General features: G+C 30.8%; 2 protein-coding genes across 4 annotated transcripts; one reads left to right on the forward strand and one right to left on the reverse strand.

Moving 5' to 3' along the window:
• The first annotated feature begins 281 nt into the window (after positions 1 to 281).
• On the forward strand, positions 282 to 25,310 carry LOC129921236 (apoptosis-resistant E3 ubiquitin protein ligase 1). 3 transcript variants are annotated; one of them, XM_056002965.1, is made up of 10 exons: positions 282 to 745; positions 14,405 to 15,048; positions 15,112 to 15,417; positions 18,572 to 18,770; positions 18,838 to 18,974; positions 19,048 to 19,483; positions 19,537 to 19,826; positions 19,899 to 20,222; positions 20,283 to 20,545; positions 25,018 to 25,310. In XM_056002965.1, exons 1-10 carry the CDS (start codon positions 559 to 561, stop codon positions 25,118 to 25,120), a joined length of 2,889 nt encoding a protein of 962 aa, XP_055858940.1. In that variant the 5' UTR covers positions 282 to 558; the 3' UTR covers positions 25,121 to 25,310. The 3 variants fall into 3 exon arrangements, with proteins under 3 accessions (XP_055858940.1, XP_055858941.1, XP_055858942.1); XM_056002966.1 differs by having other exon boundaries at positions 19,066 to 19,483; XM_056002967.1 differs by lacking the exon at positions 282 to 745 and adding an exon at positions 10,162 to 10,417.
• A 19,688-nt stretch (positions 25,311 to 44,998) lies between these two features.
• On the reverse strand, positions 44,999 to 54,051 carry LOC129920547 (uncharacterized). The gene is made up of 5 exons (XM_056001884.1): positions 54,034 to 54,051; positions 49,639 to 49,657; positions 47,824 to 47,853; positions 46,177 to 47,760; positions 44,999 to 46,113 (listed from the first exon to the last, which is right to left on the reverse strand). The coding sequence occupies exons 1-5, from the start codon at positions 54,049 to 54,051 to the stop codon at positions 44,999 to 45,001; spliced, it is 2,766 nt and encodes a 921-aa protein (XP_055857859.1).
• Between the last annotated feature and the right edge of the window lie 347 nt (positions 54,052 to 54,398).

The following is a 54,398-nucleotide window of genomic DNA, read 5'->3' on the forward strand; positions in this document are numbered from 1 at the left end:
TATATCTTTTTTGCCAAATAATTTAAAATGTAGGTAAGTAAAAAAAAAAAAAACTAGAAAAAAAACTCCATCTTTAATTATTTTTAGTTTTCGAGTTCAAAAAAATCTAAAAGAGTTCAAATCAATAAAATTTATTTCTGAATAATAACACATTTAATTAAATGTAAAATTAAGTACAATTGTAAGATAAAATTAATCGATAGCCTTACAAACATACATTTTCAACTACCCAGTCTTTCCAGGCGAAATTCTCTCAATTCAAGTTCCCGTATATGGAATAGCAAATGCGCAAATCAGTCTGTGTTTTCTGCTTTCAGCGAGTTGTCACTAACCTCTCCCACAGTTGTGTCAAATTAGAATATGTTATGTGTGTATAAACAATAGTAGTTAAATAAACAAAATTTGCTTTGTTTTTCTTTCAATAACTAAAAGCAGAAAAAAACAACACCAAATCATTTATTATTATGTGAAGCTATATTTTCAAAATTTAATGAACCGCCAAAAGACTTTTTCGCGCCGAAAAAGAAAACCGTAAATCGAGTTGGAATTTCGTATATTATGCTCTTGCGGTTAATGAAAGTCATCGTCGCTGTTGTTTTAAGTTTAATGTTTACAGTTTCTTTGGTTAAAATAGTTTTATTAATATGGAATGATTATCATGTGTCATTTGATGATGACGGAAATGTGGATTTGTGGTTGGATGAAAATAATTTAACCATTTACAAAAGTTTATTTCGTGAAAAAGGTAAGTTTGTGATTATTAATCAGCTGTGTAAAAATGATATCAAATATTTTTCGCACATTCTCAGCTGAAGTTGGCATAGAAAATTATATATGCGGGTGCTTCATATTAATCAATTAACAGGGATGTCATATTTCTATGAGTTTGAGTAGGTGCATGGAGTACTTCATATTATTTTTAGAAATAAAAACAAGTTGATATTAAGTGCGTCTTCTTAGCGCTTTAACATTTTTACTTAACATTTGTACCTATATCATTATTGCAAAAAGCAACAAAGAAAAATATCAAATGATGCTAAATGGAATCAAAAATACATTAAAAAAAATTTATTTAAGTACAACAATATTTTAACAAAATGATTTTTTGATTTCGGCAGAATATTTATTTTTTGGGAACCAAAAATAATTGAAATCCATAATTTGAGAAACATATGAAACAACCCAAAATAGTTAAATGAAAGGTATCCGTTTGCGTTATGGTTAGATGGACTGAGTATCACGAATGAGGTTCGAATCAAGGCTACAACACAGTTCAGGAATACCAAGTCTAGTTTGCAAGGTATTGAAAAGGATTATCCAGGAGTCAGGGGCGTTCGTTGAGTTCTCGGGGCCCCGGGGCCCCGGGGCAAGACTAAACTAAATTTATTTTTTTGGGACCCCTGAGGTAATATTTTTTGTTTAGATGAAATATTATGTGGCTGGCTACCAATTCACTGAAAAATATAATTTGTCTCTCTTGTGTCCGAAGTGATTCATGTAAAATATCTTATCTTTTTGCTTCGATACTTTTATAACCAGTTGCCTTCTCTGCATTATCTCCTTACGGGGCCCTGGCGTGTTGGAGGCCCCGGGGCACCGCTCCCCTTGCCCCAATGGTGTGTACGCCCCTGCCAGGAGTATCATTTTCGTGAAAAAGTAGTTACTTCGCATTTTAGCCGTTCTGACTCGGCAAAAAGTTGTAGGTGTCGGCATCTGCATATATATCTGTGTGTATGGATTCCTGTTTTTGTGTTTATCTATCTGTTTCTAGGTCAAGTTACGGTTAAAGCCAAACGTAAAAAAAATAAGGCACTTTTAAATAAGATGATGCTCACTTTAAATCCCATCTACTTAAAACAATAAGATTTCTTATAGAAACAAATGGAATCTATTTAAACTCTGTTAAATTTAACATGAACTTCATTTAATTTTAATAAGATTTTTTTAATGATAAGATTTCTAACAAACCTATACTAATAGAATTTAAAAGATTTTCTTAAATAAAGAATCTTTTAAAATTAATAAAAAATCTTCAAAAAGAAAAATAATACATAAATATTTGGCAGTTTATTTTATTGTCTGATGACTGATGCATTGTTTAGATGTGAGCGAAAGCGAGTGGTTGTCAATAATGCGGAAAGTTTTTGATAGTGAAGTGAATGGGTTTATCTTTGAAAAATAAAGTTGTAAAAAATATAAATAAAACTTATTTTTTTTTGCAGTATAAAGTAACATTTTTAAAAGACTCCTTAAGACTAATTCTTGTTAAAAAAGTGTCGTTTGCAGAAAATGGTATCACTGTTTAAAACCTAAATGCATTCGATTTAAATAAAATTTAAAATTATTTTAATTTTCATTGCGGTTAATAAGGGTTCAAAATACCAAAAACTTATTAATCCTTAAGATAAAATTGAAAAGATATTCCCATAAAAATAAAAACTTGGACATTAATGATCACTTTAATTCTTAATGAATTATCTACCATTTTTATTAAATTTCAGGAATCTGAAAAGGAAACGATTTCGAGTTTAAATGTATCTTTAGACGTAAATTATTAAACCTCTTATTCTATCAGAAAACGTTCTTTTTCTAATTAGTGCCTTAGACTTTTTTTTTAAATGGAAATCCACTTTTAATTAAAATTTGTTTACATTATTTAACCTGGGGTCGAATTACAGCATACGATTACGATCATTCGTTAACGTTTTTAATATTTGTGTCTCTATTTAATTAGTAGAAAAAGATAGGGACACATAGCAACCATACGATAACGAACGTATGCCGTAATTCGACCCCTGTTTTGGAGTCAAAAAAGAAAAAGTTTTTCTGATTAAATTAAATGGATTCTTTTAAATTAAAACATTCAAGGAATTCAAGATGTCTTCTCCACAATCCAATATATTTTATGTGTGTAGATTATACTTGTTTTTTCTCAGTGCACGAAAGCGGTTTACTTTAAATTTAATAGTCATAAGGTCTGGAGTACCTACTGAATTTTTATTTTAGCTTTATAACGACAAGTATGTACCTTACTTAGTTATGACAATATGGAAAAGCTTGTTCTTCTCAGAAACGGTTCTTACAATTTAAATGACGATACAATTCGGTGGACTTTGGAAAGGCTCTACTTTTGAAACAGAAAAATATGTTTAAACCACTACCTGTCATTAAACCGTTTTTCCTGATTTCAGACTTTTTTGTAAATGAGTGAAACGATTTCAATAAAAAATTTAACACTGAAGCCTTGGAGTTGAGCTGTAGGTACTGTTAAATTTAAAAAAAAGTTTTTCTTTTCAAGAACCAATTCTTTGAGCGTCTGCCGGGGGTTTGGCCCCACTTAAAATGTCTGCCATGGGTATTTTTGTCATCAGAGAGTCCACCATGCTACTAGTTTTAAGTGGTTACCCTAAATAAATCCGTTTTCAGAAAAACTGCATTTTCAAAACCGTCTGCCGAGGGTTTGGAACCACTTAAAATGTCTGCCATGGGTATTTTTGTTATCAGGGAGTCCACCGCTACAGGATGCGATTAATTTTAGGTGGTTACCCCAAAGTCTAAAAACGCCAAAAAAAACGCATTTTCGGGACAGTCTGCCGGGGGTTTGACCCCACTTAAAATGTCTGCCATTGGTATATTTGTTATCAGTGAGTATGTGGCGTTGGTTATTTATAAATTTTAAGTGGTTACCCTCACTAATTCGATTTTCAGAAAAATGGTACTTTTGATGCGCTTTTTTTCGACAACGCCCCAAATAAATGCAGGCAGACTAAGGTATTCGTCATCACCATGACCCAGACTACCTCTGACATTCATATGAATCGGTTACCTCTCACGCAAGAAATCTGCTCCCGGCTCTCGGTCTATCTCGGAAAAGTAGATATTTTTGAGAACACAAAATAGCACTTGATTTTTTATAAAATCGATATGTGCCAGAGTTACTGTTATGTTTGGTTTTAAGAAAAAATCCAAAAATTCTTTTTTAGAAGCCAAAACAACGCTAAGTATTTAAAGTTAATTGACCCATCTCTTAATCTGTTCAAGCTCTAACTTCTTCCACAGAAAAACAGATACTTTTTGCATTATTATCGTAATAGCCTGTTTTCACTAGAGCCCAAATGAGATAATTACGCAAATTATCTCATTTCGAATGTCAAATTCTATAGAAAAAAAAATTCAATTTGAAATCTGAACTGACCTCATATGCGAAATTATCTCATTTGGGCTCTAGCGAAAACAGGCTATAATACCATGTTTGTTTGCTATCTCAAGTTCGAGTTTTCTAACGAATGCCTTATGTGACATACCTACACCTACATATGGGTTGAGGGTTGATTCACCTTATTAAGAGTTGACCCTATTTTAGAGATTATAGAAAACTGTCAGTAAAATAAATTTATAAAAACAATATGAATACTTATTTCAACAGAGATTTTATTTTTAATTTTGCACTTTTGCCTGTATATTTTACAAAATACCGACCTTAAACATTGATTTGAATCCAATTCCAAGTTCTGGAATAGCCTGCTCAAATTTTTAATTTTAGACTGGTTGACTTACCATTTGATTCTGTCAGGTTAATTAAAAATTGTTAACCTTCTTAACTTCTACAAAAATGTTTGCTTTTACACAAGTCAGTCACGAAGACCTGATTATGTATTTCCAGGCCAATAAATCCTATTCGCTCAAAGTCTAAATGACCTGACCTAAAACTTAGAAATAAAAGTAATAAAATTCTAACAAATCAAAGCACTCAGAAAAGTCACTCTCATCAATAACAAAACCGTTCTTTGAGCCATCCGTAAAATTTGTTGTGTTGAATTCTTTTGTCACTATACCATCTTTTCACTCTTTTACATTATTTATATCTTTGCTATGGATCAGAATATGGAGCAATACATACTCTTTTTACATTCCAGTTCTTTCAAGTATTGATAAACTTTCAAAAGTCAGGACATCTACCCATGACATGATTTTTTCATTGTAAGATTTATCAAATCAAAAACATTTCTCGCAGTCTTTGATGAAATACAAAACAATAACTTATAGAAACGTTATGTATTGCAACTAGGTCCTGGCTCCTAAAATGAAGGAGTGCACCTCAAAACTGTATCATAAACCCAAATTGGAAATATATAATGTACCTTCAGATTAATCCTTTCATCAATATATATGATGAATGTTATGATTTTGTCCCATTTTTGAAAAAAAAAAACTTTATCCAAAAAAAAGCCCAACGACCTGTTCGAAATGTTTTTGTTTATAATTTGTTTGCCTCTCAAAAGCTTTCCCCAAAATCCTTTGGCTCTCTCGTTTTCTCTCTCTCACTCTCTCATGACTCCCAGCTTTTACTCCTTACAAAGTTTAACAATACCAATTTTGTTCGTAATATTGCATATTGCAAGAAACCTATGAGCTCAGTTGCTTAGTATCCTTTGTCCTGTAATACAAAAAAAAAAAAAAACGGTATATCGTCCTGAAATTTCGCCTAAAAATAACCTTAATTTTCTTCTTTTTCCATACCTCTCACAGATACACAATATTAAATTTCATGTCTACCCCCCGTTTTTCACCTTTAGTGTTTCGAATTTTTGTAGAAAAGTGTGTTACTCGTTTCCTCTAAAAATACTAATGGAAAACTCACTGAAAATCGCGAAAAAAAATAAATTTAACCTGTGACATATGAATCATTTTTTCGTGTTTGATATCTCAATGCGATAGTGTTGAGTTTGAAGTAATTAAAACACTCATAAGTGAAGAAAAAGAAAGAAAAAAGAAAATAAAACAAGCTACATCATACCAACAATTAAATATGGATTTTCAAAATCCAAATGTGTACCCAACGAGACCTACACTTTTGGCTTTGCTCACAAATTAATCGCGGGTCACGCTATGTATACGGGCATTGTGCGTTTTTTTAACCTTTTAACTATTTATTTATTATTACAAATGGAGAAGGAGAAAAATTACAATTGAAAACTAACTAGTGCTCGAAAAAAAACAAGGCTAAACGGAAATTATCCTTTTCGTACTTCCTTTTTTACTTTCCATTTTATTTGATATTTTTTTTTTTTTGTATTTTTTTTCCTGCAGTATAGTACCTCAATTGCTGAGCGCGTGAATTTTTCTTTTTTTATTTTATTTAGTTGTGTGTGAATGTTTACTGGCCTTTGTGCTTTTTTTTTGCCTTAGCCTTACACCCTGTTTGCCTGTTACCTTATAGAAAAAGGATTTCATGGCTTTGGCAATAAAAGCAAATTATATAATAAATTTAAAAAAAAAATTGACGAAAAAAAAAAGCTCTCAGAGAAAGAGGTGGCAGGATATACTTTACATACCTTTGCAAACGATAACATTCGTTACTGAGTGTATACGTGCATCATGTGTTTGATTTATAGCTAAGACAAACTTGTAGGCCCCATCAACCTTTCTGCTGGACATTCACTATACAATTGCGCTAAAAACTAAAAAAACTTATCCGTGTTTTATAGGTAGGCTTAAATTATAAGAACAACAATACAGTGGTTGTTCTTAAAAACCCCAAGAGTGCCTCTTTTTCATATACATTTAGAACTGAGGTAATGATTTCATTGTAGACACCTGCTTTGTTAGGAGGTGAATTTCAAAAAGTGCCTTCCCTTAGCGAAAATTTTCTATCAAGATATGTAGTCAGTGGTGGAGTTATGGTGGTAACAGACTAATGTAGTGAAACAGGCCCAGTTGATTTTTAAGGGCTTATTTAATGCTTATTATGAAAAAAGTCTCCAAGTAATGTAGAGCCTCGTGTGGTAGGTAATGATTTATTCTATGAGCTATCACTTTAAGAGTTCTAGGTTCAAATTCGAACTCTACCACTTTGACTTTTTTCGGAGTTACTGCATCTTGCAAAAAATTGAAAAAGCCTGTAATATTAGCACTGTAATGGAAAAGTTCATCTGTCCTTAACCGTTCAGACTAGGAAGAAAACTGTAGAACCCCTTTAAGGGGGTTCGCCTTGGTTTTTCATGAACTCTTCAAATCACAAGTTTGTTTTTATATTACGAGTAGTTTTGTCTTCCAGTGTAAAACAAGTCCTCGAATTATGGGGTTTTAGTTGAATTGTTAAAGTTACCATGCATACATTGGTTAAAGTTACCATACATACCTACATACATTGTTAAAGTAGAAAGAAAATGCCTTTATGATGTCCACTGGAATTCAGTCCAATATTTGTATGGCAAAGAGTTTCGGATGTTCCAAAGAGATCATTATTCCATCATCAGCAGCTCAGTACATTGGGCTAATTTTCCAAATTGGCAAGAAACTGATCAAGTGTCCTAACTAAGGCTTCTTTGTTGAATCGTTTATTGCTGAAATGTTTGTGGCGCTGCCAATCAAAGTTGACTTCGGTGCAATTTCCTCAGGAATTCCTTTCAAAGTATTGTCTGCATGGCTTATCATCGGAAATATTTACCACAGGAAAATTGTAGCTGATCACTACTTTAAAATTGAACAGTTCCTTAATTAGGTATATAATTCAATACGAATTAATAGATAACAGTTCCTTAATGTTAAAGTTATTTTTAAGGCTGCTTTAATTGGTCCATCCAGATTCAAGATGCCCTAGAACTAGATTTTTTAAAAGAAAATATGAAACATTTACTTAGTTTATGGATAAGATTTATAAAATGCTTTCTCAAAGTCTAGAAAGCATCCAACGGGTACTTGATGATTGTTTAGCGTTGATTTGACGTCAAGGTGAAATTTGAATAACGGATAAGGCTTCGAATGTCTTTCATGTCAGAAACAATCGCGTTTTTGTCTCGTTATTCTTGTTGTTAACCCTCCTAGGAATTACTTGTTTCAGAATTTTGTTGATGTTGTTTGGGCTGAAGTTTGCAATCAAGTTGTTGCGGTTTTTTTCCGAAATTGCCACTATTTTTGCCATTTTCCATAACTGGGAGAAGTGACAGTTGGTAACGCAGTTGCTTACGACAATTTTCGTAAAGTCTGTTGGATAGATGTCTTCACTACAAACAAAATCACCGGTTCTGTAGATGAATTGGATAAGTTGGAAGAAATTGGCAAAATTACCATTTTTTTCGACTGTTGAAGAACTCTTAGCCTTCTTGCTGATGATGACCATGACGCCTGGTATCGGCTAAGTTTTTTGTATAAGGTTTAATTTCATTTGAATGTGGCTAGTTTTATGTGATTGATTCTTTGTGGGCGTATCATCAGTCGTTGGATGTTAAAATTTTAATTATGATTATAGTCAGAGAGATACTAATTATTTGTTGCACCAATGTAGAATTTGTTGCTCCTGCACTTACCCCTTAAAATTGTGGCGGGCAATGCTTGACGTCAAGCTGGCTACGCCACAAACTAAAATTAAAAATTTCAGAAATAAAAGCTTCCTGCATACTTGCTCCAATCCCGAATTTGTTGCTCTACGTTTTGTCCTTCAAATGCACTTCGACAGCTAACGAAAAAAAACTAAATTGCTTAAAAATGATCGCACAGTCAAAAAAATGGCACCAAAATAAAGAGGTCCTTTTCAAAAATTTCCTTTTCCATATTCCAATTCTTTCATGTCCAAAATGCCTTGTGAAGCTTGAACGCATTTGTGGTAAATATGTATATGAAACGAGAAAACGTGAAAATACATTAATACTCAAAGTTTCACAGAAAATAAGTATGTAGGAATTTTTTGCTAATTTATTGCTAGTTTGTTGCTTACCCCTCAAACTTGCGGAGGACCGCGGACCTAGCTGGACGTCAAGCTGGATACGCTACAAGTTTAATGGTCTCCTCCCGTATTGAATGTGATTTTTCTTAAGTTATTCAAGTTCATTGGCTCGCCAAGTCTAGCTTTGGTGATCCGTTGTTTTGCGACAAGCTATGTATATTGTGCTACTGCCGGTTGTGCAACAATCATATCTGATATTTGTTACTGTTGCATCCTTGACGCTCAAGCTTTGTGTGCTAAGCCATGCTTCATTTCATCATTTTTTTTTTTTAAGCTAACTTCTGGGCTATATAGGCCGATTTTGCAACAAATTACTTTGGTAAACTCTCTGTTCTACTATAGTAATTTGTTTCTATGTGCTTGTTTTATTTTATGATTTGGAACACAGTTTACAGTTTCCTACATGCACTATCGTTCTCCAGTTGGCGACGTATAGACATTTACTACCTCATTTTTACGAGCAACAATTTACCATTCTGGCTAGCATTTAACAATTTACTGTCAAAAAAGTTTACTTAATTCTAGTTATTTCTAAAATAACTGGCTGATGTAATTTGAATAAATGTAAGGGCAGCAAGGAGCAACTCAACTAAATTGAATTGTCTCTACGAAAATTTAACTTTAGGTTACTTATCTCTTTTTCTTTCTCGTCCTTTTACTTGCGCCTAGACTTTCTATGAAACTTGTTTACACCCCTGAGAATATTGCTTCGAGCTTATTCTCATTCGTTTGTTCGTTTTTCGAACTAAATGCAATTTGCACTTTGGTTTTCGTTAGTTTGAGTGTAACCTATACACAGTATCTGTAGATATAAGTATATGTATGGTACAAAGGCATGCGAACTTCTTAAAACTTTGTTAACATCTACAACAGGCTATCTCACATTTGAAATTTGGTACTTTTATCGTGAAATATTAGAAAATATCGTAAATGAAAACTTAGGTTATATACCTTCGTGTAACCAATGAAGGTGATGTATGTCCTTTATGGTTGAATAGAAAACCTTATACTCATGTTTGTTTGTGCATTTGGCTACTAAGACTATATCGATAGGTATTCAAATATATTATTTTTTTATGTTCATGTACGACAAAAAATAAACGACCAATGAATCAGATAAAACGTCTGTAAAACTGGTCTCGAAAATGGAATATTTTTAGTGGTATTTGATTTTGTGTTCAAGTCGTTTTTGAAGGAAGTCGATAAAATGTTTGCCCTTTCGATAAATTTATTTTATACCAATGGAATGTTTAAATAAAATAAAACGTAATCGGAAAAGAAGTTTTCTTAAAACACGAATAAGAAACTGAGTGTTAACTTGTTTTGTATTTTTGAAAATATCCTTACAAAAATTTGTATTGTTTTTTTTTTTTTAGTTAAATTAATATTTTAAAATATTCTTGTTTATTTTAAAGCTTAGCTTACAATATAAAACACAAAAAAAAAAATAAGTGTTAAGTTTACTGCGAATAATTTGATGTAGAAACTTTGCATCTCTTTAGAACAATAAATCAAAATAAATTAAAAATAAACATGCCTTGATACGCACTGTGAAATATTAAACATTTAAAAGTCCGTTGAAATAAATAAAAAAATTATCATCATAAACAACGAATAAAATGTGGTCACCGGAATCAGAAATCAATTCGATTGCAATGGCAACGATGCGCCATTCGCAATCGGCATCATCAGGTTTGTTTTGGTTTATTTTTTTGTATATTTGTATATTTTATTTTATATAAATTTAAGAAATATTTTGCTTCAACTAAGTAAACATTAACAATATAATGTACCTACCTAACTTAGTTCAAATAAGTGGGATAAAATAGATAGTTATTACTTGTGTTCAAGTTTAAGTAGGTACTAGTTTATATGTGTAGAATACATAATGTATGTAATTGAATTCAAGAATTCTAGATCAAGGTTAAGGGCGAATGTCCAAGTATTATGGATAAAAATTATGTCGTGCCAAGATGTAAGATATTGTCTATTGTTCAAATCAATACAAAAAAAAAGAATATATCATACACACAAAGGATGACGACCAAAATTGTATGGGGTACATGGGCAAGGTCTATCTTTCAATGAAAAAAGTTTTTTTTTTCAAAACTCACCTTTAACGGTATCCTGTCAATGTTAATGTCTGAGTTTTTTTCCAAGCGACTGTTTCAATTTCAAACAATTTATTTATACAAAAGCATTTTTATAACTCTAAAATAAATGTATTAGAAATTTTTTTTTTTGAAAAATCAAATTTTCGAATTTCGAACTCTTTGAAATTTTGATTGAAGAATTAAGATTTAATTAAAAAAAAACTCAACAAATTATAAAAAAAAATAATTTAAAAATTTTCATATTTTTCAATGCATCTCAATCAAATAAATCTAATTGCATACTTTAATTGCAGTTGAATTCATTTAAGCTGTGGTTTTTTGCTTTAAAGAACGAATTTTATGTTTTTATTCAGTTTATAGTTTTTCTGTGTCTACTTTGAAATTTGGTGAAAGTATTGGTGTTTCAATTTTAATAATTTTTTATTATTTTTGTTATTTTTTTCTTCGTTAGTATTGGTGTTTCCTTACAAAAATTGTATTAACTACATCAGCTAAATTTACTATGGGTATCGACGAACTTAAAAACTAATAGTTAAGCTGAAGCTGCATTGGGAAATATTGTTTTTTTTTGTCGGTATAATTCAGAACTACCAAAGTTTTACGATTGAATTACTATTTGACGGACAAATTGAAGTTTAAAGTCATTATTTTCAAAGCTGATTTAGCTCGACAAGAAATAGGCCTCAGATAGGACCATCGTAGGTATTATGTACCTATTTCTGCAGTAAAACTTCTGCTATAACGACGCTTTAAAGCAGGCATGTCAAACTCAATGGTAACGAAGGGCCAAAACAGAGATTAAAATTTTTATGGGCCGCAGAAAAAAGTAGAACTAAAATTTTTATAAAACAAATTATTAAAAAAAAAAAAACAGGAAAAATGATTAAATTAATGTATTCCATTTACCATGTTTTTTCTATGACCGAGGTTAGTTAGGCTGGATCTTATAGGTAATTTATTCGTCTTAATGACTTAAATAACAACTCGCATTGACTGGTACATTTAACAAGAAAAAAGCGAAGAAAATCAAGAGAACTTGTCTTTCAAAGACATAAATCTGCAAGCCTTTTTCATATTCAGTATGAAAGTTTATATTTTTTTGTGGATTATTTTTGATACGACCGATAAGGATAGATACGGATTAACTTAAAAAAAGTAAAAGAATTCAGAAATTTCGATAAATAATAATGTGTAAAAGGGATTAAGCTCTTAAAGACATTTTCGTTTTGATTCTACGATTTCGGAATATGCTTGGGGGCTCAAAGATTCTATTTTTGTGCATAATGGGGTTCTTGCCATAAAATTAAGAATATCACGTTATTCTTCTATACAAAAATTAAAGTATTGGACCAATCTGGAAACTCTCTGGTCATGAAATCCATAGAAAACTTCTTTTAGGGCTGTACGTTATTTTTTATCAAAATTTAAAATTAAATGAGACAAAAAAAAATGTTGGATATCTCAACAAAAACTTTAAAAATTGAGCAACAAGAAACAAAAAATTGCAATTTTTTCGCTTAGGCCTAATAATATGGCAAAGTGCTGCAAATTATAAACTTTAACTCGAAATTATTAAAAATGTGGACTGGGCCGCAGAGTTAAGCGTTGTGGGCCGCATGCGGCGCGCGGGCCGCAAGTTTGACATGCCTGCTTTAAAGGAAATAAAGCTTTGAAAACTTTCTTTGTATGTGTCAATTAATACTTCCAAATTTGTCTTCAAGCATTTTTGAAAATTTGTATCAAAGATTATTATTAAGGATTTTCAAAAACTTTTTTTTTTAAATTCTTTGTTATACCAGAAAGACAAATAACACTGGTCAACAAGGTTTTTGTTACAGACACCAAGATATACTTTTCTATAGGTTTTTTGGGTGCTGAGCTCGAATCCAAAGTCAGAAAAATTCTATCACAACACGTTTTTGAGATAATCCCGTTAGAAAATCGAAAATGCCGCTTGTTACCAGTTTTCGAGATTATTTCTTAGCGTTTGGTTATTTGTTTTAGATACATTTGTTTCTAAAAGAACTAAATTTTGTCTTTCTAAATCCGTTTAAATCTCTAAAATATCTTATCTTAAAAATCTTAAGTTAAAATCAAAGTGTTTGGTATATACCTCATGTTTATTTGCTTTTAATAGCAAATCTCGAAAAGTTCAAACTGTGTTAAAATTTGAAAGCGATTGGCAAAGAACTTTTCGAGATGGCATACTTCGTTTAGAGTTCAAAACCATTTAGAGTAATTAATTTCAAAAATTAAAACAAATTTTATATTTTATTTTCAGTTAGCTATTTAAAAAAGTTATAAGAAAAATCTCTGAATTTCTTAAAACCTTTAAAATCCCAAGCAACTTTTAACAAAAGAGCTAGTCAGTCTTAAGCTGGATCCACATACTAGGTTGATCAACACGTTCAACATACGTTCGAAATCAACATATTGATAGTTAAACCGTTCTTAAAAAAAAAAACCAAAAACTAGGTACCAAAAACTAAAAAAAACTTTTACAATTTCAATTAATTTTTGTTTAATTTTTAAAAATTTTGTAAAAAAAAAACAACTTATTTATCAAACCCCTTATTTAAGGCCTCATCAAACCATTCAATAGAGAAATGCTTTTAAAAAAGAAGGCTCTTGCTAAGTACGAAAATGAAAAAAGGCATTAATAAAACTAGGATTCCACTGTTTTTAATTAGGCTATTTTAGGCTAAAGGAAATGCGAATAAAACAAGTATTATCCCATTATTTTTTCGGAAAAATAATGGGATACAAATTCTTTTATTCACATTTTCTTTAAGTAGATCAAAGTAGCCTTATAAAAAACAGTGGAATAGTTACACTAAAACATTGGTTAAACGATTGTCAACAATGATAACCTCCCTCCTTATATTTCACACGAAATTTAAGAAACACAAATTCAACATAAATATAAATATGAATATCTTTAGTAACTCTTAATTTATCGGCAATGATTATATTTCGATTACCAGATCGTCAAGGATTACAAGAAAGTACCTACTCATTTTGGTCAATTGATTTAACCACGAACAACTTAGAGTATGTATATTTTATATGTATAGCAATTTGTATAGTTATAGTTATGCCATACCGTTATTAAAGATATCATTTGCAAGAAAATGTGGTTATTTTACGCCTTGAAATTTGACCTTTTGGTCTATGAAGCAAAGCGCTATAGGAAGGAATAATGAAATGCACTTATTTTGAACTTTTTGTAATGATGGTTTTTATTAAAACCTGGAAATTCTTTTTGGTCACGAAACCGATACCTGACAAAAGAAAAATATACCTTCTACAATATAAAAACAAACGTATTTGATATGAGAATTGGAGCTATGCTTTAAGATTTCGAAGTTCAAATGTTAACGTTTTTTTGATTAGTTTGATAAAAAGTGTCCCGAAATCTTCGAATTTTACTTTTTATGGCAGAAAGTGAAAAATTATGCTGATAAAATTTAATATTTTAAACAATCCTTTGCAAAAAAAATTGTAGTTTCTTTATGCCAATTACTTTTTACTCATTTTTTTACATTTAATTTTTTTATTTCTTCAGGAATTTCATCTTTATCAAGTTGTGGAGATCCTGAACGTCTACCCGAACTTCCGCCCGGCGATGAACAACGTTTGCAGCGGGCCGCATTACATCTGCAACAAAAATTAATTCTACGCGAATGGTTACGCGATCATCGTTTGCAGCATCATTATTCACGTTTGCTTGCTGTTGAAGTATCCTCACTGGAGGATGTCTATTGGCTGGAAGATTCCCGGGCCAGCAAACTCTTGGGCAAGGACTGGCAAGTTTGGTCGCAGGCGAGACAAAATCTGCCCACGTCCAAGTCACAATTGGAATCGTTGAAGGCCCAATTGTGGTCGACTGTGGTTAAATCAAGTCAACATCAAGACGCTTGGACATGGGGTGGAATGCTTGTTGTGTCGGTATCGGTAGCTGGTTTAGTTACTCTAGCCGCAATGACACAACCATCATTGGCGCCTGAAGCGCGCCATTCACTGTTGCAGTATGTTACCGGAAAATATTTGTTGCCGGCCAATTGCAAAGTTCAGTGGGATTGGAAGGATCCGCATGTTGTTGGTGGTACCATGTGCTTTATTGTTCGGTTCTTTCAACGAAATGGACAGCCTTATCCTATCTGTGATACTGATCAGTTTTTTGTTGAAGTCACTGAAGGAACTCGAAAAGTAATAATATCAATTTCTCAATCAGCTTGATTTGTATCTTTGTAATATTTTTTTTCTCGATAGGTTGTTACCATCAGTGAACTTGGATCACCAACAGACCCAAACAATGCTAATATAGCTAAAGTTAAATTTACGGTCCGAACTGCGGGCCAATATAAAATATCCGTTTTAATTGGTTCCAGCCATATTGCTGGAAGTCCATTTGCTAAATCATTTATTCCTGGGCCAATTGACGCGAAACGATCGCGTTTCATACGACCAGCAACAACCGTTATTTGTTGTGCCGGCTCACCAACTTTATTGCACATTGAGCCAAGAGATGAATTCGGAAATGCCTGTGTGTTTGATCATAATGAAGATCCAGTCAAAGTAAGTATAAACAACTTAATTAAAAAAAAAAAAAACAAACAAATACCATCCTGTCCAAGTATGGCTTGAAACTGAATATCTATGTAAATAGTTTTATCTGTAGAAGTAATTTAGATATAAGACATAGCTGTTTTGGATTTTCCATGAAAATTTAATGGAGAATCAATAAATTAATAAATTATCCCTTCATAGAAAATAATTACTCATACACCACAGTGACCGTTTTTAACCCCTTGTAGCCCCATGTGACATATCTGTTACAAACCAAAAAAGATCCCACAAAAGCTGTAAAAACTATATTTTTCTTCTTTTGAAGCTTATAACATAATTTTTAAATATTGCTTTATCGAAATGGTAAACCATATTTTTTGTAATAAATGGCACCAATAGTTTTTAATTGGCAGTTAATGTTGAAAGTTCGGTTTTTTTTTTTTTTTTAAATAAGCAAATTTGTGTAAAAACTACGAAATTCAGAAAAAATATTTTCCTGCATCAACTAACGGGGTTTTATTTTTGGATTTTAGGAAAGTGCCTAAAAATAAATATTAGATAGCTTTTTGTTTGAACTTTTGCATCATTTGTATACAAAAATAAATTATTTAAACTTATTTTTTTACTCCGTAAATTTCGAAATAAATAAGTAAATAATGAAGATACTGTATTTTTAAAAAATACGTGTTTTACTATATTTAAAGGCAAGTCGATAAACATTATTAATTTTAAAATTTACGATCTTGGGTTACAAGGGGTTAAAACAAATAGTTTGGGGTCTCTTTGCGTTCTGTTAAATTTTATTAATTTTTTTTTTTTTTCATTATTTTTTATCAAACAATATCTATTGGGAATGCGTACAACCGATTTTCTAGAAAATTGAAAAAAAAAAACTGAAAAAAAAAATATATTCGGGACCTAAAACTGTTGATGAAACAAACGGAACGAAAATCAAAGTGAATTCCAAACTCGTAAAGTGATGTAGAGAGTTTTCTGGTTAAATAGAGAGGTTTTTTAGTTTCAATTAGGTGCTTTTAAGGCTGAGAATTTTGAAAAGCTGTTGAAAATTTTCTTAGTGTTTTTGTATGTGTTTTTTTTTCGTTTTCGTAAAATTTTATTTTTCCTTTTTGAGATCAAACACGTCTTATATTTGGTTACTATACTCATTGACCTACTATATATGGACTGCTAGTCGTTTGACTTTTCCATACAAAAATTGAAAAAAAATGATTCCACATCTTTCTAGCTCTACTAGCGGTATAACCTTAGACGGCGAAAAAAGGAAACTTTTAGTGAATGACATCTGTCGTTAAAAGGTAGTGCTTTCTCTGTTTTTCTATATTTGTTCCTTTCGCACTTCGTCAAAAATGTTGCACTTATTCTCCGCTTTTTTTTAGGGCGCTAGTATCGCGAAGAAACAAGTGGAACCAACCTGAATATGCTTCTAGCAGTCCATATATAATAAGTCAATGACTATACTATTATAGCTCTTAATAAAGGAGATATGAACCTCTAGAAGGGAATGGTAACTCACGTTACATTCAGAAAGATTTTAAAATACATATTTAGATAATTTTTGTCAATTTTAAAAATTTGAAAATATTAAGGTAACTAACGTTACATTAATTTAGTAACTCATGTTACCTGCGATTTGTGGTTACTAAAGTAAAAAATAGATGCATTTTTACTAAAGTAATTTTAAAATCGAATATTGTGTAACAAAGCTTTCTTAAATGTTAATTTATTTTAGCAATCACGAAGAGATATTGTCATCGTCACTATTAGATATATGTTGTTTTCTGTGGGCTTGTTTTTCCATCACGTTCATGTGGAATTCCTCTGTAGTTACCAAGCTTATACTTTAAAAATGCTTTTAGATTACTTATACTCCAACTCCATGAATTAAATTTCTGTCTATAAGGGTATATAATAAAGAATTTTTCTTGCAACTTGCATAAAGGGATGCCGTTTGTCAATTGTGATTCGCTATTGGAAAAAATAAAAAAGCAAGCATAATTTGTTCGTGTCCACTTTTTTGTGGAATCACCTCTGGCATAGAAAAAATGTTTTTAATTTGATTTTTCCATTAATTTATTGTAAATTTGCAACTTTGTATAGAAAATATATAGTACCTACCTACTCGTAAGTAAGTTATCTCAAAAAAGCAGCAAGCTTTGCGAAATGATTATTTTACAAAAAAATGAAAAAAATTAAAAAAGGGTTTGGAAAATGTTTTTAACATTTTTCAAACCCTTTTTTAATTTTTTTCAGAATTTTGTAAAACAGAATTATGAAAAGCAGAATTTTGAAAAACAGAATTTTAAAAAGCAGAATTTTGACCCCGGCAGAATTTTGACCCCAACCCTTTAATTTCTTTAGAAATATCTGTTCACGCGATTTTCTGATATCCCTCATACATATAACTTCAAAACTACTGCACCGATCCTTTTGAAATGTTGAACACTATTTTCTGACATAATTTACAAAGTTAAGCTCAAGAGTTTTTTTTTTAAAGTTGGTAATTATTTCTATTTTACAATAACAAATAAGCCGTTTTTTCGCTAAAATAGGCGTTTTTCAAAGTTTGTGTTTTTCAAAGGGTTAAAAAAAGTGAAAAATGGAAATTTCTAAAATCGCTTCCAGCGTTTTTTATTATTTAACGAATCGATTTTGATTTTTTGTATTTTCAATGACCCAGCATCAAGACATGCGAGCACCGCAATTCTCTTTATTTCCGATGCGCATTGTCGAGTTTTTTTTTTTTTATTATTTTTCGGTAAAAATATTATATACATAATGCTTTTAATAAATAGATTTTAACTTTGTAGTCACAAAAAAATCACGAAAACATGCTTTCTTTAGAATGAATAAATTAACCCAATTTTATCAGTTATGTCATTGAATCACATAAAAAACTTTATTCTTATTGCTAGGTTCATCTGCATCTCAATCAGTATTAAATGACCATTTAGGATGGTTTAAATCTGCTATCAGAAAAAGAGGTTTAAATTTTAGGACCTAAAATAAAAATAAGGATAGTTCAAAACTTGTCAAAATTATATAAAATTACTTACTTATTCTTGCCACCAAGATCAAATACTTTGGTTTAAAATTTGATTTCAAATATATAAATTATAAATCTATATTTTTAATTTCCTTCCAGGGATATCGAGTTGATATTTACGATTTGCATGGAAATCCTATTGAAAAATTACATCACGCAGTATCGTTTGCATACGATAGGGTAAATTCAAGAGTTTCGGTGACCGCATTGTTTCCAGAACCGATTTGCCTTCGTGCTGTTATTAGTTTTCTAGAACAAAAACTACCAAATGGTGACTTCGATATCATAGTTCTTAGTAGTAAGTTATTACTTATAATATTGTATATACCTTAAATGTAACAAGTTTATTCTAAAACCTTTTTCAGGTAGCGATACAACTTTAGTTCATAAGAATATTGCATCACGCAAACACAATATTTGTTATGAAGCAAAATTATTGAGTATCTTTGGTCAAAATAAATCAAAACCTCGTAAAGTCTTGTGTTATGTTGGTCCAAAACAAGTGAGTTTACGATTAAAGAATTAATTTTGTTTCCATGAAGAAAGAAAAGAACACATGATCGCATTAATTTTAGAATTCTTTTATTTTCCAGGTTACTATCAAAGAAATGATTTTAAAATTTATTCCAAAACGCATTGCAACTTTTCGCCTGTGTCCTTCGACTAAATTTCATTTTCTACCACAATTGCTCACACAGTCACATGGTCCAGTTTTTATTATTGACGATGGTTCTCAGCCAAAAATTGAACTTGCATCCAAAGATCGTAACATTATTGCAGCAACTTTCACACATTTCTTGTTGAAAAATATCGGTGGGTCGGAAACTTTTAAGGATAAACAGGATTTCTTCTATCACGAAGTAAGAAAGTTCCATTCAAATTACTACCACGAGAAGCTTGCCTTGAAAGTGTCGAGGGATAAGATTTTAGAAAGTAGCATGAAAGCTACAAAAGGGTTTTCGGTCTCCGATTGGTGCGGTAACTTTGAAGTTACATATCAAGGCGAACAAGGTTGGTAATTGTTTGACTCTGTTCATCAATTATGACTAATTTGTTATTTTAAGGTATTGACTGGGGAGGTTTACGCCGCGAATGGTTTGAGCTTATTTGCAGCTCCCTGTTTGACCCTCGGGGAGGATTATTTTGTACATTTCACGATAAACATCAAGCTTTAGTTCATCCAAATCCGCATCGACCATCACACTTGAAACTTAAGCACTTTGAGTTTGCTGGAAAAATTGTCGGAAAGTGTCTGTATGAGAGTGCTCTTGGAGGTTCCTATCGACAATTAGTCCGTGCCAGATTCACACGTTCCTTTTTGGCACAGCTTATTGGTTTAAGGGTTCATTACAAGGTAAATAGTTAAATTAACAATGTGTTTTTTTTTAATTCAACTATTTTAACATGTTAATTTTTTTTTTTTTAGTATTTTGAACAAGATGATCCCGATTTATATTTATCCAAGGTTAAATATATCCTAGATACAGATTTAGATGCTAGCGATTCATTAGAATTAAATTTTGTTGAAGAAATTTACGATATTAGCGGTCAACTATCAAAAACTGTCGAACTCATTCCGAATGGATCGAAAGTTCGTGTAACAAATGCGTCAAAAAATCAATATTTAGATGCGTTGGCACAGCAACGTTTATGTAATAATGTTAAAGATGAAGTAGATAGCTTTCTTAAAGGGCTAAATGGTATTATTCCTGATAATTTGTTAAGCATTTTCGATGAAAACGAATTGGAGGTGAGTTAATCTTCAAAACACCGCCGAGAGTATAATTAATTCTTTTGTATATATTTTTAGCTCCTAATGTGTGGAACTGGAGAATATTCCATTGCTGATTTCAAAGCGCATCATATTGCAAATGGAAATTCAGCTGAATTCCGACGAGTATTGGGTTGGTTTTGGGCCGGCATTAGTAATTTTAGTCAAACAGAAATGGCTCGACTTCTTCAATTTACCACTGGTTGTTCTCAACTACCACCAGGAGGATTTCAAGAATTAAATCCGCAATTTCAAATCACAGCAGCTCCTACATTTGGCAATCTTCCTACCGCACATACATGGTAAGTTGCTCATTAAAAAAATAAATTAATTAGTTTTCCAATTATTAGGGTGCCTAGACTTAAAATAACATAGCTCCGAGAAGCCAGAACTGCGACTTTAAAATTTTTGAACCCAACTAGGCTAATTCGTTTGTCCACCTTTTGTACATGTTTGCCTACCCAATATTTTCGCTTGTCCAGCAAATTTTTTACAAGCCTAAAAAAATAAAAATCGTTTAAAGTGATCAAATTTTGAGATAAGGTATATACAACCAATTCCAATCGTTGGTCCTCGAGTTCTTGTTACATACCAAAAATCATCATTAGTCCACTATACGTTAAGAAGTATTGTACCGAAAAATTTAAGTTCTCCGGAAATCCACAAAAATAGTTTTTTTTTTCAAATTCAAACTTCTGTCGTTTGCCCACCTCGAGTTCATTACATATACCAATAATCGTCGTTTGTCGACCCTACGTTTATGAGGTATTCATAATACATAGAGTACTTTTGTACTCTACCCGGAGTGAGTACAAAAGTACTGTACTTTTATTAAAAAACGCGGCTAATCCGAAAATATTAAAATTATGTCTGTAAGAAAACTCGAAAACCTTAAAAGCCAATTTATTATGTTTTTAATTTTTATGATTCAAGGTGTTTTTTGAGTATGAAAAAGATAACAAATTATTGAGTTATGTAAGCCTTATAATCGAAATTTTCAGTTAGTAAAAGACATCACTTAATATTATTATTCAGTCAGTGAATTAGAGAAAACCAAAAAGGTCACTGTGGTGTATGCGTAATTTTTGTGTATGAAACAATTTCAACGGAAATATTTTTATTCATATAATATATTTATTCATATTCATAAATATTGTTAAAAAAAAACGATAAATTAAAATTGTAGAGTAACTAAAGCTCAAAAAATGGCAATATTAGGGAACCCGGCCGAACAGCTCTGATTTTGATGATTTTTTTTTTTTCAAACGTCGGTAATTAAAAATACTTTAAAGTCTATAGATTAAAATTTGCCGCTGTTGCCGTTTTGATTTTTTAAATTTAATTGAAAATTTTTGTGAACAAAAACATTTTTTTCCAAAAATTTAGCTTAAATTTCATAAATTTATTAATGCCAAAAGATTGTCTAGGTAATTAAAGGAAAACAATTATATGGGAGTGGAGCACAATCTTCCATCGTTTAGGCGATAAATGCAGTTTTCTCACAAATTGACTTCAAATACAAAAACAAATATTTAAACACAACGGCAACACCTGCAATATTTAAAAATACACCTTAAAAAAGCTAGAAGCTTATTCTTATTTGTAAAATAAAATTAAGTAAATTGAGGAAAGAGTTTTTGAAAAAATGGTAATTAAACTCAGATTTTTTAAAAAAAAATTATTGAACAAATTTTAACATGTCCTTTTTAAAAATTTTTCGTAATATAAAATGCATTTATTTTTCAAATTTTTTTGGGCACATTTATTATGATTTTAAATTATAAAAGGAAATCTCAATATTAGGGTGGGTCAAAAAAATCGAAATTCTTTTTTTTGGATTGATACTCCGAAAAATCGATTGCTAGACCCCTCTAGAATATACACGCCAAATATGAGCTCTTTATATTAATGGGAAGTTCCTCCGCTTTGCAATTTTCCATTTTTACATCAAGCTTCTACTAAAAAAAAATAATTTTTTTATTAATTGACTTTTAGCAAATTTCTTTTCATATTCTTGTAGGATATTGAACGCTCTACAAAAAAGGCCTCATACACTTTTTTCGTTTATCTAACCGTTGAATAGATATTTGAGGTCCAAAAATCGAGAAAATCTTTAAAAATTCGTTTTTTGTTCTTAATTTTGTAACAAATTGAAAAATTATAATGATCAAACGCGCAAGACATATTCTTGTTGGAAATTGATTGCTCCACAAAAAAGGTCTTGTTAACTTTTTTCATTAATCTAACCATTCTAAAGATATTCGAGGTCAAACTTAAAAAAAAATATAAAAACATTTTATATTTTTAAAAAATTTCTAATTCACTGAAAATTTATTATTTTCAAATTAGCAAGATATATTCTTGTAGGGGCTTAAACGTTCTACAAAAAATTCCTTGGAATGAAATTGATTGCTTTAACCGTTTAGAAGATATTCGTATCCAAACCAATGCTCACCGATTTCAATAGTTTTCTTATGACCCGTATGCATTGCGATTTGGATACGAATATCTTCTAAACGGTTAAAGCAATCAATTTCATTCCAAGGAATTTTTTGTAGAACGTTTAAGCCCCTACAAGAATATATCTTGCTAATTTGAAAATTATAAAGTTTCAGTGAATTAGAAATTTTTTAAAAATATAAAATGTTTTTATATTTTTTTTTTAACTTTGACCTCGAATATCTTTAGAATGGTTAGATTAATGAAAAAAGTTAACAAGACCTTTTTTGTGGAGCAATCAATTTCCAACAAGAATATGTCTTGCGCGTTTGATCATTATAATTTTTCAATTTGTTACAAAATTAAGAACAAAAAACGAATTTTTAAAGATTTTCTCGATTTTTGGACCTCAAATATCTATTCAACGGTTAGATAAACGAAAAAAGTGTATGAGGCCTTTTTTGTAGAGCGTTCAATATCCTACAAGAATATGAAAAGAAATTTGCTAAAAGTCAATTAATAAAAAAATTATTTTTTTTTAGTAGAAGCTTGATGTAAAAATGGAAAATTGCAAAGCGGAGGAACTTCCCATTAATATAAAGAGCTCATATTTGGCGTGTATATTCTAGAGGGGTCTAGCAATCGATTTTTCGGAGTACCAAATCAAAAAAAAAAATTTCGATTTTTTTGACCCACCCTACTCAATATGTATTACAGTTTATGAAAAAAATTAAAAAGTATTTCATATTCGAAGAACTTTTTTTAATAGAAGTTTTGAAAAAAAAATTTAACTAATTTTTTTTTGAAGTTCAACATTTAAATATAAAGTTATTTTTTATTCATTCAATAGCCCTTATTGAGTAAAATAGCAAAAGCTTAAAGCTATTGCCAAATTTGCCAAATTCTTTGATTAAATCAATTATTTCAATACAAAAATTCAGTTTTTATCGAAAAATCCAATGAAATTGGAGTAGTTTTTAATTTTTTTTTTTTTTTCAAAACTATCGTATATATTACCTTTTCTTCTTTGGAATTTAACTAATCATATCTATAACCAAAATATTTTTAAAAATAAATTCATATTTTATTACGAAAAAGTTTGAAAAAAAGTCATTTAAATTTTTTAATAACATTTTCTATCACCATTTTTTCAAAAACTATTCATTAAATTTTGTGGATTTAAATTTTATAGATAGAAATGAGCTTTTGGCTTTTTTAAAATTTGTTTTTTAATATTGTATGTTAAAGACCATTTTTTCAAAAACTATTCATTAAATTTTGTGGATTTAAATTTTATAGATAGAAATGAGCTTTTGGCTTTTTTAAAATTTATTTTTTAATATTGTAAGTGTTGCCGTTGTGTTCAAAATATTTTTTTTTGTGTTTGAAGTCAGTTTGTGAAAAAATTGCATTTATCGCTTAAACGATGGAAGATTGTGTTTTACTTCCATATATATTTTTTCCTCAATTTAGCTTGAGAATCTTTTGGTATCATTTATTTTATGAAACTTAAGCTAAAAAAATGGTTTTGTTAAAAAAAAATTAATTTTAAAAAACAATACGGCAACATCGGCAATTTTTAACCTATATACTTTAAAGTATTACAGAAGTTTGAAAAAAAAAGATCATCAAAATCAGAGCTGTTCGGCTGGGTTCCCTAATAATTTGCTACACTAACAATTTTTATACGTAAAGAACACTAACAATTTTTATACGTAAAGAACTCGAGGTGAACAAACGACAAAGTTTTTAAAAAAAATATTTTTTGGGGATTTTAAATGAAAGTTGCTACAGAAAAATTGTGTTTTGAATATTTCCTAAACGGAGGGTGGAAAAACCATAGTTTTTGAAATACGTCTATCTCAAAATTTGACCGTTTAAGACGATTTTTAATTTTTCTGACTTCCTATAAAAAAAAAATTTGATTAAAAAAAATTTGAGGTCTCAGGCTCAAATTTCAGTTCGACAAAGAAGTAAGACAAAATATTCTTTAAAGTCGCAAGGGCAGCATGAATTTTTCCTTTGCTAAAGACATCAAAAATTCGTCTTTCCTTGGCCATGGAAACTTTGATAAATGTTCAGATTATTACCATTATTCGCACAGTTTCGGTAAAATTTAAATTGCTTATTGATGTACATATGAGGCGTTTAGAATAAAAATAATGGGTCAAGTCCACTTCTCTATAGGTTGTATGTTTTAAGGTTCATTCTATTGAAATTAAACAAAAACTATTAATATATGCCCCAAAGTTTAAGTTTACAGCTTCACATAACAAGCTGTATTCCTTCTTACTTTCAAATACAATTAATTACTTTTTGTTCCTTTTACTTGCAGTTTTAATCAGCTTTGCCTGCCTGACTATGAGAGCTATGAACAATTTGAAAAGGCTCTGCTTTTAGCAATAAGTGAAGGCAGTGAAGGATTTGGAATGGTTTAATTTGTTCGTTTGTTTTTTTTTTTATTAATATGGGTTTGTTTTGAAAAAGAAATTTGTATAAGTTCCGCGTTGCCATTGTGACAAAAAAAAAAAACGTTTTACAAAAAGAAAAGGCTTTTTTATATATAATTTTACTCAAAAAATATAATATTATATAAATCAAATATTAAACTAGGCATCATTAATGCTTTTTGTCAACCAAAAAAAAATGCACAGTAAAACTTAAAAAAATGAAAAAAAATATCAATCAATGCTATTTATTTAAGTATTGGATTAAGCTCCAACAAATTTTCGATATAATATTTTTTTTTAATTAATTTTGAGTACACTTTTCACTTTTAAATGTTATGGCAGAAAATGTGACGTAATATAAAGTTATTTTACTACCGCTTGAAAGCTTGAATGCAATAATGTTACTGCAGCAGTAGGTTTAACAAAATGGGTACTCTCAAAATTAGAAAGACCGAAAAAAGGTTTGAGACACAGAAATTTGAATCTGCAGCAATCTTTTTTCATAGTTCCAGTACAATTTTAAGCTGATTGATGTACAAAAAAATTACAAAAACTTTTAAAACCTATACAACATTCTAAACGCAACAATATCAAAAATACGATTCTCCAAATTTGAAAAAATTAGCTTTTCTTATTATGAGTAATTGAAATTTAATCTGACAGTTTGTACTACTGCTACAGTATTTTTTATTGCAAAAAATCCATCATTTTAGAATCAACTTTTATGAAAGAAATGTTTTGGAAAATTATCAAAAAATTGATTTGCAGTTGACATGGGACAAAGTCTTCAAAATGAACGATAATAATGATCGAAATTTCGTAGCGTATTTTTAATTTGATATTAGCTGTAGATTTAAAAAAAAATGCAAAACAAAGTCAATAGTGAATGAAAATAAAATTTAAAAAAAATTATATCAATAGATACATATTATGTAATAACTACAATTATACATAGAAGAAATGAATTTGAGTTGTGACAAATCTTTAGATTTAAGAAATCAGCTTTATTATTTATTTATTTTTTGTTTTGTTTAATTGATGTTCTTGATAGATGTCCTCTGCTAGCTCTATTAACAAAATTATGAATTGTCACATGTAGCACAGAGTTGCATACTGCTGGAGTTAAACGTTTTAAAATTGCTTCTGATGACATTGACATTCTTCTTTAAGAAGGTTTTAAGTTCATATTAAGAAGATAAAAAACCAATAGAAAAAATTAAGAAAGGATACCTAGTAAAGAATATTTGAAAATAAAAGCTATAAATTACATACCAATAAAAATCAAAAACAAGATAAAGAATAAAATAAGAAGTGTCAACCAAAATTAATTTTTTTGTGTTACTTTTGGGTCTATACCAGGGTTTTTAAAAAATCATTTTTTTATTGATGTTTTCCATTACAATTTAAAAAAAATAATTGTCGCAAAAAAAATTGCATTGAAAAAATAAATATTTATTAGGTACAACTGAAATAAATTTGCATTAAAAAAAAATAATTTATTGCAACTGAAAAATATTTGCAAAAAAAAAAATTTTTACTAAAGCTAAAAATATTTTTCATAAAAAAAAATGTTATTGCCACTCAAAAATATTTGCATTGAAAATAAAATTTTTATTGCAAATAACAACATTTCTGCATTGAAAAAAGAATTCAATGCAAAATGTGTGCATTAAATGTTTTTTTATTTAAATATTCGTCGAATTTCTTACAATTTTGACTATCTGACCAACCATACATTAGGTTCAATGCTATAGTTGACATAGCTAATGTATGATCAAAAAGTCAAAATTGTAAGAAATTCGACGAACTTAAAAATAATACACACTTTTTGTATTGACTTTTTTTTTTCAATGCAGAAAATTTTTTATTTGCAATAAATCTTTTTTAAATGCAAAATATTTGTACTTGCAATAAAAATTTTACTTTCAATGCAAATGTTTTTCAGTTGCAATAACTTATTTTTTTTTTAGTACAAAATATTTTTTGTTGCAATAAAATTTTTTTTTAAATGCAAATATTTTTCAGTTGCGATAAAAAAAATTTGGTTAAGGCAGTTGCAATTAATAATTTTTTTTTAATAAAATTTGTTTTGGTTGCAATAAATATTTTTTTTATTTCAAATGCATTTTTTTTTTTCAGTCAATATTTTTACAACCCTGGTCTATACTTACAAGTTTACTGATTCTTATCTACGTGGGTACGGTTGTGAATGATTGATGATTGATTTAATTATGAAAATTAAATTAAAATGTTTTGGGTACTCCAGCATTGATATTCAGATTTTATAAAGATATTTGATAACAAATATCACTCTTCGTATTTTCAATCGATACGAATTTTATTAATGAGGCTACTCCAATTATTTTACATAAAACTTAATAACTTGACTCTTACACTTTTATCCCTGGCATCTAATTTGACATCTAGTCTGCAGAGTGATATTTTAACTAATCTTAAAAATATTTTAAAATTTTTATCATTGTTATATATTTATTTTTTTTAAGTTAAATTTTAATATGTACGTAAATAAAAAATAAACAATTTAGACAATGAAAAATGAGTTTAAGTTTTGTAATAGCGTGTGAAAAATAAACTATTTATGTTAAAGCAAAGAATAAATAAAAGCAATATTATGTTGATGTACATTTGGATCTCACATTTATAATAATATAAACAAATAAAATGTTGTTTTATTCTGAACTTATGATTTTTTTCTGCAATAAGATGTCTTTTTGTTTGGAGATTTCAACTAAAGGATCTTTTGAAAAAAAAAATGTTTTTTCTCATTTAATTCTGAAACCATCATTCAAAAAACAATTCAGGTAAGACTTATAAGTATTAAACTTCCTTACAAAAAAATAAAAATTTTTGTTTGAAATTTTGGTTTTTGCTGTTGATTTAGGTCATGTGTGAATTGAGTTAAATATTTACCCGCGGATAAATTTAAAAAATTTATCAATTTCTAACCCTGTTTGCAAAATAACCAAGGTTATAAAATAACTGCAAAAAACCATTTTCATAAAGCGGATATAATCGGGTTATTACAATTCTCTGGTTAATTTTAAGTTATAAAAAAAAACAGTATTTTCGGAGATTAATTCTGGGTTAAAATTATACTTAAAATAAACTTTTTAGCCATCTCATAAATTGGTTTCAAAAATTCCATTTTTAAACTAAAGAAAAATTTTGGGTACCTACTTATTTACTTTTATTGAACCCAGGTTACATTTTGGTAGTTTTTCAACGCATTTTTATTGGTTAAATTATAACTTAAGTTGAAAGTTGGTATTTAAATAACTAAGTTTCTTCGAAAATTTCAGAAAAGTATTTAAATAACTCTAAACCAAATTACATCTTAGATTCAAATGAGATTTTATATTACCCATTACCCACTTTTGTCATGAAAGTTGTTTATTGGTTTTAAATTAACCCATTATTAATCCTTAGTTTAAAGTAAGTTTTAAAAAAATTAATATAAGTACAAATAAGTTTTTAATTAACTCCTTATTTTCATTTTATCAATCCTGATAATATTTCAACTAAGTTCCAACCCTATTTCAACTATCAATCCAAACCAACAACTCTCTATAAATATACAAATTCACATACACTGCATATCTTGTATAATGTGATTCTTAGAATCGCGATAGGTATCTCACGAATGGTAACTATCAGAGAAAAATCTCAGGTTTTTGGCTCAGGTTTTTTTTGATACAACTTACTGTTTTCGTAAAAAAAATCCAAAAAACCTAAAATTTTGACCTTTGACCCCGAATAACTTTTGTTGCACACATAGGATCGAAAGGGACTTTTAACACTTTGTTTGTAATGGTAGACCCTAGCTCTCAACCCTAGCTTTCCGGCAGTCTATCTTGACCAGACTAAAATAGCAATTTGTGGTTAAAAAGCGATAAATGAACTGGATATTTACTTGGGTTAAATAACCGATAAGTTTCTTTACTCGTTTAAAACCCTTCTTAGAGCCATTCCAGACACTTCTCCATAACCGAAAATGGTCAGTTACTTTGTAACTTCGTCGAAGTAGGGTTTTTAAAAACCCACTTTTTTCACCAAATACTGGGTTTTTAAAAACCTAGTTTTGACGGTTATTAAAAATAACAAACAAAGTGAAAAAATAATGAAAATTATTTTTATATTGAATATAATAATTCAATTAAAAAAGTTATAGTTATTAAATAACTGTTTATTTTAAGTTAAAGAACAACCTGAAACAAACCATTCATGGCTATATTACCGTTTACCTACTGCTTTTATAAAACCTGTAATAAACGTTATTACAGGTTTTTATAAAACCTTTAATATAATAGGTACTTATAAAACCTGTATTCAAAGTTATTTAATTGTTTTTTTTTATTACCAGGTTTTTATAAAACCTGTAATCAACGTTATTTGACAGTTTTTTTTTAAACGTTTTCCTACAATTTTGTATAAAACCTGTAATAACCGTTGTACAGGTTTTTTTAAAACCTATGATAAATGTTATTTGACGGCTGTTTAATAACCGTTTACCTACAGTTTTTATAAAACCTGTAATAAACGTTATTTGACGGTTTTTTTTATAACAGTTTACATATTTATTAAAACAATACCCGTCAAGTTCAAGATATTACTTTATTATTGATTTGAACTTGATAGTATACTCGATACAAGTGTTGAATAGCAGATGCCTATGTTGAAAGAAGACATGATAGCTGTACTTTGTCTTTGAAGCATTTTTATGTAAGGCTCAGTATTCGAGTTAAATTTAAAAAAAATAATAAAACCGACCAGTATTGCCATTTGCTCGAAATGGACCAATGAATCTACTAGCATTTTTGACTTAAGCATTCTTTTATGGCAATGACTCATGCTCTTGAACGAACTTTTTTATTGAAAAGGGTCTATTCTATAGACTTTTAATAGTCGCAAAAAATCATTTGTGGCAGTCAAATAGTCATTTTAACGTTGCAACTTGCAATATCCTGTATTAAATCTGGTAAATCATTTTTCAAAACCTCCATCAATAAAAATAATATTCGCACTTAAATCCAAAAAAAAAACGTGCAAAATGAAGGAGGACATTTTAAATATTTTTCTAACTGCATTTTAAATAATAAATTAATAACAAAACAACCAAAAACCGAAATAGACATTATTTTTAGTTTTTAATTAATTCAGGTTTCTTCTAAAAATTTTACCCGAGTCGAACATTTGGTACTATTTAAAACATATTTTAATCCGAAACATTCTCTATTAAGATTAAATAGACCATAAATATCACTTAACTTCTAAAGAAAATAACCTCTACTTAAGACCTCAAATAGTCGGTTATCGGAAAAAATCCCATTTTGGGTAGTTATTTAGGAGCTAAAATATTATTATTAAACACTTTATAGAACCTAAATATTCTACATAAACTCATTAAGTCCTATTAGTTCTACATTTTAAGACTTCTATAGGTCTTTTTGATCTCATCAGGGTCTAAATATTCTAACATGGTTCTACAAATTCTAATTCATTCATAATATATTTTCAGGTTAAATAAAATGAGTAATTTACAATGCATTATTATGAATTATGCTGAAATTTTACTAAACGTGGACCGTTGAAGTGCAAATTTAGATTTAATTCGTAATGATATGTGATTTTAATGTTGTCATCGTATTTTTAGTTTTGTTTAAAATCTCGAATTTTTTTAACACGTGTTTCGTACGAAACTAATAATTGTCCTGTACAGAGAAATTAAAAAGAACACGCGACACGAATAATTTTGAACACTAAATTTACTTTTTGAAAAATAAAGAATACCTAACAAGTGATTTTAATATTGCCGAAATGATACTATTGTAAGCACCAACTCGCCATTTTGACCGAGTGCCGCAATCATCAACACTTTATCTCTTTCTTTTATATATAAAAAAAAAAAAAAAATAACGCACGAAAAATTTTTTCTTGTAAATAAAATTTGCAACTAAGACCGAGATTGAAATTGGTCAACACGCGGCACCGACCCGCACTTGCCAAATGACCCACTTCGAATGCCCTTTTTAAAGTGACAAGTGCACGAGACAATGACCAAGATGGTTTCCTGTCTGAACTTGTACTTTTAGGACCTAACTAGAAATTGGAGTTTTGATAGTCTCAACCTAGATAAAAGAGTACATATTTAGGGGTTAATATTCTAGACACCTGAAGAACATTTAGCACTTACAAAATGTTTGAGTTTTAAGAGTCTCAACCTAGCTTAAATAGTGTTAATAGTGTCTACCAAGCTTAAAGAGATTTACAAGTGCATAGTAAGGTCTAAAAATTCTGGACACAAATAGATTATTTAGGACTAAACAAGTGTTTTCAGTTTTAAAAGTCGATAATTATCCGCCGTGAAGGTTTTTTAGGAGTTACTGAGTTTACTAAGTGTACAAAGTTCATATTTAGGTCTGTTTTAAAACGAAAAGTACTTAAATAGATTATATTAATTACTTTGAGTACTAAATTCGTACATAAAGTTCGACTCGGGTAGTTTCATTCGGGTTATTAAACTATGGGTACAATGTACCTGGTACATAAATATTTTTACCTTCGTGATGTGCATCCAAGTCAAAAGTTTGAAAGTCTTAAGTACTTTCTACGAATACTCAAACACTATCTAATATTGTTGATTTTTTACAAGTTGATAAAAGTAATTAAAGTGAGCATTCAAATTTATGTAAAATGACAAAATTATGCATCTGTAAATTTCTCTTTAAACTAAATTCAATATTGATCTAGTTAATGTTTCATAAATATGTGACACGAAAAACAACATATTTGCGTGCCGCACCAATTTATCAAAGAACAAATAAAAAAATAATTTGTATTTTAGATGAGAAAATGTACAAACATGACTTTTTTTTAATTTTTCACATTGACAATTAGTGTTAATCAGAGAATGCAAATAAATATTTATTCTTGGGGAAAACGAACTAGAAAGTGAAACACTAACCTTAATAATTTTAATTAATATCATTCTACAGTTAAATGCTTAGGGAAAAGAAGAACATTAACGTTTAAGTAGCGAGGTAAAACATGTTATGGCTCTAAGAATTGACCTTAGTTTTTTTTTTTTTTTCATTTTTTATTTCTAACCAAAACACTTTAAAAGAAAATTAAGTTAGTCAAAACCAAAAAAAAACTTAGGTCTCCGAAAGTGAATATGTATGACACGCATTAAGATTTGAATCTTTTGCTTATACCCAAAATTCTTTTTGGACGGTAATGGTATTTTGATTGTAATATACACTTATACAATTCAATTTGAAATAGGTATTACCTAAAAGTGATATAATTCATTTGTTCATACCTAATGCAACAATAATAATTCCGTCATACTTTGCTCTTTTATGAAATTATTTTGTATTATTTATTAGACAAAGTATGACACGAAACACAAAGGTCTCAAACCAAATATAGACAAGTCCTATCTGAAGGACTCTTTAAAATTCTTATAGAGACTGGTTAACCAGAGAACCAATTTTCCGAGTTAAACACGTAATGTAACTGTGAGATTCATGCAATATGTATTTAAAAGACATTAGGTCTTAATTAAGCTGAAATGGAAAAAATTAGATCGTGCAATTTTTTTTTCATAGGACGGTAGAGGGGATCACTAAGCTCTCAGTGATCCCAGTTTTTCGGAAAAATCGACCTTGAGCCAAAGCCGCCATCTTGGATTAAAGGTAAAAGACGTTTTAGTGAATAACTCAGCCATTTTTGATTTTTGACAAAAATTATGTATGTAAAACTTGTAGAAAATTTTATTTTATATAACTTTTATTTTAATAAATTTTTCTATATGACCAATATTTTTCGATTTTTTAATTTGAAAAAACTATACCTCTACTCAGCTTAAACTTTATACCCCCTTTGATTATAGGTTTTAAAATCAACGCAATATGGGAGTGTTTTAATATGTTTTTGGGCATGAGAAATCTAGCCGAAATGTTAATTTTTGCAAATTCCTGAAATTTTATAAACAAAAGGAAGTATCTCAAAATCGGTAAGTGTCATTTTAAACAAAATGAGTAAATATTATAATTGATGTCTAGCAAGATTTGTATTATATTAATTTGTTAACTGTAAATTTATATGAACCAATAAATCGAATTATCTATCTATCTATCTATCTACATATCGACGGTTAAACTTCATAACCTCGTAAGTCGTTTTTGACTTTTTTTCGAAATCGAAAAAAAACCTCTTAAAACAATTTTTTTAAAAATGAAAGAAATAAAAAAATTGTTTTTTTTTTTAAACTCAAATCAACTATTTTTTTATTTGTTTCATTTTTTAAAAATTGTTTTAACAGCTTTTTTTCGATTTAAAAAAATGTCAAAAACGACTTACGAGGTTATGAAGTTTAACCGTTCGTCGATATCTAATATGAGGTTGGGATGACTTTCGACGAGAATTTTAAATAGAAGCAGTATGTTAAAAAAAAAAAATGCGACCAATTAAATAATAATTTATGAAAAAAAGTTAATCGAACACCTATCGTAAGATTATTAATTTATTATCGATACCAAAAAATTTACTTGCGATATAGGTACTTATATAGGTATATCAAGTTATGCATTCTTGAAAAAAAAAGTTGAGATAACAATTTTCCATGATTATTCAGCCTAAACGGATGGACCGATCTACTTCAAACTTGGTATGTAGCAGCAGGGGCGGACTGGGAGTCAAAGGGCCTTCCGGGACTTTTAGGAAAAGGGCCACAAAATACTTACATAATTATTTGCTTACTTGAAATATTTTAAAATAAAAGTTGATATGCAGGAATTGTTGTTTTATATACAGTGGTCGAAAAATAATTAGAAACAATTTTTTTTTTTTCAAAATGTATGTATGTTCTTAATATAAATAAAAAACATTAGAAATATTTTTTAACAGAGACATTTGAAGAGCTTGATGTTTTATTAACGATCTCGTCTTTATTGCACCTTCTTTTTCTAAAATATAAGGGGTTGGTCTGTCAGGAATATTTGTTAAGGACGTTTTATCTATTTTTTCGGAACATGTGGCATTTTACAAGGACTGCAACCACATTAACCGACTTATAAAAGTTAGTCGGTGATAATCCTTTTTATTAATTGTACCTACTTTTAATTAATTGACCAAGTTTGGAAAATGTAAATGCTAAAAATCATTTATTTTTTCAAATAAAAGCATTTATTTTTAAAAGTTTTCGTGAATTTATCCAGTGCTTTTGTTTGTCATGTTAAAGCTTCACAAGAAAAAGTTTTTTGAATAATGAACCCTTTAAAATTTCAAAACTTTTAATTACATGTTACAAAAAAAAAAATAATATTTTTAACAGTTACTAACAGTATCTTTTACTGAACCGGTAAATTAGGTACTTCGACAAATTAATTAAATTTTATATCATTTTTTAAATTGATATTAAAATTCTTATAAAATTAAATTAAAAATATTTTTGTGAGTTATCAGGTACATAAAAAGCTTTGATATTCTAAGCAATTTTATCTATGCATTCTATTACGATTTTATAATGTTTCTTGTCCCGGGTTTTGCTCCCAGAAATATGGTCACCGTAATTATACCACAACTCGTGTTTGCTAAAAATTTGTTAAATATTTTGTATACACAGCGTGTCCCAAAAGTAATGGATCAAACGAAATATGCTGATAGGCAGCAGGCTTGTAAAAGAATGCAATCTTTTGTGAATGCAGTCATTGCCATTCAGTTACACAATTCCAACAAAAGATTGCATTCATTGACTTACACTTGAGACTTAGACTTCAAATTTTGCAATCACCAATCATTTTCCATGAAATGATTGCAATCTTTTTTTTTCCCCAATCAATTGACTGCATTCAAATGATTGCAGTCTTTTGGGACTGCATGCAGTCTTTGCATTCTTTTTGCAATCTTTCCATTCCTTGGCAGTCTTTGCATTCCTTGGCAGTCTTTTGCATTCATTTGCATTCCTTGGCAGTCTTTGCATTCATTTGCAGTCTTTTGCATTCATTTGCATTCTTTTGAATTCTTTTGAATTCTTTTGCATTCTTTTGCATTCTTTTTGCATTCTTTTGAATTCTTTTGCATTCTTTTGCATTCTTTTGAATTCTTTTGCATTCTTTTGCATTCTTTTGAATTCTTTTGCATTCTTTTGCATTCTTTTTGCATTCTTTTGCCACACCCACACCAAACGTATGGATTTCACAAAAATTTTAACATTTTTTTAGTTCAAGGATGAATTTGATAGTTTTAAGAATTAAGTTCAACTATAGTATCATTGTCTGTCCAGGAGTAATAGTACAGTCAAATACAGTGAAAAAGGGGTATGCCTCGGAATGAATTCTAATAATAATATTTTTTTTGCTTAATATCTTCGTTTTGGCATTCTATAACTTACCTCAAAAATCTCATGTTCGGAGGTCGTGATTTTTAAGGCCAAACCACAATGGTATTATATAAACATATGATACATGATTTCAGAGATATGTTTTTGTTATGATTGTTAATGATTAATGGATATAAAAGCCTTCATGCAAAATTTGGTTACTCTACCATAATTTTTAAAGGTTTTTTGGTAGTAAGTTTGCAAGTGTTTTAATAATATAGGTTGAAAGATGAAAAAGAGTTAAAACTTTTTTTTAGAGACGTCAGATTTCCTGGATTTTAGTTTTTTTTTCATCATTGAATAATACCATTGTCTATTATTGCTTATTTCCAAAATCTTAATTTTGTGGTTTGGCCTTAAAAATCACGACCTCCGAACATGAGATTTTTGAGGTAAGTTATAGAATGCCAAAACGAAGATATTAAGCAAAAAAAATATTATTATTAGAATTCATTCCGAGGCATACCCCTTTTTCACTGTATTTGACTGTACTATTACTCCTGGACAGACAATGATACTATAGTTCATCCTTGAACTAAAAAAATGTTAAAATTTTTGTGAAATCCATACGTTTGGTGTGGGTGTGGCAAAAGAATGCAAAAAGAATGCAAAAGAATGCAAAAGAATGCAAAAGAATGCAAAAGAATGCAAAAGAATTCAAAAGAATGCAAAAGAATGCAAAAGAATTCAAAAGAATTAAAAAAGAATGCAAAAGACTGCAAAAGAATGCAAATGAATGCAAAAGACTGCCAAGGAATGCAAATGAATGCAAAAGACTGCCAAGGAATGCAAAGACTGCCAAGGAATGGAAAGATTGCAAAAAGAATGCAAATACTGCATGCAGTCCCAAAAGACTGCAATCATTTGAATGCAGTCAATTGATTGAGAAAAAAAAAGATTGCAATCATTTCATGGAAAATGATTGGTGATTGCAAAATTTGAAGTCTAAGTCTCAAATGTAAGTCAATGAATGCAATCTTTTGATTGAAGTCATTAAAGATTGCATTCAAAAAAGATTGCAATCTTTTACAACTCTGATAGGCAGATAGGCTAACTTTAGGACTCTCAGAATTTGGTAACTTGTTCATCTCAAATTCTTACGGTTTTCGATTTAATGCAGTTTTTGCGAAATTTCGAAAAGTCCCGACTTTGCAACTGTATTTTGCTCCCTCCGCTCATAATAGATTTTTGTTTTTTACAATTCTTTCACTAAAACATTTCTTAATAATAAGAAATAATTAATAAATCAAAATATTTTTTGCTGCAATAATACAGTAAAATAAGGAGAAAAAAGGGGTAAATCTCGGAATGAATGTTAGTTGAAATTTTTTTTGCTCAATATCTTCCTTTTGCCATTTTATAACATATCTCAAAAGTCTAGAAAAATCTCATGTCCGCTTGTCGCGATTTCAAGGTCAAATCGCGAAATGGAGATTTTCAAAATTAGCACAAATAGGCTATGGTAGTATATACACATACTAACATTCATTCCGAGGTTAAACACTTATTTAACTGGATTACAAATCAATTAAGAGTTCAATATTTTTTAAAAACTCAATTTGTTACTTTTATTTCATATTTTGTCACCTAAATCTCTAATTAGGGGAGATTAGGTACTGTTGAAGCAAAGGACGGTTGAAACAATACAAGTAGCTCGAGAATCGTTAGTGATACAGTATGACTTATAGGGAATCGAATGTATTTGAAATTTCAATTGTTTGCCAAAAGAGCTTTTTTTTTGGAAAATGACAGGAACTATGTGATCGAAGAGCTACCTTACGGAAAGGATATAAAATATTGTTTCAGTGTATTTGTTTTTAAAACATTGTGAAAATCGAAAGCTTGGTCTTGTTCAAGCTTTTTGAACCGAATACTTTTTTAAAATGAAAGAGAGATATACAAACAAGCTACTAGGGGGAAGAAGAAAAAACATCGTGTTTACTTTTTTGTACTTTTTTGACTTTGTGTTTTGATGTAGTTCAGGCTTAACACAACAAATAAAGTATCTTGGCACCACTGTTTTTATCGAGAGAAAGTAAAATCTGGATAATTATCTGGATTTTTCAAAAATCTATACAGATAAAGTTTTTGTTGTTTTTTGCCTCGAAAGATTCATATAGGGCCCCCAAACAGAATTCGGTAGGCCTCCAAAGATCCATAGGAGGCCTTCATTGACTTAAAGGCCATAAAGATAATTCTGTGGGCCTCGAAAGATCCATATGGGGCCCCCTGAAAATCCATAGGGGGCCCACAAACAGAATTCGGTAGGCCCCTAAAGATCCATAGGAGGCCTTCATTGACTTAAACGCCATAAACATGATTCTGTGGGCTTCGAAAGATCCATATGGGGCCCCCTGAAAATCCATAGGGGGCCCACAAACAGAATTCGGTAGGAACCTAAAGATCCATAGGAGGCCTTCATTGACTTAAACGCCATGATTCTGTGGGCTTCGAAAGATCCATATGGGGCCTCCTGAAAATCCATAGGGGGCCCACAAACAGAATTCGGTAGGCCCCTAAAGATCCATAGGAGGCCTACATTGACTTAAACGCCATAAACATGATTCTGTGGGCTTCGAAAGATCCATATGGGGTCCCCTGAAAATCCATAGGGGGCCCACAAACAGAATTCGGTAGGCCCCTAAAGATCCATAGGAGGCCTTCATTGAATTAAACGCCATAAACATGATTCTGTGGGCCTCGAAAGATCCATATGGGGCCCCCTGAAAATCCATAGGGGGCCCACAAACAGAATTAGGTAGGCCTCTAAAGATCCATAGGAGGCCTTCATTGACTTAATGGCCACAAAGATAATTCTGTGGGCCTCGAAAGATCCATATGGGGCCCCCTGAAAATCCATAGGGGACCCACAAACAGAATTCTGTAGGCCCCTAAAGATCCATAGGAGGCCTTCATTGACTTAAACGCCATAAACATTATTCTGTGGGCTTCGAAAGATCCATATGGGGCCCCCTGAAAATCCATAGGGGGCCCACAAACAGAATTCGGTAGGCCCCTAAAGATCCATAGGAGGCCTTCATTGACTTAAACGCCATAAACATGATTCTGTGGGCTTCGAAAGATCCATATGGGGCCCCCTGGAAATCCATAGGGGGCCCACAAACAGAATTCGGTAGGCCCCTTAAGATCCATAGGAGGCCTTCATTGACTTAAACGCCATAAACATGATTCTGTGGGCTTCGAAAGATCCATATGGGGCCCCCTGAAAATCCATAGGGGGCCCACAAACAGAATTCGGTAGGCCCCTAAAGATCCATAGGAGGCCTTCATTGACTTAAACGCCATAAACATGATTCTGTGCTCTGTGGGCCTCGAAAGATCCATATGGGGCCCCCTGAAAATCCATAGGGGGCCCACAAACAGAATTCGGTAGGCCCCTAAAGATCCATAGGAGACCTTCATTGACTTAATGGCCACAAAGATAATTCTGTGGGCCTCGAAAGATCCATATGGGGCCCCCTGAAAATCCATAGGGGACCCACAAACAGAATTCGGTAGGCCCCTAAAGATCCATAGGAGGCCTTCATTGACTTAAACGCCATAAACATGATTCAGTGGGCCTCGAAATATCCATATGGGGCCCTTTGAAAATTCATAGGGGTTGCACAAACAGAATTCGGTAGGCCCATTAAGATCCATAGGAGGCCTACGTTGACTTAAATGCCGCAAACATAATTCTGTGGGCCTCGAAACATACATAGGGGGCTCACAAACATAATTCTATTGGTCTCGAAAGATCCATAAGGGGCACAATAGATTTATACTGACTAAAAAGGCCAGAAACCGACTTGAAGCATGACGTGAGTGAATTTAAAAATTGAATTTCAAGTGCTTCTAAGAAATGTTTTCTTGCCCGAGGGCCTACCGGGAAAAATCCAGAATGCCCGGTGGGCCAGTCCGCCCCTGTGTAGCAGTTTTTGGATCTTGTACAGAGGGGTTTTTGGAATTAATTTTTTTAGACCAAAATCATTCTTATTATGCGGTACCTCCCATGGAACCGTTTTTTAAATTTCAAATTATCTTTCAATTTTAAGGATTTTTTTACGAAAAAAAAAACATTTATATTGTCTAAATATAAATCAAAAACAAAATTTTGAAAAAAAAAATAAAATTAAAATTAAAAAATTGTTTAGTTTTACGTGTTGATTAAAAGTTTCTACAAAACGGCATACCAAATTTATTTTTAAAATTTGTTTCTGTGCTCATTGAAAACCGAAAAGCTTATAGTAATTTTCTCATTAAAACCTCTTAGGGGGTAATGAAACCTTGTAATCACGAAATTCAGTGTCATTAATAGAAATGTAAAACATTTCTTTCTATGGTTTTTTATTTTAGCTTAATTTGGTAGTATGCCAACACAATGGTTTAGTTTTGTGTGATCGCAAACTTCTTTTGTTATTTATTTCTTCACTGGCGTCCGGTTATAGGTCGCAATTTTGTTTCAAGAACAAAAAACTTAAATTCTCCTTAAAATAGACATCCTAAATGAGTGAAGTACTATTAAATTTTAAAGGAATGGTATTAAAAAAACAGATGGAAAATGGGCCAGAAAATCATTAAATTTTAATATATCGTACAGAATTGTTTTGCTATGTTACATTTCAAATTTAGCACGATCGGTTAAAAAATGTTGCTTGATAAAAGAAAATGGTTTTATAGACCAGGGTCGATAATTTTTGAAACCAAAAAAAATCATAGTAGAATGAAACCCATTGGAAAAGGAGGTGAATATGATGAAAATTAAAGGAAAAATAAATTACGGGCGAGCCGAGTTCGGGAAGTGGGTGGGTTGAGTTTTTAATGGTAAAAAATGGTATATCTCGATTTCCGGCAAAACTACAAATCCTATAGAAAAAAGTTGTATTGCAAAGTTCTAGGTAATAAAAAGATCTACAACTTTTGTGTCAACAATTTTTTCACATAACCTCAAAATTTATGTGAAAAATTCAAAAAACCGAGTTTTTGGTTTTTAATTTTTATTTTTTTCAAAAACAAAAATTTTTCGACGAAATTTGGTGAAACTTACCTTATTATGTCCCAAATACACTGTAATTTATTTGATTTAAAATATTAATTTGTTCACCTTATTTTGACTTAATACCAAAAAAACACCCTAATTTTCAATCGAAAATTCACGTGTCAAAATATCAGCTTTTTTCAAAAAGTCGGTGAGCATTTCGTTCGTTAAAATGCCTATTTTCTGATGGTGTAAAAAAAATTTTACATTAGTATACTATAGAACATTTTCTAGTAAAATTCAAAAAATGAAAAAGCTTGAATTCAAAAAAAAAATTGTATCATTGCTTACAATTTTGGCCTTTTTATTCCAATTTACACTTTAATTACTCAAAAAACGTAAGATTTCATGTAACATTAATTAATCTTACGTTTTTTGAGTAATTAAAGTGTAAATTGGAATAAAAAGGCCAAAATTGTAAGCAATGATACAATTTTTTTTTTTTGAATTCAAGCTTTTTCATTTTTTGAATTTTACTAGAAAATGTTCTATAGTATACTAATGTAAAATTTTTTTTACACCATCAGAAAATAGGCATTTTAACGAACGAAATGCTCACCGACTTTTTGAAAAAAGCTGATATTTTGACACGTGAATTTTCGATTGAAAATTAGGGTGTTTTTTTGGTATTAAGTCAAAATAAGGTGAACAAATTAATATTTTAAATCAAATAAATTACAGTGTATTTGGGACATAATAAGGTAAGTTTTCACCAAATTTCGTCGAAAAATTTTTGTTTTTGAAAAAGATAAAAATAAAAAACCAAAAACTCGGTTTTTTGAATTTTTCACATAAATTTTGAGGTTATGTGAAAAAATTGTTGATACAAAAGTTGTAGATCTTTTTATTACCTAGAACTTTGCCATACAACTTTTTTCTATGGGATTTGTAGTTTTGCCGGAAATCGAGATATACCATTTTTTACCATTAAAAACTCAACCCACCCACTTCCCGAACTCGTCTCGCCCGTAATTTATTTTTAATTTCATTCTTATCATATTCCCCTCCTTTTCCAATGGGTTTCATCCTACTATGATTTTTTGTACTTTTTAATTTTTTTGAAGGCATCGGCACTGGTCTATTAAGAAAAAAAAAAAAAGAGTGTGTGTACACATGTACACGCGACTGAAGTTATACTTCTCATTCAGTATATGTAAATGAATTTCATTTGATATTTTTAATTTCTATTATGAAGTAATTAATCCACACTTAGTTTTTTTTACATTTTTATCAAGTGAACAATAAATTAATTCTTTCATCATCCTTGCGTCCATGTAGTTTTCAATTTATTCTGTGAAATTTACTCATGTTGTGCGGTTCAGAACGTACGGTTTAACGAAAGTAAATGAATTGCGCATAAAATGTACGATATGGTAATTTTTTGAGAATTGTGTGTGCTTCAGCACTAGTAGTAGCAATATGGAACTTGCAGGGTTGCTACAAAGCTCAAAAGTTAGCTGAGCTCAGCTCACAGCTCAGCTCAAATTTTGAGCTAGCTCACTTTTGAGGTATTCACCTCATTTGAGTTGAGCTGAGCTATTGGGTGAGCTAAGGTAAAGTGAGCTGAGCTGAGCTGTGATGGGTGAGGGGATACATTGATTTTTATTTGGAAAGTATAATGAAATATGAAGATATTTTAAACTTTTATAAACACCATAGCTTAAGATGTTTGGTTCTAGTTATTAATGGAATTATTTTAACACATGATCTTTTTTCTTGGTTTTTTTAATAGTAAATATATGTCTATTTTTTTACTAAAATATTTCTTTTTTTATTATACAAAAAAATTTCGGTACAATCCGGTTTTTCGACTTTTTTCAAAATTCCGAGAAAATCGCGTTTGAAAGTTGGGGTAAATTTTTTTTTCGAAAAATCCCCGAATCTTTGAACGCTCCTAGAAGCTAAACCGCTTGAGAGCAATTTTTGGGAGTGATGCCAAATGATAGCTTGTGTCATGGGCCTACGCTTTGCACATTATCAGATTTTTAAAAAATCGCCTTCCATGTTAAACCGCCACATCATGCCTATTTATTCAGAATCGTGCCTACTTTTTTTTTTACTTTTAAGTTCTCCCGGTTTGAGAACGCGTGGACCTACATTGATGAGAGTTGTACCCAAATGTAGGTTAGAGTCCCCGCTACCTTTTGGCATCAAAAATTTTTTTTTTCATTTTCTTCAAAATTTCGAGATATTGGCGTTGGAAGTTGGGGCGCTCACTTTCAGCTCAGCTCACTTTCAGCTCAGCTCAAATGAGCTGAGCTATGGTATATAGCTCAAAAGTGAGCTAGCTCAAATTTGAGCTGAGCTGTGAGCTGAGCTGAAATGTGAGCTTTTTGCAACCCTGGCAACTTGCCACATGGAAATTACCACATGCAACTTGTCACATGCAACTTCCCACATGCAACTTGCCATACGCAACTTGCCACATGCAACTTACCACACGCAACTTGACACATACAACTTGCCACATGCAACTTGCCACAAGCAACTTGCCACATACAACTTGCCACATGCAACTTGCCACATGAAACATGTAACTTGCAACGTGTTGTGTGTTTTATGTTTGCCGTACTGCGGCGTACTGCATTTTTAAATACTAAAGTACTGCCTACTCTAAAGGTGAAACGACAGCCCTGCTACCCAGGGTGATCGCGTCATAATCCCTTTGACATTCTTGTCAAAAAGTAAATTTTCATACTCACCCTCCCATAAGAAGTATAACTTCAAAAACCGTTTAAAGTTTTGAGCGTAAATATCTACCGAAAATGAATGTTTTACCTTCAGTCTGCGATTCCTGGACCGTACAAAATGCTTTTTTATGTACCTATGTATTTGTATATCAGTCTTTTTTAGCCAATAAAATAGTCAACAAAAAATCACGAGATATTATTTCCCCTTGAATGTTTTTATACAAAACTGACCTCAAACCCACATAGGAGTTGATATTTTTTTTTTTTTTTTTCAAAAAAAAAATAATTTTTCAATATTTAAACAAAAAATAAACAAATTAAGCAATATTTAAAATAAGTTATATCTTTGAACGGTAATTCATTTTTACCGGTTTTATTAGCGTTTATAACATTAATTTATTTTTGTTTAAGAATTGAAATATTCCTACTTTTTTTTTTTAAAGTTAAGCAATTTCATAATCAGGGTCTAAGACAGCATCCTCCTTCAGATTGCAACTTAGTTCTGTTTCAATTTAAAGTCTTTGTTTTTCGTAAATGGATCAATGTCTCTTAAACAAAAAAATAAATATTGTTTTATTAAATATGTATATTAATTTTTCATTTTCATCTGCTGCATAAAGTTCTCTACATAATATTATTTTGAAGAGCTAAAAAAAAATATCGAAATCGTTTGAAATAAAATGCACGACTGGGGTCGCACGTACTTGCTCTTGCAGTTCAAAGCACTTTTATGTTAGTCTACTTGTAGATTTAAAAAGCTGGATCTAAATTTAAAAAAAAATTGATATTGGGGAAGAGCCGACATTAGGGCAAAATTTTGTTAAATGAAAAAAAATTTTTTTTGTTATTTGACTTTTTTGAGAAAAAATAAAAATGCAGTTTTATTGCCACTGCTTTAAATATTACGTATACAAAGTTAAATCAAAATCGTTAGAGCCGTTTTCGAGAAATTCGTAATATCGTATTTTTTCGTATGGGAGGTATACGTTCTAAACGAGATATAAAAAAAACAAAAAAAAACCAACTTTCAGAATTCCATAAAAATCATCTGTACCAAATTTGAAGAAAATCCATCCACCCGTTTAGGCTGTGGAAATGTGTACAGATGGACGCACAGACGCACGGACGGAATTGCGGGACCCACTTTTTCGGAATTCTCCATCATCGTAATGTAGGTTTTGATTAAAACCTCAATTTTTTTTTCGACACGAAACCAATACTTGCCCTATAGAGCAAGTAAAAAATTGCATCATCTAATTTTGTTATATTTATCAATTTTATAAGTTTCATCATTCTTTAAAAAGCAAGTTTTTTTCGTCCTAATCACACAAATTCAATAAATTTTCCAGTCTATTATTCAATTACGCAGTTATCCAATTGATAACTGCCACTATAAGAATCCTTGGAAGATGTTCACCAAGAAGATTTAGTCACTTCTTAATTTCCCCTTTTGAAAGCAATGCTTGTTTTAATAATCAATAAATAAGGCCTTAATTGATTTCAACTGGATCAGTTACGATCAAAATGAGTGCAACAAAATTCCGAAAAATATTTTAAACATTTTATTAAAAAATTTTCATAAATTCATTTAATGGTAGAAAAAATATAAACTTAATAAAAACATATTGTGTATCTTAATCTCTATGAATAAATAACTTAAAATCTACAAATAAATAAATCAAGAATAAATCACTTTTCAAACAAAAATTATTACTAAGCCATAAATAAATGTCTCTTTACGAACACCTTTTTGGTAGTGTACACATCGAAGTCATTGGACAAAACAATAGTCCCTCGGAACACTTCATTTTATGACCCTTCATCACACCCTGCGAATTTTTATAGCAAACAAAATAATTATAAATCGACGTTTGATCGGCTACCTTATCACCTTCTTTACAATAGTATTTTCTTTTGCGATTGCCTCCCGATGACGATGACGAACTTATATAATTATCTGGTCTTTGTGAAACCGAACTCGAATATGACGAATCTTTATCTGAGCTCCCACTTGACATCAAAGAATTCGAATCGATAGCATTTTGCAAGAAATTCGACAAGACTTCCGATGAATACTGCTGATGCTGTGGCGCTGCTGTCGTTGAAGCATGATGGTTTTTATCATGCTCTCCTAAACGCAAACGCAATGCAATATTCTGAGCTCGTAAAGCCTGTTCACGAATACGTTTAGCATCGTGCAAAGCTTTTATAGCTTCCAACTGAACTCTTTGATTTTCAGAAATTGTATACCGACTTATCACTGCCCTCGGATGACAAATGGAGTAATATTGTGCATCACAAATCCTCGTTTGTGGATTAAATGCAGTAAACGATGGACATGAATACTGCATCACACGACCATCTTCCCTACTACAAACATAATATCGAGTGCATTCAGTTGTATTTGGTTGTCTTATACCAACTGGACAACTACTTGCATCTGGTTTGGAATTATCATAAGATGATGGCTCCTTGAATAAATCATATGCCAAAAGATTCCCCGGATAACCTCCTAATTGACTTTCATCTTCATTCTGTTGCTGAAATGCTGACAAATCACTACCATAGATTTGTTGTGATGGTGATGATATTGGTGCTTTACTTCCAGTCAGCTGGCCCACATAATGTGCTAATTGACTGGCCGTGATCTGTTTGTTTGCATTATAATGATTGTAGGTCTCTGATTGATTATCATCATCGTCACTTGAACCATAAGAACTTCGATCATTTTCATCTTCTTCATCAGCAACATTATTATCATCACCCGAGTCTTGTTCCATACTTTCTAGTTTCTGACTATTTGGTCGAATTTTAACTTTTGATGGATCAATATGAGCTGGGAAAAGTTGTAGTATCGATTGTTGATTTGGTTGATGATAATTTTGATAGAATTGTGTAGACTTGTGTAGAGAATCTGGACGTTTGTGACTTTTGGTTGGTGGTCTTCCAGAATACGATCCAATATTTAAGGTTGGATATTTTTCCATTTGAAAGACTGAATTTACATTAGTTTCATCAAGATGTGGACTTGGAGTGTAATAATCGAATAAAGTTGATCCAGAATCTTTGATAAAAGGTCTAGATGGCGTTGTTGTCGGTTGATAGTGGGAATAACCTTTATTTGGGCGAACTGTAACAAGTTGATTATTTTCATAGCGATTTCCTAAATTATGATCTTGAACTTCAGATGATCCTTCACTGGAGTACTGATAGGTTGGAAATGGAGGGTATGAATGCAATTTTTGGCCATAACTATCGACTTGATCATCAGACGGTACAACATTTACATTATTGTGAATGATTGTCGTACCCGATTTTTCAGGCTTTTTCGATGCACCGTAATAAGTTGGTTTATCATATTGTGTATTTTCGTAAAACTGATGCTGATTGAAGGCATTATTTGCATATTGGGGAAGAGGTGGTGGCAGATAGATTGGTTGAACAACTTGAGGATAATAAGCTGAACTGGGAACAACTCTTCGAACATCTTGACTATCAAGCATCTGTTTTGATAATTGAAGAACTGTCTTTAATGTGTCTTCTGAAATTTTAGGATCATATCGATGATCGATTATAGTATCCTGTGGTTGATTTCCCAGGGTAAATAATACTGATCCTTCTGGTTTATTAACAACTATTTGTGAATTTGAATAACCATCTTGTGGATGGGGATTAAAACTGTTTGGTAGTTGATTAGTAAGGATTACTTTAGTTTCTGGATCAAGTTGAGAGCTATTTGAAGAGATTGATTCCACTGGTTCTGATTGATTTTGTTGAGGTATAACAGCTTCTTTAGCAGGATCTATTGAATCAAGCTGAGCTTTGATGTTATAATGCGCTAGAAATGCATTCAATTGATCTGGTCGTAGATCGGCTGAAGCAGAGTCTTTATTCTGATAGGTTTGTTTAAGTCCGTCGATAAGCTGAGTAAGTCGTTGGAGATGAGCTGTTAAATTCGGATCGACTTTCGTTGGAGCTGCTGGTTTATCCTCAAGATCAGCAGAACTTTCTTCGTTGGTTTTTTTCTCAGGGGTTAAAGTATCCAATAAAATATAATCCGAACCACCTACTCCATCACCACTTGACTCAAAATCACGTTCACTCACTAATCCACTTTCACTATCATCAACAGTAATATAATCAGACTCTTTAACACTATCATCGATTTCTTCTTCACTTTCACTATCGATTTCATCAGTACCAGCAGCTGGGACAAATTCTTCTTCAAGATCTAATGATCTTTTTGATACTTCGTCGCCTGAACTTCCAAATAAAATATTTTCATCATTATTAGTTTCACTAATTCCAATGAATTCCTCTAGATTACACTCCCAATTTTCACCAGGAAGGACACACATTCTTAAATCAGGGTCAAATATTAAACCCTGTTCACATTTCTCAGGTATCCAGATATGGTTCATTGAAGGAAGATCAACACATTTAAAATAAACATCACAGCGACTTTTGTGAGGTTGGATTTTCTCAGGACATGGTTTACCTTAAAAAGAAATTAAAATTTCTACTAATTTATGGATTTTGTTTGAAAAAAAATTGCTTTTACCCTCGGAAAAGTAAAATAATCCAGAGATCACTATCAACGCCAACAATTGGTCCGATTTCATCCTTTTCCAAAAAAAAATCTTAAGTGTCGTCACCCCTCTTTCGAAGCCTTATTTCTCGTTCGGAAGCCAAATTATGAATAAACTCAATTGTGCAGAACGAATGATGGATATCTTATAAACTAGTCAAGAGTAAACTATAATTCAAGTCGTGCACTTTTTCCGACGTTAACTTATTACCTTTCGTCTCCGACGAAGCTCACACTTATGTTTGTTGGACATAATGTTTGGATAAAGTGCTAAATTGTTCTTGAATTTCATAGGTAGCACCATTATTATTATCGTTTGGTTGATGTTCAAGTCGCGTTTTAAAATAAAAACTTGTTGAATATGTGTAACATAATTTAACAAGTTTTTTTTTTTACTATATTAATTAGGTAAACAACACTTGACCAAAAAATTAATATTATAGCCTAAATGTGTGCTAGCTTTAAGCTTTTGGTGTTTAAGGTAAAATAAAACTACATACGTTATAAGTTTGAGAGAGCGGGGCATGTGAAAGAAGTTAGCAACCTTTTTAAAAAAAATTGGTATAGGGCGTTTCACTTTTTATAACTTTTATTGCCCTGTTTGCAGTTCAAATTACTTCCTTAAGTAGCTTAACAAGATGTCATCACGACGACGATGAAGACAACGAAGACGGACGACTCTATTTATGGTCATCATAAAGTTTTTTTTTTCTGATGAATGATGAATAATGTGTGTAAAAGATAAAATAAATGAAAGTGGAATTGACATTCATGCAAAATATAGGTATATTTTTATGTGTCTGAGAAATCATCATAAAGATTAAGATTTATATTTTCGGCACGTGTTTGAGTAGAGCGAAATTGGTATTTTCTCACGGTTTTAATCAGTTACAAGACAATAACCTTATACCTAAAAATTCTTATGTAAATTTTATGAAAGGGTTTATTTAGGTAGAGGATGATAATTAAAAATAAAAAAAAATTTTAATACAAAATTAATAGGTATGAATTTGCACAATTAATCTTTGGTTTTTACTGTAAAGCAATAGCTACTCTTGCATGTCGTGTAGAACAAGTAAAATCGATGTAGTCATTATTTACGAAGAGGGCTTTATTATTTTAGAAAATCGATTGTATTGTTATCCGATTTAAACGAGTCTTGTCAATTTCAAATCTCTGTAGCTCATCTCGGAGAGTTTTTTTGAAATCTATAACAAATCTATGTATACTTTTCATTCATTAAAAAAATGTATAAATTAACGAACTAGGTCGTTTCAAATCAAAAGTCCCATGGTATCGAAAATGTTGCGCATACACCACAGTGACCATTCAAGTTCAAGCTTTTAAAATTGATTAAAATGTTGGCGAGAGTTCAAAAAATTTAGTTTTATAAAATATCAACGAATTCTTTAAGAGGGGCTTGTTACAATTATTTTTAAAGTGGACACACACTGACATTTGCAGCCTAGCTCGATCGATCTACCGACCGATAAACGCCTGTTTATTTCAATAAGAAATATTTTTGTTTTCATAAAGAACTCTGAGCTTCTTTTTTTAACCAAGTTAAAAAAAAAATAGATCAAAGAAAGCTAACAAGTGCGAAATCTAAAAAATAACACTCAATAAAACCACTAAGGATTTTTATATTTTTTAGTAGGAAAAAATTGGGAGGACGGGTGTTTTTTCGCAGAAAAGAGAGAGGGAGTCTTCAAGTAATGAAGATGATATTGTAGCAGTTATTTTTTTATTTTCTAAGGGAGATTGTGAAAAAAAAACACATATTTATACAAAGACTAAAGATATGAAACTTCAAACCAGAATTGTAAAAAATTATCTCATATTTAATGCATTTGCTCTCCATTACAAATTAAAAAAAAATATTTATTGCAAATAAAAAAAAATTTGGATTGAAAAAAATATATTTAGGTATTGCAACTAAAAATATTTTGCATTAAAAAAATAATTTACTATAAATGAAAAAAATTTGCATTGAAAATAAAATTTTTATTGCAAATAAAAATATTTTGCATCGAAAATAAAAAAAAAATGTTGCATACATATACAAAATTTTCTGCATTGAAAAAAAAAAATTCAATGCAAAATGTGTGCATTAAATATCGTCGAATTTCATACAGTTTTGGCTATCTGACCATACATAAACAATAAAGTTTTTCAACTATAATACTGAAGATAATATAAGGTCAAAAAGTCATATTCGCAAAAAATTCGACGAATATTAAAAAAAAAGAGTGTGTGTACACATGTACATGCGACTGAAGTTATACTTCTCATTCAGTATATGTAAAAGAATTTCATTTGATATTTTTAATTTCTATTATTAAATGAATTAATCCACACTTCGTTTCTTTACATTTTTATCAAGTGAACAATAAATTAATTCTTTCATCCTCCTTGCGTCCATGTAGTTTTCAATTTATTCTGTGAAATTTACTCATGTTGTGCGGTTCCGAACGTACGGTATACGCTTAACGAAACTAAATGAATTGCGCATAAAATGTGCGATATGGTTATTTTATGAGAATTGTGTGTGCTTCAGCACTAGTAGTAGCAATATGGAACTTGCAGGGTTGCTACAAAGCTCAAAAGTTAGCTGAGCTCAGCTCACAGCTCAGCTCAAATTTTGAGCTAGCATACTTTTGAGCTATGTACCATAGGTAAAGTGAGCTGAGCTGATGGTTGAGCTGAGCTGATGGTTGAGCTGAGCTGTTGGGTGAGCTAAGGTAAAGTGAGCTGAGCTGAGCTGTGATGCTTGAGAGATACCTACATTGATTTTTATTTGGAAAGTATAATGAAATATGAAGATATTTTAAACTTTTATAAAACACAATAGCTCAAGATGTTTGGTTCTAGTTATTAATGGAATTATTTTAACACGTGGATATTTTTATAAATAAAACAGATAATTTTTCGTGATCTTTCTCTCGGTTTTTTTAACCATAGAAAGATAATCATAATATACGTCTCAGAGACGTATGATTCTAAAAAAGATTTTTGGTCTTATGTTAACACTTTTTGTCATATTTATATTTATTTAACTCATTACTTAGATTATTTTAAAGAAGTGATATAATAAATCAAATCAATTTAACAAAAACCCAGAAATTTGAATTGAATAAGATAAAACAGGTCTTTACACGCCATACGTCTTACAGACGTAGATTATCTTTCTAGGGTTAATAGTAAATATATTTCTATTTTTTTAGTAAAATATTTCTTTTTTTATCATAAAAAAAATCAGGTACAATCCGGTTTTACGACTTTTTTCAAAATTCCGAGAAAATCGCGTTTGAAAGTTGGGGTAAATTTTTTTTTCGAAAAATCCCCGAATCTTTGAACGCTCCTGGAAGCTAAACCGCTTGAGAGCAATTTTTGGGAGTGGTTCCCAATTATAGTTTGTGTCATGGGCCTACGTTTTGCACATAATCAGATTTTTAAAAAATCGCCTTCCATGTTAAACCGCCACATCATGCCTTTTTTTTCAGAATCGTGTCTATTTTTTTTTTACTTTTAAGTTCTCCCGGTTTGAGAACGCGTGGACCTACAGGGATGGAAGTTGTACCCAAATGTAGGTTAGAGTCCCCGCTACCTTTTGGCATCAAAAATTTTATTTTCATTTTCTTCAAAATTCCGCGATATAGGCGTTGGAACGCTTTGATCTAGAGACAGGGGAGTGGTGCCATATGAAAGCTTATATTCTCACCTACCCGAAAGTGGTATAATCCGGTTTTTCGATTTTTTTTCAAAATTCCGAGAAAATCGTGTTTGAAAGTTGGGGTACATTTTTTTTTCGAAAAATCCCCGAATCTTTGAACGCTCCTGGAAGCTAAGCCGCTTGAGAGCAATTTTTGGGAGTGATGCCAAATGATAGCTTGTGTCATGGGCTTACGCTTTGCACATTGTCAGATTTTTAAAAAATCGCCTTGCATGTTAAACCGCCACATCATGCCTATTTTTTCAGAATCGGGCTTAACTTTTTTTTTACCTCTAAGTTCTCCTGGTTTGAGAACGCGTGTACCTACAGGGATGGAAGTTGTACCCAAATGTAGGTTAGAGTCCCCGCTACCTTTTGGCATCAAAAAATTTTTTTTCATTTTTTTCAAAATTCCGAGATATAGGCGTTGGAAGTTGGGGCGCTCACTTTCAGCTGAGCTCACTTTCAGCTCAGCTCAAATGAGCTAAGCTATGGTACCTAGCTCAAATTTGAGCTGAGCTGTGAGCTGAGCTGAAATGTTAGCTTTTTGCAACCCTGGCAACTTGCCACATGTAACTTGCCACATGCAACTTGCCACACGCAACTTGCCACATACAACTTGCCACATGCAACTTGCCACATGCAACTTGCCACATACAACTTGCCACATGCAACTTGCCACATGAAACATGTAACTTGCTACGTGTTGTGTGTTTTATGTTTGCCGTACTGCATTTTTAAATACTAAAGTACTGCGTACTCTAAAGGTGAAACGACAGCCCTGCTACCCAGGGTGATCGCGTCATAATCCCTTTGACATTCTTGTCAAAAAGTAAATTTTCATACCCACCCTCCCATAAGAAGTATAACTTCAAAAATATATTTTTTATTGCACACATTTTGAAGGATTTAACGTAAGGTTGCTTGTTTTTGACTACAACACTATGAAATTCATTATAATCTTTGCACAACAACATATTGAAGGTGCTACCACCAAGTGTTTATGGCTAGAGTTACAGTACTGTTTCACGGATGCCAATCCGTCCAGAATGAGGATTTTACAAACTACTTTTGGTCAAAGGGTGTTTTTTTAGGGGTGAGTTAAGTACTTCAGAATTTAAACAGGCTACAAAATTATATTGAGTGAAAGAGTATTTTTTTAATTAATGAAGAAATTCAGAATAACCTAGTATAAGAAAAACTATGACAACAATGGCACTACAGTGTAAAATTTCATTTGACACAGTTGGTGCCTGTGTCTAAACAGTCTATACAAATTTGTAAGGTGAAAGAGAATTTTTTTCGGGAAATAAGGAAAATTCGTGTTTGTTTGTTGTCTTTCATTCAGGAAGAGAAAATGTGGTTGTATATTCCAAGAACTAAATAACACTGGTCTACAAAATTTAATTTTTTTTTTTGGTGCCGAGACTATGAATACTTTTCTATAGGTTTTTGATGTGCTGAACTCGAACCTGAAGTCAGAAATATCCTATCAGCTCCCGATTTTGAAATATTACCGTTAGATATTTCCAAAAAAAATAGTTTTTTTACTTATTTTGGAGTTAACAAGATTTTCCCCACATGAACCAAAATATACTTTTCTGAAGGTTTTCGGTGTTTTGAATCTGAAGTCAAAAATATCCTAGCAGCTAACGTTTTGGAAATATAACCGTTAGAATTATGCAAAAAAACGTTTTTTTTCCACTTTTGATTTCCACTTATGCCTTAATTTGAAGAATTTTTTTTTAAATATAAATCATAACGGTTTCTATAAGAACTATTTTTCTTCTTTCAAGACCTGTTTAAATCTTTGCAATATCTTTTTTACTGGCGAAGATATCTTAAAATGAACAAAGTGTGTTTTTATCAAGAAGGAGATGAAAACGTGATATCTGTTTGATACATTACCATAAGCCAAAAAACTGACGATATCTCGAATAATAAAAAAGATATCGAAAAGATTGAAAAAGATCTTGAAAGAAGGAATATAGTTCTTATAGAAACCGTTATAATTTATATTAAAAAAAAAATGTCTTCACATAAAAGCATAACCTCATAAGTAGTTTTTTTTACATCTTCTAACGGTAATATTTCAAAAACGGGAGCTGATAGGATATTTCTGACTTCAGATTCGAATTCAGCACACCGAAAATCTATAGAAAAATATATCGGCACCAAAAACCTTGTAGACCTGTGTAATTGATGGTACCCTTACCCTCTATTTAAATTTAGCAATTATCTAACTTTTGTATGTAGATTAGAAGCAAGAATCAATCGTGTCTATCAGAATATCAAGGCTTAAAGGGTGTTTTTTTTTATTGGGAAAAAAGTTGATGTGTAACCCTAATGAAATTTGGTAACAGCAGGTGTGTTTTTTATTACAACCGGTCTTAACTGGACAAAAAAACGCAATCTGGGCTAAGCAATTTACATGTTAAATACAACAATACCTTAGCCCAGGCATGTCAAACTTGCGGCCCATAACGCATAACTCTGCGGCCCAGTCCACATTTTTTTAATTTTAAGTTTTTATTTTAGATTTTGTGTTCCCAAAATCAAAAATAAATTTTATAAAATCTAGTGGCGTAAATCAGGGGAAGTTATGTGATTTCTTAAAGTGAATTAAAAGCGACCCAACTAACAATTTTACTTGCATAAGGTCCATTTTCTTCGATTCGGCAAGCTATAGTTTGTATAAGTTTAGTTTAAGGCTTACTTACGCAAATCATCCATTTTGGAAAAAAAGGAGGTCTCCTTAAGGCTATCTGGAAGTGTTTAGAAGAAGCCTTGTAAATAGAAGTTAAAAAAGACCTTTATAAGACCTGTTTGAACCGTT

Source organism: Episyrphus balteatus, chromosome 1 (assembly GCF_945859705.1).
Source record: "Episyrphus balteatus chromosome 1, idEpiBalt1.1, whole genome shotgun sequence".
NCBI classification, from domain to species: Eukaryota; Metazoa; Arthropoda; class Insecta; order Diptera; family Syrphidae; genus Episyrphus; species Episyrphus balteatus.

Coding starts and splice junctions, on each gene's coding strand:
- LOC129921236 (XM_056002965.1), top strand. CDS start 559: ATGCTCTTGCGGTTAATGAAAGTCATCGTCGCTGTTGTTTTAAGTTTA. Junction 15,049..15,111: donor TCACTGAAGGAACTCGAAAA/GTAATAATATCA, acceptor TTTTCTCGATAG/GTTGTTACCATCAGTGAACT. Junction 15,418..18,571: donor ATAATGAAGATCCAGTCAAA/GTAAGTATAAAC, acceptor ATTTCCTTCCAG/GGATATCGAGTTGATATTTA.
- LOC129920547 (XM_056001884.1), bottom strand. Junction 47,761..47,823: donor ATTATTTTACTTTTCCGAGG/GTAAAAGCAATT, acceptor TTTCTTTTTAAG/GTAAACCATGTCCTGAGAAA. Junction 46,114..46,176: donor CAAAAGTCACAAACGTCCAG/ATTCTCTACACA, acceptor AACAATCGATAC/TACAACTTTTCCCAGCTCAT.